Source organism: Pistacia vera, unplaced genomic scaffold (assembly GCF_008641045.1).
Source record: "Pistacia vera cultivar Batoury unplaced genomic scaffold, PisVer_v2 Contig694, whole genome shotgun sequence".
Classification (NCBI taxonomy): Eukaryota; Viridiplantae; Streptophyta; class Magnoliopsida; order Sapindales; family Anacardiaceae; genus Pistacia; species Pistacia vera.
The window spans coordinates 128,479-200,567 of NW_022196550.1; positions in this window are offsets into that span (position 1 = coordinate 128,479).

Here is a 72,089-nt window from a genome sequence, read left to right on the forward strand (position 1 = left end):
GCACAAATGTACTTGTGTATTTGAATACATTGAACTAAACCACATAAAAGTATCGAAACTAAAACTTAAAATTTCACACATTCTCAATCAGGACATGCGTACCTAAGTCCTCTTAATTATGACATATTCTCTTTGATTGGAAGAAAGGGTAAGATCACTATACTTAGGCTAGTTGGGAGGATGTGTTTATGATGCAGGAGAACTTTGATTTGATTCATAGACATGGACTTCATAAGTAGTGAATATCATCATGAGTAATTTTCAGGTACTTGGATAATAGTCACGGTCAGACAATCGATATGCTTATCAATTTAAGACTTTAAACTAATTTCAAGCTTTAAATATCCCTTAGATGAAAATTATTAACTCATGAGATCAATATATAATTTGAAGGGGTATTTTCGGTAAGTTAACCTAGCTCAAATTATGATATTCTTTGAGGCGTAACATGTAATTAAATTGCCAAATGGTCAAAGTTTTCATAATTGATTGTTTAATTAACAATGCAACTACGATTCTACAGTACTGGAATGAATTAAAGTCAATAGATGTTGTAATCTTTTGGAATTATTAAACTTAGGAAATTACAGCAATTATTTTGATTACAATTGGAAATAAATTGAATCCAAAAATCTACTTCAAAAAGGGTAATATTATAGACATACAACTACGAAAATTAGCTGCAGAAATAAAAACTGTAGCAAATACATACTTATAGCTACAAAAGTCAATATTTATAGCTAATTGAAATAATTTTAGTGATAAAATTTCCTTCCTCGAAGCTAATATTCATCTCTTGTTTTAACTTATTAAAATCGTGACAATAACTAGTCATTTAGCTACAATTTATTAGTTATGGTTCAATATTGTAGCTAATTAATGTATTTAGCTATAAACATTTAATTTACATGGCATATAGTATCATTATTAGCTACGAGTTTAACTATATAGCTATTATTTGTGAATTAGCCATAAAATATTGAAATTTATAGCTAATTAAGGTATTTAGCTATACAAATTTTATTTTCATGGTAGTAACAATATTATGGTATCATTATTAGCTAAGTTAAATTATATAGCTAATAGTGTGTATAGCTATAAATTATTGAATTTGTAGCAAAATAAAGAATGTGAAAATTAATATGCACAATCTTATAGTATGCAGCTATAGATTTTAATTTATCCCATGAGTAATTATATTTTTTACTGTGAATAAATAATATAGTCAAATTAAACATAGTGTTAATCACACAGCTAAGGTCAATAATAAATTATAACCTTTAACCAATAGTTAACTTAAAAGAACTCTTCCCAACTTATCAAGCTTAGTTTCAATACAATTTCTATATGCCCAGCCAAATATTAGACTCCTTCCATAATGTACCCCTCTACTGTAGAACCTTCTGGTCGACTTTTATACGAACATAACACTTCAATTTTCCTAAGAACCTATACAAATGTTTCCAACTAATTAATAACTTATTATAACCACACATTAATAATAATAAAAAAAAGTAGATATATGAAATAAAGAAAATAAAATATTGCTATCCGTTTGAGTGTCTGATGCTCAGCTCACTCCATTTAATCATCTGCTACACGTTCCACATTAGTAATCAATAAGTTGGAGATCAATTTGCAAGTTCGTTCTATGAACAAGAAATAAAGAATTCATTATGGAGCTTAGCAATGGTAGGATTTAAGTGGCTCTCATCTCATTATGATTTAATAAATTGTTTAATAAACCCTTCTTAAGGTATCAATTGCAATTGATTTAAATCACTCGTGATTTAATTCACAATATCTTTCGTATTGTTAATAAGAATATAAATTTGCTTATAAAAATTGAACTTAGTGAATCACATGATACTATGGTTGGCTTGTGTAACAACCCACTATGTATTGATTATTTATCTTATTCATCATTTATAGTTTAAATTATTTATCTTAAATATGTAGAATTTAATTTTCTTCATCATAATTTATGTAATTTATCTTTTAAATGTGAATAATTTGATAAATAATTATATACATTACTAATTATAAGATTAATTTAATAAGATAATTTGTTTAACCTTAGTTATGATGAACATTATTCTTATTTAATTAGGTTAAGTTTATTGGTGTTGTTTCAATTAAAAATTATATTTACACTTCAATAAGAAAAGATTATATTTTTCCCTCCTTAATTTCATATTGCGCCTTTTATTTTATTTTTTTGGTAAGGTTTCTTTTTTAGTGCTTAATATAAAACAAGGAGCAACGACTAAAACTTTGGAAGAATTCCTAGGCAAGATTCAATCTTCAAAGGTCAGTTTTTCTATTTCCTTTGAATTAGGTTTTAATCCTTTGATCCAAATTACCATAAATTAGGTTTTATTCCGTCGAGCTCTTTGACACCCAAATTTGTAATTCAAATTACAAATGCACCACTTAAAATCAAATTAAATTTCTCTTTGTCGTCATAAACCTCACAACCATCTTTTCGTTAAACCCTACACAAGTAGCTGCTTCCGCACCTTAGATTCATATTCGAATTCTACTCATCTCTATTTAAGAGAACTCAGAAAAGAACCCAATTTCGTCGATTGTATAGGTATGCATTTCTTTCCAAATCTAAAAATTTCTTTTTTTCCCTCTCCTTTAGTTTTTCTTAGTTACGAATCCTTCGTGGGTTTATGTTGACTTTGCTAGATATGTGGAAATGGAAGTTGGGTGATGAGTTGCGTTAATTTTTGGAAGTTTGCAAATAACTTGTTATGTGTTTGATGTGAATGCCTCTGAGAGAAGAGTTTGATGGTTATGATTTAGAAGTGATTGTTTGACTCTTTAATACATTTTTTGGGTGTTATTTATCTTTTTAGTGTTAGAACGAACTAAAGAGAATGAAATTCCTTCTATAATGAACCAGCAGATTATGGGATTTTGATAACTTTTAACAAGTCAAAGTTAATAATGTACTCTTATTTTTTTTGCTATGGAAATATATGTTTGGATAGGAAAGTGGGGGGCTGTAGAACTAGTTGAATGATATATGACTGAAGGAGTATTGAATTTCTAGTGCTAGAACAAATTAGAGAGGTTATTTATATTTCCATGATTATGTGTTTTCAAGCAGTTTCTGATTCTTTGGTTATAATTCTTGCTCTCGTGGTGATTGAGTAATTTGTGGATGAACAATTTGGTTCTTGAATTATATAAAAGAATATGGGATTTTGTGTGATTACTACTTTTAAGAACACTGTATCCTATTGATTAAGAAAAATCTTGAATTTCATGTAGAAGTGGGTTTTGCATAGGAGGGTTGCCCATATTAATTAGCTCTTTCTTTGGTTTAGGGAAAATTGAGAGAAAATAAAATAAAATGAATGGTGAAGTTTTATGTCTTCTGCAATTTTTCTGTATAGAGAACAGGTTTTTATAGTGGATGAAATATGTGCATGATTACTGAGTTGAATATTTTCCAAATAAAAGAGCTATGTGTTTTTTGGTAGAAATTTTAGGTGAAATCATTATGATAGACTAAATGTTCAAGAGTATCCGCTGTATAATTTTGTAAGATAATTGCTTTAGAGTTCTTCAACGAAAGACTTCTGTGTATATGTTGTTCTTTTATTTCTCTTATTTGCAGTTCTTTAAATGTAGTTGGTAGACAACGATCCAAGCAGGGCAGTTTCAATGTTCTGGGTTGCTATAAATGCTGGGGACCAAGTTATAAGTGCTCTGAAAGACATGGCAGTTGTGATGAAACAATTTGATGGATGAGGCAATTGAGGCGATCAAATCTTTTTTCTTCTCTGCCCTTATGATTCTCAGGAGTCTCTTGACAATGTTCTTATCAAAATTTACAAAGTAAACTATCATTCTTTTCCCCTATTTCTTTACATTTTACTAGCGCTTTTCTTTCGTTTTTGATTTAAGTAGTTGCTGCTGAAGTATAAGACTACTAGTGGAGGTGGGTAAATCTGAGTGCTTTGAATTGAGGCATATGTGTGTCATGTTTGATAAGATTTTTTCCTTCCTTAATCTTCCATTTACATCAATTATTATCGTAATTTATCGGAAAAGTATAATTCAGATTTAGGAGGAGGTTAAGGGATCTTCATAACACTTACCACTTTTTATCTGCTCCAAAGAGGATCTCGGTGAGACAGAAAAAAGTTAGTGATTTGTTAACCTTTTACATCTAACCAAGATTTTTGAATCCATAAGCAAGTATTTATCATTCAATATGAGATTAGAATGAAAGTAGATGAAGAACTACTGAATGGTTTCTTAAAGCATATGTGAGTAATATTTTGATGTCTTCACTACACTTCAAAAGATCCAGCTTTATATGAAGAAACTGAACTAGGCTTAAAGTTCTAGTATCTCACTATAGGTTTGGACTTTAGGAAATTGTAAAGGCAAGCATTAGTTTCTTTTTCCTAACTGTGAAAGAGCAATGTGACTATTTAATGAGTATTGAAAATTTAATTGAAATAGTCGAAAGATTAAGTTTGCAAATGCACACGAAGCTTATGGGGTATTGTGGAACTAAGAAGCATGAATTTACTTCTTGTGACATGCAGCTGAATCAAGCAGTGTCAATGAGGCTATGATAAATCTCACCATTCTTGATTTAACCTCTTATGCAACTACTTCTGAAAAAAAAAATCATGTTAATATTCAATATTTTATTTATTTGTTGTTTTGGCAGAGGTTTGGGAAAATTGCAGAAGCGTAGAAATGCTACGGTGCAAATTGAAAAAGATAGAAGAAGATATAGCTTTGGATATGATGAAGGGAGTTTGAAATGCGTGTCATCTGGACCAGCAGCAACTTCACAGTTTTCTCCACTTTCTGTGTTGACAATAATTGGAGGAAACATATGTATCTTGAAAGCAAAGTGGAAGGACTGATTTTGCTGTTACGATGAAGGAACATTGGGCTATTCATGATGATGAAACAAGTTCATGGATATGTATCTTTGCTGGTATGAAACAAGTACAAACAATTAGGAAGGAAGCAATGAAAGGGTGGAAGAGGCAAAGAGGGAAGCAAATGAGAAATTAGTAGAATTCAAAAGGCAAATGAGGAGGATGAATAGACTATGAGAAGAGAAGTTCATGATGATGCTTACAACTCAAGGTCAACAATCTTCAACAAATAACCAAACCCTTATGATGAAATTGTAAGTTATTTTGAAAATTGATATATACTATGTGAAACCAATTTTCTTTTACATTAATAATAAAGTGATATGCAAGATTACATTAGCCTATATGATTAATCTATTATTATATTTTTTTAAATTTGATATTGCAGGTTGGTGGAAAATCCTAAATGGGCAAGAAAGGTTGTTATGACAATGAAGCATTCATATTTTGTAAGAAAAAAATTAGTTGATAACATTTTAAATTACTAGGATGAAGGATTTTATGAATAGACAATTATTTGTTGAAAAGACTTATTAATGTTTTATTTTTTATATTAGAATTTTTCTTAGACGACATATATCTATTTAATGTAAAATATTGTTATAAATTGTAATTATTATTAAATTTGTTAATTATAGCAATATTTGTTACAATTATTTAATCGAAGCAATAAATTATAAATTCTTGATATAAATTATTTGTTCCATACAATAATTATAATATTAGTACAAATTAAAAGTATTCATAGCAAGTAATTTCAATATTTGGCTATTAACATATTATGTCCATATCAATATCTTTTCATATATAGATATGATTTTATATGTTCGTAGCAAATAATTTAATATTTAGCTACCAATTTACTATATATGTGACAAATAATCTTTTTATTTAGCTCACAAATTAGGGTTATGTAGCTAAAATGTCTATATATTTGCCACCAGTATTATTTTTGTAGCAGGAATTTTCAAGCTTTTAGTTATAAATTTATATTTATGTAGCTAAAATGCAAACATAGCTAGACAATCTATTTGTCATGGCTATAAAGACAAAGTTTTTGCTACAAATTTATTATTGTTATGGCAAAAACAATTAAGTTTTTCGTTACATATTAATCTTATCCATAGCAAAAAATATAAACTGTTAGCTATGTAAGTAAAAACTTACATGGCTAACTTTTAGCTGTGCCACTTCTAGCTACGATAAGCTACAAAACATTGCATTTGTAGCTAAACCATTTAACTACACAAATTCATATTTTTAGCTACAATGAATGTCATGGCTAGAAATGTGTAATGTTATAGTGGGTCGGATGTAGATTGATGTCTTCCTTTTTCCTTAGTTCTACCATGAGCTCTGAGTTGATGGTGAGCCAACCCATGATGGCCTCCTTGCAAAGAGCTCACTATAAGGAGCATCTCCTTGGAACCATGCACCACTAGTAACAACCAAAGAAAACGAAGGCAAGTAATGTGAGAGATAAGTTGTGACAATGAAACATCCATTTAGTTAGTGAAAGTAGATGTGTTTGAAAAAGTATTCCAGGAGATCGGTATAAAGAATTGTCAATTTCGCCAGAGCAAAGATAACTTGATTTCTTTGTAGTGAAAGTATGTATATACCTTTTTTTTCTTTCTTTTTTTTTTCTCCTTTTAGGTTGAGCTCACGAAAAGGAAAGCTTGGAGACTAGTAAAGAATCTTCATGAGATATCTTTAACAATTGTTGGTGGTGTTTGCAATTAAAATAATAAATAAAATACAGCAATTAAAATTAAAATACAACTGACCAAATGTGAATGAAAATAATGTCCCCTGGTCAGGTGCACCGTCAGATGCGCCTGCTTTAGGAACAGCATGACACTTGTCTTAATTCTCACAATTGAAACTCACAATTTTTCATTTAAACCTGGTATTAGAGTCAAGTTCTCATATATGGATAAATTGCTTTTTCTAGAACAACCGTTGGAAAATACACCGGCAAGTAACAATCCCTCCAGCCGTCGTCAATACGAGAAGGGGAAAGCGATTGCAACCCAAACACCAAATCCAATCAAACTTAGGCACCATCTTTAGCCACTGCAAAAAAAACAAAATAAAATAAATAATGAAAAAATTTCCAATCACTCTCAATAGCCATCTTCAACCTGAGCGGTTCTGGGTACCCTGTATTTTCAGGGGAACCAGAACTGCACAGTGCAAGTTCCTAAAAAAAAGAAACCGAAACCGAAATCGCACAGTGCAGGTTCTTAAATTCAAGGAACCAGAACCTAAAATGCAGGTTTATATTCCTTTCCCAGGTACTCTGTAAAAAATTCTTACTCCCCTATTAGTTTAAAAAATGACAAAAATACCTTAAAAGTTTACAAATACACCCCTAACAAATTTTGATTACTTATTCATTTGTGTCCAATGTGACTCATAAATCCTCTTATCTTTAGGCAACACTTGAATTCAATCAATTCATTACAATTCACATAAAATTTCTCAATCAAAACCAAAACACAAACAATTAATTAAACAATCATACTATAAATCTATAATTTAATATTATAATTAATTAAATTTCTAATTATTTAATTAACTATTATACTAATGTTTATAATAGAATATTATAATTAATTAAGTAATCATGCTATAAATCTATAATGTAATGTTATAATTAATTAAATTTTTAATCATTTAATTAAGTAATGTACTAATGTAGTAAATTGCTAATGTTTATAATGTAATGTTATAAATTTATAATTAATTAAGTAATCATTTAACTAGGTAATGTTATAATTAATTAAATGATTATAATATAATGTAATATCATAATTAATTAAGTAATTATTTAATTATAATGTAATGTTTTAATTAATTTAATTTCTAATCATTTAATTAAGTATTATACTAATGTTTATAATATAATATTATAATTAATTAAGTAATCATACAACAAATTTATAATGTAATGTTATATTAATTAAAGTTTTAATCATTTAATTAAGTATTGTGTTAATGTAAGAAATTACTAATGTTTATAATATAATGTTATAATTAATTACGTGATCAAACTATAATGTAATGTTCTAATGAATTGAGTAATCATACTATAAATATTTAATGTAATATTATAATTAATTAAATTTCTAATCCTTTAATTAAGTATTGTATTAATGTTTATAATAAAATGTTATAATTAATTAAGTAATTATTTAATTAAGTAATCATTTGTTTATAACATAATGCTATAATGAATTAAGTAATTATACTATAAATTTATAATGTAATGTTATAATTAATTAAATTTCTAATCATTTAATTAAGTATTATGCTAATGTAGTAAATTACTAATGTTTATAATATAATGTCATAATTAATTAAGTAATCATTTAATTATGTAATGTTATAATTAATTATGTAATCATACTATAATGTAATGTTATAATGAATTAAGTAATCATACTATAAATCTTTAATGAAATATTATAATTAATTAAATTTTCTAAGCATTTAATTAAGTATTGTACTAATATTTATAATAGAATGTTATAATTAATTAAATAATCATTTGTTTATAATGTAATGTTATAATTAATTAAGTAATTATACTATAAATTTATAATGTAATGTTATAATTAATTAAATTTCTAATTATTTAATTAAGTAATGTACTAAATTACTAATGTTATAAACTTATAATTAATTAAGTAATCATTCAGCTATAATGTAACGATATACTTAGAACTTGATAATTGAAGTAAATAACTAAATATTATATTGGGTGCGTTTGGTTTATTATTTTGGGTAGGATTTTGGGGATAGTATTGGATAATTGGATAGGGGAGTATTACGAGATAAAATTTAAAAATTTATGAAAAAGCCCCCAAAGTTTGCTAATTTAATAAATACCCTAATATATTAAAATATTGTAAAATGACAAAAACACCCTTACCACCCGCAGTGCCAGATTCCGGCCACCACCGCAGGAATCTGACCGAAAAATGGAAATGGCCACACATACCTGTCGGATCTGGACTGTATTCGATCGATATGGCCTTTTCCGGCCTTATCCACCACGGATCTGGCCGGAAAAGGCCAGATCTAAGGCCGGATGTGGCCTTCGACGGTCGGAAAAGGCCATCTTTGGCCGTCAGCATATGGCCGTCGTTGTCTGTCAACGATGGCCAAGATTTGGCCGTCGTTGACAGTCAACGACGGCCATTTCTTGGGCCATCGGTGACTGCCAGATCTGGCCTTTTCCGGCTAGATCCGCCATGGATCTGGCCGAAAAAGGCCAGATTTGGCCATTACCGGCAATTTTTGATGGTGCTGTGACTGTTTTGATAGATTCCGGCTACCACCAGCGGTGGTTGCCGGAATCTGGCAAGTATTGGTGGGTGGGGGTGTTTTTGTTAGTTTTTAAACTTTTTTCTGGGGGTATTTAATGAAATTAATAAACTTATAAGGTCTAAAAGTAATTAAAAAAATAGACTAATATTTTGGGAATAACGTGCCAAACAACATTTGAAGAATAGGATCCAGAATATGGATAAAAACAATAAGTCAAACGCACATTATTCAATCAAATATACTATTTTATTCAAAAATAAAATAAAATTAAAACACTTTTAATTGGTCTTAATTCCAATTATACACTTAATTAATCAAAACTTTAATGTTAATATATTATAATATATTAAAGTTTTTTATATGGTGTAGTTTATATGTAATAAGTATAATTTTATATTTATTTAATTAGGTTATTGTAAAAATTTAAATTTTTTATATGTAGAATTACATAGACCCCCAATTCTTCATAGATATTTCATTTAAGCCCAAGTTCCAAAACAAAGTACTCGCTGCAGGTTCTTTTTTCTAGATTCCGCTTCCGATTCTAGTTCCTCCACATGTAGGAACAGGAACCGGAATCGGAACCGAAACCGAAACCGCATAGTGTCGATTCCAAAAAAATGGAACCGAAACCTACCCACACAGTGTCGGTTCTGGGTAGGTTCCGGTTCCAGTTCTACCCACAGGTTCTTATTCTACCCACTACCCATGCTCACCCTATTCAACCATTCTGCAAATTTATCCAACCAACGAGTTTCCCAAGCCAACAAGTTTCACACAACCCAATCAATCCATACACCATACCATCTTATCCACGAACCAACTTTGCCAACCATCAAACAAATTCAACCAGAAGTACAAACAAAGTGAGCATCAAACCGACAACAAATTCCAACCTAATCAACGTTCAACCAATCCCAATAAAAAATCTTCAGCCAATCGTCTAATCGTCGATCTGCACCACCAATCCCAAACCAATCGACGTTCTTGTCACCTATCTGTTGTCACCATCACCGATCTACTGCTAGCGAAAGCCAACAAGGCTAATCGCCATCGTCATCTACTGCCGATCGATAGTTGCCGCCCATCTGTCGCTGTTGTGCCATCATCTTTTCTGGTCCAGAGAGAGTTTGCGTTCCTTTTAACTTTTTTTCTTCTCTTAGTTTTATTTTATTTTTTTCTTTTATTCTCAAGTTAAAAAAAAAAAAAAAAAGAGTCAAGAAGTCAAGAAAGGTAAAAAATAAATAAAAAAAAGTACAAGAACAAAAGGATCAAAGTCAACAACGTCTGAACCATGAGGGTCAAAACCCATTATTATTATTCAATCCGATAGAGCTTTCAATGCAGGAATCACTTACTGAATCGAACTATGATGCTTGGTCGTAGCTCATGGAAATGCATATTGCTAAGAGAGAAAAACTTTCCTATATTCGTGGAAAGAAACCACCGCCAAAAGAGTCCGACGAGGGGTACGAAAGATGGTATGCTGAAAACCAGAAAGTTAAACGATGGTTGCTAATGCTCATGTCTCCTAAGATTATGAAGTGTTACCTACACTTATTTACTGCTCACGAAATCTAGAGTGCTCTATCCAAAGCCTTCTATGATGGAAGCGATGAGTTACTTGTTTTCTCCTTGCACCAGAAAGCCTTCACTACTAAACAAAATGGAACGTCGCTCTCTGTATATTATGGAAAGTTGACATAAATATTTTAGGAATTAAGCCACTGAAGTAAAGTGGTTATGAAGGATCCAGATGACATAATAGCATATTAGAAATCTGTCGAGCAATTACGAGTACACATTTTCCTTGTGTTAGTAATCGACAAACGATGGTAGCAGAAAAACAAAATTTTTCGCTCATTGATAACTCTAATTTAGCCAAGATCAGGGTCTAATATGTATATATTTTACATACTTAAATTGAAATAATGAAAATTCATACAAGGACTCGATTATACCTATGATTGGAGGCTCCGTCAATGTCTCTGAATGTGATTTGAGAATGGAATCGAACTCACATCATCCACACGAAGACAGTACGCCAATGACCAAGAATTAATTTTGCTATAATTAATTCTTGGCTTTAAGGATTCAAGTATTTTTGGAAGAATGTGAATTGAGAGAAAAGAATAAGAAATCTTCTCTCAATATTGTACTCCACGGTTGAATGAATTAGGGTGAGTTAAACCTATTTTTGCTTTCTTTAAATAATCAAGCAAATATTTCTTCCACCCCTCAAGTTTAGCAACAACCAAACTTTACATAGAATTGTATATTAACCCAACTTAATTATTTAGTTTTAATATTAATATAAATATTAATATTAACTCTAATAATTAAATTTATAATTTTGCTAAATTACTCCAATAATAAAATTTGACATAGGCTACAACCTCAGAAAATTTAATACACAGCAAAATTACCTATATGCCCATTCATCTAAAAGACGAATATACCCTTCCAAAAATTCACCATCCTTAAACTGTCTTCTAAGTGTGTGACCCGTAGGCTCTTTACCATATTGACAGTGAGTGTTATCGCGATTGACACCAATCAACCGTCTCACTACACATTGACCAAGATTGGCCCCTAGCAAGGCATCATGGCCACCCGATAGATTCAAATTTAGCGAAATAGCTACCTATCAACAATATGGTTACTGTGCAATTAAATTCTTTCATCATACGGTATCTCACAGAGGCTAAGGTACAGAAATAGTATCAACCTCACTTCTCCTCAATATCTTTGTATTCAGTTACTGGACCAATGATCAGAATAATAAATTGGATTGAGCAACAACTCAATCCCATTGTGGCCACAATTTTAGTGTCATTGTCATTCACTAAATTGCGCTGTGAGATAACTTCTTCTGTACCAAGGAGTGATGAATCCTTTATCGATCCACCATAGTCTTGATACACTCCTCGATGTAGCTAATCACTGTTGTATTAATAGCTGTGAATAGAACTACGTTGGGTTAGTGTCAAACTACACCAATCAGTGCACAAGGTGCTCCGGTGATCTCAAGTCTAAGGATCACATGTACCACCATTCGTTAGAGGATTTATTCTATAAACACTAGGGTTACCATCCATATGGAATCCTCTGGTGGGTCTGTCCAGTGAACTTGCCTACAGCAAGCACCCATGTGTTGCACCAGGTTATCGACAAACAACCTTGACAAGTGAGATTAGTCATTGCCTTTCGATGAGGTCGTTCAACACTATGATAGCCTCACCATATTATTTGTGTCCTTGGTCAGAATAATACTAGGGCTATGGACACTTCTAGAATGGCCACCATATGTGATCATAGGGTTCTCACTTAAAGATTTGAAACACTTGATACTCTCATCACGGTTCTACCATCCTAAGGACATATATCAATGCACACAATTATGATTTACACAATATAGAATAAAATGACTTTTAATGATTAGTAAACATTATTACAAAGAGTCAATTCTACAATAATTGATTAGCTCTAGGGCACATACTTTAACACCTTGTAGGTCTAGATGGAGAGTTTGAACAAATTCATGGAGAAATTTTGTGAAAAAATCCGGTTCCAAATCTAGAAGAGAATTACTCAGAAGTCAGACGAGAGGCAGTCTGTCAAACTATCTTGAAAGGAGAATCAGGAAATGCTGAGACTTCAGCAACGGTAGCCCATAATAGAAGTCAGCATGCAAAATCAAGCAAACCAAACAACATGGATAAGAAATGCAGCCACTACAACAAATCTAGTCATACCAAGAACCAATGTTTTGAATTGGTTGGATATCCAGACTAGCAGGATCATAGTTGCGATCAAAGGAAGAAGAATTCCAAGTGAAACTCTACTGCTGCTATTGTGGAACAGAAAAAAGGTGCTAATCAATGCTCATCATTTGTAGTAACTACTTGAAATGATGGTAAGTCTTTACATATGTGTGCATCTGTTTCTAATAGTGCATGGATAATTGATTCTGGTGCTACCGATCACATGACATTTGATTCTATGCATATTTCACATTTTAAACCATCCTTACAAAAATTTGTGTCTACTGCCAATGGTGAGTCCACCCAAGTCATTGGAGAAGGATCAAGTAACCTTCCAAAATACTTTAAACTTAGATTTAGTTTTAGTTGTTCCCTCCCTAAATTACAATTTCTTGTCAATCTCACAAATAACCAAAACTTTATCTTGTATGGTGATTTTTTTGCCTGACTTTTGTGTGTTTAAAGAGCATTCGGACAAAGCAAATGATTGGTTGTGGTATTAGATGAGGGAAGCTATATTACTTGGATTTAGAGAGAAAAAATTATGTCATTTTACACAAGCTTTTATAGTCAGTGGCTTGGAAGAAGACACGCATAAATCATCCATCTGGTTATGGCATCGGTGTCTTGGACATGTTTCGTTTGGTTATTTGAAGAAGTTGTTTCCTAGTTTCTTTAAGCAAAGTGATGTCAATTGTTTTCGCTGTGATATTTGTGAACTTTCAAAGAGTCATCAAATTTCTTATCCAATAAAATTGAATAAAAATCCACATCCCTTTATGCTTATTCACTCTGATGTCTAGGGGCCTTCTCAAGTTAATACTTTAAGTGGATCATGTTGGTTTGTCACTTTCATTGATGACTGTACAAGGATGACTTGGGTTTGTTTAATGAAATCTAAAGGATAAGTCAATGTGATATTTCAAAGATTTCACCAAATGGTTCGTACGCAATACAATGCACTAGTTTAGGTTCTCTGAAGTGACAATAGAGGAGAATATCAAAGTTCGAACCTTCAACAATACTTGACAGCACATGTTATTATTCATCAAACTACTTGCCCTAACACACCCTAACAGAATAGTGTTGTTCTGCATAAAAATCGGCACTTATTAGAGGTTGTTCGTGCTTCCTTAATAGAAGCTCACATGCCATTATCTTTTTAGGGAGAAACACTCACTTCTGCAACCTACTAAATTAATCAAATACCTTCTAGCTCAATTGAGTTCCAAACACCATTCCAGGCTCTTAGTAAAGCAATGAATGCTCCAACAGTCATGAACCAACCCCCTCATGTTTTTGGTTGTGTCGCCTCTGTACACCTCTATAAACATCAACGCAACAAGTTGTCTCCTTGAGCATTGAAATATGTTTTCGTTGGGTATGGTGTTCATCAAAAGGGGTATCGCTATTATCATCCTCCAACTCAAAAAATGATTGTAACCATCGATGTTGTGTTCCATGAAGAGTTGATGCATTTTTCTTTTGCGTCTGAACTTTAGGGGGAGAATTGTCAAGAAAAAATTCAGACTCTTGACTATGCTATTCAAGACGTGGTTCAAGATATGGGAGACTGTGAGGCACAAACTAGACTTATTGATCGACAAGAAGATGAAGTGGATAATGAAAATGTCGATATGGTATCTCTATCAGAAGAAACTTCATCTCAGTCTGAGTCCCTCATTCTTGGTATGTCACAACCATCATTTGAAAATGTTCCTAATTTAGAGTCTGAACCAATTGAGTCTAAACCAATTAGGAAATAGTTACCACCACAGAGTACTAGAGGGATTCCTAAACCAACATACGAACCTAAGCTATCTAGTAAGGTCAATACCTCATAAGTCATTATGTGTCTAACCATCATCTGTCAGAATCAAATCTGTCATTTGTGAATCAATTATCTACTATAACTATTCCTAATAGTGTGCAGGAAGCCTTATTTGATCCAAAATGGAAAGCTGCTATGAATGAAGAGATGAAATCGTTACAGAAGAATGAGACTTGGGAACTTGTTGATCGTCCACCCAGAAAGAAGACTATTGGATTTTGATGGGTTTACACTATGAAATACAAAGCTGATGGTATGATCGAGATGAAAGACCTAGGTTCTTTGAAATATTTTCTCGAAATTGAAGTGTCTCGATCTAATAAAGGTATCTTTCTATCACAAAGAAAGTATGCTTTGGATGTACTGTAGGAAACTGGTATGTTAGTATGTCAACCAGCTAATACACATATCGAAGAAGGTTTGAAATTAGGAGTCGAAATTGATCAAGTACCAGTTGACAAAGAGAGATACTAGAGACTTGTGGGAAGATTGATTTACTTATCTCACACCAGGCTAGATCTTGCTTATGCATTGAGTATAGTTAGTCAGTTCATGCATAATCCTAGAGAACAGCATATGAACGTAGTGACGCAAATCTTGAGGTATTTAAAACATGCTCCTAGAAAGAGAATCCTATTCACTAAAAATAAGGATTACCAAAATGTGAATGCATATACTGATGTTGATTGGGCTAGAGCAATGGATGACAGATGATCTACTTTTGGTTATTTCACTTTTGTAGGTGGTAATCTGGTCATATAGAAAAGCAAAAAACAAAATGTTGTGGCATGCTCAAGCGCAGAAGTAGAATTTAGAGGAATGGCACTTAGGATTTATGAAGCTTTGTGGCTAAGATTTCTCTATCAAGATTTGGGCTATCAACCTAATCAACCAATCCAGTTATATTGTGACAATAAAAGAGCATGTGATATTGCTCACAATCCAATTCAACATGATCATACAAAGCATGTTGAGGTAGATAGATTTTTCATCAAAGAAAAACTGGATGAAAAGATAATTGAATTGCCCAAGATTCGATCAGAGGATTAGTTGGCCGATATCCTTATCAAGGTTGTCTCCAAACATATTTTCTCACAAGTGTTAGACAAGTTGGACATGTGTTACATCTACGCACCAACTTGAGGGGTAGTGTTTAGATTTACTTAATATTTCCTAAATATATTTTAATCTCCTAATTTTGCTAGTTTTAGGATACTCATAATGTATTTGATACCCTATCATCTCCTAATTATGTCAGTATATTGTAATTGACATAATTAAGAGATTACGCAGATTGTATTCTATCTATAAAAGCACCTGTAACTATGAGTGTAAATAAATGAATTGAAACCCAAAATTCTTCATTTAAACATAATATCAATTCAAGGAAACAGAGAGCAAGTTTGGAAATAGATTTTGGTGTGGGAGCCGAGTTAATCCATTAAGTCATGAAAAGTATGCAAAAGCAATTAAAATACACTTTCTTGGGCCAAAACCCAAAAGACGGTAAACTGAACTAGTGAGAGAAAAACGCTTTAGTTTTTTTGAAAATTAGTCAAACGCAAGAAAGTTGGCCAGAAGCATAAGATGGTTAGATGTAGAGGTCTACGTAAACTGTTTTAATGCAAAACGCAGGTTTTGCAATTTTGGCTCAAAAATCAACTATGAAAATATATTTTTAAACACTCCCAAACATGCCAAGACACATAAGGATTTTTACAATGTGAAATACCTTCCAAAGAACCAATTTAACATACAAACTCTCAAAATGTTTAAGCTAGTGTATGAAGCGAATAATAAACATAGGGGATGGTGGGGCATCCTGATTCCGAGCAATGCTTCATGGGCTTGGAGGACTATTTTGAAGTTGTGGGCAGAAGCTAGGGATAACATTCAATGTGTTGTTGGCAATGGCAAGAAAATTCACTTGTGGCATGACAATTGGCATCCCAATGGTTCTCTATTAGTAGGTATGGCGCTAGGATTGTTTATGACTTAGGCCCTAAGCCATTATGCAAGAGTTGGTGAGATTTGTGAAGGAACGGGGTAGGAATGGCTAGTGGCCAACTCTACTGCTCTCTTGGAAATTAGGAGTTTGGTGAATACTCTCCCCTTGGGCAATGAAGATAGAGTGAGGTGGGTTCCTAATTCTGAGGGCTCCTTTACAATTAAGTCGGCATGGGAGGCCATTTGGGAACATAAAGCTAGGGTGGAGTGGTATCACATCATATGGTTTACCAAGGCAATTCTGCAACACTCCTTCATTTTGTGGATGGCCATCAAAGACCGACTCCAAACAAGGGACAAACTCCTACCATATGGTGTTGAGTCAAACGATACATGTTGTTTTTGTAATAGAAGTTTGGAAACTTTAGACCGTCTTTTCTTTTCTTGAAACTTCTCCAGATTCAAACCATTTGGAGTCGTGTCCTTGAAATGTGTTCCTTAAGCTTTGTGGTTTGGCCTTAGCAAGATTATATTAGCCACCTTTCGAGAAGATGAAAATCGAACAAGTTGAAATGCATTATTGTGAAGATGTGCTTGGGAGTTACCATTTATATGCTTTGGAAGGAAATAATTAATAGGGTCTTTAGAAAAGATTGTCAACATGCCATCTCTACCTATAACTTGCTGAGAGATAGAGCAATGGACCTAACAAGAATGAAGAGGTCCACAAAGAATAAGAGGCTTGCTCACGTTTGGGGACTACCAATGTCCATTTTTTAAGGATATTGATGTTGGGAATTCATGGTTTTGTTTTTGGTTGATTTTGAGAAGGATATGGGCTTGGTGTTGGTCTTATTGGAGAAGATCAGGTGATTGGTGCATTTTGTCGAGCATTTGGAGGGCAAAGGGGGAGTGGGTCAAATTGGCTTTGAGAGGACCGAGGAAACAAAGGCATGCCATAAAGAGGTTATTCATGGCAGGTAGGAAGGTTGGATGTTGGTAGAAGGGTGGGGTTAAGCTTTTGGAGCTTGCCCGTAAATTGTAGGCATGGTCATGTACACACGTTACAGTGCGTGCAGGCACTATAGTGACCACCCCCCTGACAAATACAAAGTTAAATCCTTCACAAGTGTACGAGTCACAACCGCAGCGTAGTGCACAAGTAAGGGTCGATCCCACAAAGACTAGAGATGCTCTTGCGATCCTAGAAACTATGCCTTAAGAAAACAACAAGAATTGAAATAAAGAAAACATATAAACGACATTAAAGTAAATCTAAATCTAACTATCTACAAAGAATCCTAGAGCTCTAACTCCATCATAATTATCAGGCTACGTGTTCATCATCAAACTGCTGTTCTCTCCACTCCTTTCTAGGGTTTGTACTCTTGTCTTCTAAAGGTATTAATATATAACAATAAGCGTAGTGTGTTACCATGGGCGTTCGGATTTAACCCTCATTCTACACTCATTAAGATCTAGAGCACTAAACAAAGAACCGATTTGCATAGACAAAAATCATCCAGTCACAAAGCTAATCAAGATAGGCATGGCGTCGCTCGTTCTAAGGTATTACTATGGCCATTTGGAAAAACCTAGTTTTTCCATCAACTAAACTAGCTAGTGGCGTATAGCCTACTCTAATTACGAAAACCCATTAAGCGCAAGACAATCTTAAAGAAAAAAACCAGTCTATACCCGAGCAAGGCTACAAATCAATCATTCCATACACAATCTTGTCTCATACAATCAAATAACTAACATCAAGATTGATCAAGCCCTAATATCAGCTAAAAGATTGAATTAAATGCAACGAATGAATCTAGAACATGATCAAATGGATCAAACAAATAGAATAACAATAAAACACAAGCCTTCAATTAGATTACATTAAATCCCTAGAAAAACAAGCTAAGTACATGAAAGACAAGAAAAGATTACACCTGGAAGCTATGAAGAACAAAGGAGAGCAAGAGGAGGAGAACCTCCTCTCATCTCCAAGCTATTTCCAAGCCCCTCTCCTCCTTACCCGACCTACCCGGACCCCCCCCCCCCCCCCCCCCCCCCCCCCCCCCCCCCCCCAAATCCCCCTTCCCCTTTTCCTCTCTTCAAGTTAATGGATATAATAAACCCTCACTAACTAAAATATTGCTAAGGACCTTCATTTACAGTAGTTAGGCCATGAAGGTATTATGGTAACAAGTCATTTCAATTAAAAACATATAAAATACGTTTGCTTGTCTTCCATGCACTGATGTAACTTTCAAATCCAATTGTAGCCATTTTCCAGGTCTAACTGGGTCATAGTCTAATGAAATTTGTAGTCTATCTCTTAGCTTTAAAACACCTCAAGAATCAGGTCAATCGGAGTTGTGTAACTCAAGTTATGCTCATTTTAGTGCAATATGTTATGGTAGAAAAATTCCCGAACATAAAATTCATGAATTGCGCCACGGCAGGATTTTATGGCACCGCGGTGCCAATCTTCCACTAAAAATCCTAAGCACGCTGCAGCACAATTTTTTGGCACTATGGCACAATTTATAGTTCTGCTGTGGCGAACAATCTTTAAAAATTCATAACTTCTTCATTTGAGCTCCAATTCACGAACCGTTTGTTTCCACATGATTCTGATTCTTTGCTCTTCAATGTGCATATATGAGATCCTCATTTTTCAGCACCTAAATACCTAAAAATTCAAAAAACATACCCGTGATTCTAGAAAACAAAAGAGATACAGAATTAAGTAAAACTAACCAATTAAACTCAATTCCCACACACAAAAAAAAAAAAAAAAAAAACCTTTAAAATCACTAAGTATGAGTGCACTTCCAAGCACTCATCACAACCCCAACTAGCTTATTGCTAGTCCCTATCAATAAAAGCAATCTAAAAATAAAATTTAATCCTAACTAAACCACTTCCTAGGTTGACACGATTGCATTTAGTGTATGCAATAAGCCTTTAAACCCCTAGGTCCCCATAGTGGACGAGTTATAGTCTCATAAAGGTTTTCAGTGATGTTACCCACAAACACCCTACAAGTCCTAACACACATAATTAAAAAGAAGAACAAAACAAAGATTTCCCAGATTTATCAATAAATGTGTCTCATACAAAGCATACACATATAGCAAAAAGAATAAGCAATAATTACCCCCCCATCTCCGAACACCTTAAACATCAGTTTCATCTTCATTCTCCACTCTCAACCACACAGTCATACCACAAACTGTCAATCCTAGTCCCAGAGATGGTTTCATATGCAACTTCCAAAGAGAAAACAAATTTTTGATCCCATAAATAAGAAAACATTAAAAACATGAACTCCATAGGCCTACTTTTTAGATCACTCTCCACTAATGTAGAACAAACGCACAACTTTAGATCATTAGGAATTCATTAAGCTTATGTCGTTAGGCTAAGGTATTGGATTATGAAAGAACATAATGGATTCAAACAATTAAGAGGAATAATCTTACATTTCAAAGAACAAATCGCTCAAAACAACTTACTTTCTCAAACCTGAAACCCTTTATTTTTTTCATTTTTTTTATTGCATAACTCTCCCTAACCACAATCAAATATGTATCCTTTTCATGCTTCCTTATTGTTTTTTTGTTCTTTTGATTTGATTTTTTTTATTGATATTTTTTTTTTCATTTTTTTTGGAATAATAATAAAAATACATAACTTAGGGAGCAATGATATCACCCAATTCCTGTTTTCTTTTCACAACAACCCCCAACCAGTTTTTTCACCCATCTTCACAAAATTTTATAACAAAGCTAAAACCTCACACATTTCCTTTCATCAATTCAGATTAAATCCTTTCAAAAGAATGTCAAAGGTAGGAAAAGTGTATAACAGTTAAAGCAGGTAGGTTATTGCGGGTTAAAAGAAAGAAAATCAAGGCTAAATATATGCAATAAGGCTCAACGGGGTGACTAAGGATAAAAATATATAAGCCTGGCTTGAAAAGCTCAAATAGTTCAAAGATGGCCTAAATCATGCATTGTCTAGGATTTTCCCTCAAGTGATCATCAAATAAGTTCTAGAGTTTTTAGGGACCTTACAAAAATTGTAGGAAGTTTACACTCAAAACATCCCTAAATGCTAGAACCAACCAACCAAACAGACCACATTCCCGAGAGTTTCAAACTAGAACAAAACAAACATCCAGAATAGTCCTTCAACTAGGGTAAAAATTAACCTCTCCTATTCACTACATGTCATGCAATCATGTTATATCATAGACATTTGATATCATCCAGGAAACACAAAGATTCTCACAAAAAATTTACAAGCATGCATAAACATGAATTCATAAACATAAATTTCATACTTTCCCACCCACAACCAAATTCCTACATTGTCTCCAATGTAGCCATCAACACAAAGTAGAGGTAAAAAGGGAAAGAAATGAGTTACCCCTTAATTAACAGATTGTAAAGCACCAAAAGTAACTCCATTGAATGTGCATCCCGTAGTCAACATGAAATCTACCTACACAAAAGAGAGAACACATGGTGTCTTGGAATAGAATCCATGTTGTTGGTTAGGCATCAAAAAGTTTGCGGAAATTAAAAAAAAAAAAAAATGAAACCAACATAAAAGTAAATAAAGTTTAAACTGAAAACAAAATAAAAGTAAATAAACAAAGATAAGAAACAAAACAGTAAATGGAAACACAAGAAAATAAAATAGGAAATCTAGAAGTGTGCTGCGGCTTGAATTTTTACACCGCGACATTACACGGTTTTTCTAGGTAAGGACATGAATATCATCCAAATGGGCTGTAGCATGGATCCTTATGCCACGGCGTGACATGGTTTTCTCGTTATCAAAAGCGTCGAAATGTGTCGCGGCATGGTGAAATCACGCCACAGTGCCACAACGACTGCGCTGTGTGTAAGATGCCAAAATGTGCCACAGCACAGGGGACTTGCGCCGCGGCGTGACAACGAAACTTTTTCGTAAATAACATCGAAATGTGCCACAACACAAACATCTTGTGCCGTGGCATGAACTGGCTTTCTTGGAAACAAAATTAAAATAGGAGTTAATACTCAACAAAAATGTAAACAACACAAACAAGATAAAATACTGGAAATGAAATAAAACATACCGAAAAAGAAGTAAAACCTCAACATTCATAAAACAAAACTTAAACAAACAAAAATAGAAAAAATCAAACACACAAAAGCAACATAAATCAAGGCAAAGTCACTAGAAATCACTGAGCAACTTAACAGTCCCCGGCAACGGCGCCAAAAACTTGACAGATACAAAGTTTTATCCTTCACAAGTGCACAAGTTGCAATCGCAACATAGTGCAATACTAAGGTCGATCCCACAAAGACTAGAGATGCTCTTGCGATCCTAGAACCCATGACTTGTGAAAACAACAAGAATTGAAGTAAAGAAAGCACACAAACGACATTAAAGTAAATCTAAATCTAACTATCTACAAAGAATCCTAGGGCTCTAACTCTATCATAATTATTAGGCTACGCGTTGATCATCAAACTATTGTTCTCTCCACTCTTTTCTATGGTTCGTACTCTTGTCTTCTCAAGGTATTAATATATAACAATAAGCATAGTGTGTTACTATGGGCGTTCAGATTTAACTCTCATTCTACACTCATTAAGATCTAGAGCACTAAACAAAGAACCGATTCACATAGACAAAAATCATCCAGTCACAAAGCTAATCAAGATAGGCATGACATCGCTCGTTCTAAGGTATTACCACGACCATTCGGAATAACCTAGTGTTTCCATCAACTAAACTAGCTAGTGGCGTATAGCCTAGTCTAATTACAAAAACCCATTAAGCACAAGACAATCTTAAAGACAAAAACCAATCTATACTCAAGCAGGGCTACAAATCAGTCATTTCATACACAATCTTGTCTCATACAATCAATTAACCAACAACAAGGTTGATCAAGCCCTAATATCAACTAAACATTGAATTAAATGCAACAAATGAATCTAAAACATGTTTGAATGGATCAAATAAATAGAATGACAATAAGACACAAGCCTTCAATTAGATTACATCAAATCCCTAGAATAACAAACTAACTACATGAAAAAAAAGAAAAGATTACACCTGAAAGCCGTGAAGATTGATGTGCAAATTTAATACTTGTAAGCGCACGAATCACTTATAGCTAGCGATAAGTATACTCCCAAGGTCGATCTCTCGCGGAATTGCAATGGTCCAAATTCTTAATTTATTTTCTTTAACAACTAAACTAAACAATTAACTAAATCCTAAACACTCTAACCAAAAGATTGATGAGATTAATCTAAAATAAAATTGTAAATTAATTAAAATTAACGAATGCAATATGTTGAATGTGAACTAAATCAATGAGAGTGATAGTGGGGATTTAGCTAACTTCTCAATCATGTATTGGAATATTTGGCAAATAAAATAATTTAATCCTAAGTTTAGATTGTTGATTTTTCCACTAAGCCATAGAGATTTCAAATGATCATGTTTATTCTCCATTTATAATTAACTAATTAACTTCTATGATCAAGTTTTTAACTAATTAATCGTAATCTGCACAAGGAAATCACACAACCATCCAAATCAAAACAATGATCATGTATTCAATTTGAACTCTTGCTTAATAGAGCTTAATTAAGGCAAGATAATCACTAGAACTCTAATTCTCAATTTTAATTATAAAAAGTAGTCAGCCAATCAACAAATTATAATTGAGATCATGAAGAATAATTAAACAAGAAACAATCTAAAACTTTCATAAAAACATATCACCAAATACCCAATACAATCATGATAGTCAAACTAAACTCCCACAATATATTTAGTTGCTCATAATTAAACTCAAACCAATGAATTCAATGAATGAAAAACTAATCATAGTGCAAAATAAGATGTAACTGAAGAGAAATCACCTAGGAATTGAAGTAGATTGATCCTCTTCCTTCTCTCCCTTGTTGAAAACTCACAATTTTCTCACACTAAAGACACACTCTCAAAAATGTAAAAGAGCATCCAAAAACCCACACAAGTCTGGCCTCTTATGTTAAAAGTATGCATTTATAGCCTAGGGTTTTTAAAGGTATGATTGAGAATAAAACAAAATAATAAATCGGGTAAAACTAACAAAAATTCATGCACTTAAGGGTCTTTGACACTTGCTGCAGTGACCAAAATGGTTGCTGCGGCGATCATCAATTTACTTCACGTTTGAATTCCCAAAACACGCTCACTACGGCGACCAAAATGGTCACTACAGCAATCATCCTCCAACACACCCAATATTTTCAGAATTCGACAAAGTGATCAACACAAGAATTGTAGCTCTCTGAATTAGATTTCCAACACCATAAGAATCATCCAATTCTAAGTTCCACAGCTCAAGTTATGATCAAAATACTGAAGCACGTTCACAATTCAAGAAAATTTCAGGATTCGAATCTCATCTTTAAAGCACCATAGCTTCCTCATTTCAAATCCGATTCTCGACCCATTTTGTATGATTTCTTCCAAATGCATTCCAAAAGCTCATGTACCTTCAAAATGTTAAAAACCACCTCAAAGTTACATATTCTTAAGGTAGAACACACAAATAACAGCTAAAAACATAACAAAATACTAGGACACATATTGATTTATCAAAGATCCATGAAGAACAAAGGAGAGGAAGAGGAGTAGAACCTCCTCTACTCTCCAAGCTATTTCCCCCCCCCCCCCCCCCCCCTCCCTCTCCTTCCCCTCTCTTTCCTCTCTTCAATTTCATTGATATAATAAACCCTCACTAACTAAAATAATGCTAAGGACCTTTATTTATAGTAGTAAGGCCATGAGGGTATTATGGTAACAAGTCATTTCAATTAAAAACATATAAAGCACATCTGCTTGTCTTCCATGCACTGACATAACTTTTTGATCCATTTGTAACCCTTTTTTAGTAGAAATAGCCATAGTCTACACTCTTAGCTTTGAAACGCCTTAAGAATCAGGTCAATCAGAGTTGTGTAGCTCAAGTTATGCTCATTTTAGTGCAGCCTGTTCTGGCAAAAAAATTCCCAGACATAAAGTTCACGAATTGTGCCACGGTGCCAATCTTCCACAAAATATCCTCCGCTAAAAATACTAACACACTGCGGCAGATTTTTTGGTGTTGTGGCGCAATTTTTAGTTCTATTGTAGTGAATAATCTTAAAAAATTCATAACTTCTTTGTTTGAGCTTTGATTCACGAACCGTTTGTTTCTACATGATTCTGATTCTTTGCTCTTCAATGTGCATATATGGGATCCTCATTTTTCAGCACCTAAATGCCTAAAAATTTATAAAAAAAATACCCGTGATTCTAAAAAACAAAAGAGATACATAAATTAAGTAAAATTAACCAATTAAACTAAATTCCCACATAAGAGTGTTCTTGAGTCTTTGTGTTCGTTTGGTTTGACCTAACCTAGGGTGTGTCTTGAGGTAGGAAGAGTTGTTTCCTTTTATGAGGTTTTAGTCACGTATAGGCTTAGATTATTCTTCTTTTTGTTTTGTTTCCCTAACTCAGGGCATGTCTTGAGGTAGGAAAAGAGATTGTTTTAGCTCCTCCCTATCTAGTCTAGGTCAGGCTAATTGTTTTGTTCCTAACATAGGGTATGTCTTGAGGTAGGAAAAGGAGAGGGTTCACCTTTCTTTTAGTCTTGTATAGGCTAATTGATTCTTTTGGTCCTAATCCAGGGCTTGTCTTGAGGTAGGAGGACCGCTTTTATAGGCCTCTTTGTACATTTTTTCTTTTTTCCTAATGCATACTTACTTACCAAAAAAAAAAAAAAAAAAACATGGGGGATGCGTTTTAGTGCTTCAAAATATTATGTTTCATGTTGGAAAAATATAATATGATATGTGAGTGTTCCTTGATGCTTATAATGAATTTAAAAAGAGGAGAAGTAAAAGAAAACTCTCTTGTCTTGATGAAACTTGTTCTAGAGAGAGAAAGTAACATAAACCTGTAACTTGAAGCGAAATATGGCTAGAACTTAAGAGAAAGGGATTGCCTAATTGGTTATAAACATAAATGAGGGTTGTATGAAGGCTTCAGGGTGTGTTTTCATGTTGCATGGAATGAATATAGAGTTATGGCCTCAAAAAAAAAAAAAAAGATTTTTCTCTTTAAAATGGGATGAAAAGTCTATGGAGTTGGTGAAGGTATTTATGGTGATTCTGGTGAGGGTTTCTTGGTATGTGTTTGCTAGTGAATTGGGGATGAAGTCAAGAGTATCAATGGTGTTAAAAGATGGCTGGAGAATTAAGCAAAATCACTTTAACGGGAAATCAGAGCTTCACGTTAATGGCAATAGTGTGAGCTTTTTTGTAATTTTACTTTATTAGTGAGGCTTGGATGCAGTTTGAGTAATACTACATTTTAATCATCCCTATACACCATTCTCTTACGTCATGACATGGTGGTTGATGTGGCAGCTAACGTGGTAGTGTCATTTCATCTGCCATGTCAACGAGTTGCCACATCATTTACCCCTAAGATTAAAAAAAAAAAAATTACTAACCCTAAATCAACTTCTACTTTATTATTTCAAGTTTCAATTTCTTTATTTCTTCTTCTCTATCGCTCTTGTGCCCACTGAAACCCTAACCCTAACCACCAAAACACCATAGAGAGTTTGGCCCAATCATTTCAAGACTTCTAAAATTTGACGGAGGAACCAAAAGAGAAAAGTTGTTGAATATTTTTCTTAAACTTATGTTGTGTGTGTGCACAGGTATGTCAGACATATGTATGTTAGAATTTATTTCGCATTTATCGCGATTGTGTGCACACTTCATTACTACGCTAACAACTACCTATTGGAGTAGGTGTCTTAGAGCCAATCTATTATTGTAAAGTTGACTCTATAATAAATGTTTATTTATCAATAAAAGGCATATTCTTTTATATCGTGTAAATCATAGTTATATGTAATGATATATGTCCTTAGGATGGTAGAATCATGATGAGGGTATCAAGTGTTTCAAATCTTGATAGTGAGAACCCTATGATCACATATGGTGGCCATTCTAGAAACATCCATAGCCCCAGTATTATTCTGATCAAAGAAACAGATAATATAGTAAGGCTATCATAGTGTTGAACGACATTGTCGAAAGGTAGTGACTGATCTTACTTGTCAAGGTTGTTTGCCGATAACCTGGTGCAATGCATGGGTGCTTGCTAGAGGCAAGTTCACTAGACAGACCCACCAGAGGATTTCATATGGATGGTAACCCTAGTGTCTATGGAATAAATCCTCTAACGGATGGTGGTGCATGTGATCCTTAGACTTGAGATCACTGGAGCGTCTTGTGCACCAACTGGTGTAGTTTGACGCTAGTCCAACGTAGTTCTATTTAGAGCTATCAATACAGGAGTGATTAGCTACATTGAGAAGTGTATCGAGACTATGGTGGATCAACAAATGATTCATCACACCTCGATACGGGAGTAGTTATCTCACTAGGTAATTCAATAAATGGCAATGACACTAAATCTGTGGGCATAGTGGGATTGAGTTGATGCTCAATCCAATTTATTATTCCGGTCATTGGTCCATTAACTTAATACAAACATGTCGAGGATATCTGAGGTTGACACTGTTTATGTACTTTAGTCTCGATAAGATAACAGATGATGAAATGATTGAATAGCACGGTAACCATACCGTTGACAGGCTACAGTTTCGTTGAATTCGAATCTATCGGGTGGCCATGATGCCTTGCTAGGGTCCAATCTTGGTCTATATGTAGTGAGACGATTAATTGGTGTTAATCGCAATACTACACACTGCCGATATGATAAGGAGCCTATGGGTCACACACTTAGAAGATAATTTAAGAACCAATTTGTGAAAAGGGTATTTTCGTCTTTCGGGATGAAAGGGTATTTTGGTAATCTCACAGTGCAATTAAATTTGCGGAGGTTGTTGCCTGTATTTAATTTTAATATTAAAATTAAATTAGTGAGATTATATATAAATATATCTATGTATATATTTAAATGAATTATTAGTATTAATTAAATGTTAATATATTATTATATATTAATTGATTTTAATTATAATAATAACTAATTAATTAAAATACCATAAAGGGTGTGTTTGGTTGCAAGGGTGAACTAGGGTTGGAGCCCATGGCTATTCCTAAGTGGAATACAATTTTAATTGTTGCACTATATAAGTTCAACTTAAAATTAAAATATTGTGATATATTCATTCAATCAAAAACCCTAGCCACCCTATCTCTCTCTCTCTCACGTTACACTCTTGTGTGAAGAAGAAATTTTTTCTTGTTCTTCTTTCTTGATTCTTGAAGCCCTTGATTGTTCTAGCAAAATAATCAAGGGTTCTGCGGATTATCTGCGTGTGGACTTCCGTGAATGTGATCCTACATTGGATCGATTAGCAAAGAATCACGTGAACAGTGTCTAGTGAATAGTAACTGGTGAACAGTGTTCGTGTTCGAAGTCAAAGATACGAAGGAGCCTCCAAACGTCGGTATGAACTAAATCCTTGTATGGATTTGTTTTTAATACAATTTTATTTTACGTTTTAGTTTATGCATGAAAATGTTATAATCTGTACTCGGATCTTGGTTCATGTAATTGATCGATTAGTTTTAAATATTACGTTTTTCCGCTGTGCGAATCGGTCAGTTACTAACACTACCGTTTGAATCACTTTGCATATGTGGCAGATTTTCCTTATCCAATTGAGATATTTTTATCTTATCTAATTTGTTGTTATAAGTATCACACTATAGGTGTCCAAATATTCAGAGGTGGTCTAGGGAATTGGTTTTTCCCTTTTTTTTTTTTTTTTAAGATTTGGTGCTGAAAGTTTGGTGAAAAACTTTCTTCTTTTGTTCAACATGTGTCAACCGTGGTCTGCTGACTAGACAATGAATTGTTGAGCAAATATCTGCACACATCGTTCTTCTGTGCAAGCATCTGTTGTCCGACTCTTTTTGTATAGGTGGCGTTTTTCTAATATATCTTGCCCATCAAGTTTTATCTCATTCATGATTTTTGTGTGAGTTTTCTCTTCACAGGTGTCCACCTCTCTTCTTATAGTCCTACAAAGTTGGTGAGCTTTTGTTTGTGGTCCCAAAAATAGATGAAAGAGATTGTCCGCCACTTGTCTTAAAGAGATTGGTCAAGTAAGGATTATTTATACCCATCTTCTTCTTCCTTGCATCTTTGAACTTGGTTTTACATTGTTTAGCTCTCTGAAATTTTATACAGCATTTCAGTCAGGTTCCTTTCATTGTTTATGGGATTTTCTTGATACTTTGATGATCATATCTTAGCTTGTTAATGAGCATTTATTTGGAACATGGTTCCTTTATTGTGAGCTAAAAGGAAGTTGTTTTTCTTCCTTGTTTGTTTTCTTTTTTAACATGAATATTCATCTTGCTGGTGGTTTGAACTTTTCAGGGAGTTGTTTATTGGTCAAGTTCATTTTTATGGGTTTGTGCTAAAACCATTTTCTTTATCTTCTTTATTGGATGGCGGTTGGAACTTGGTTCCTTTACTGGAGCTGGAGTGTGTCTTCACCATGTGAAGCTTGGGTGGAGCTCAAGCATTTTCCAGGAGTGTTCTTGGAGTGAAGTAATTCTAGAAGTGACGAAGCATTAGAGATTCAGAGGGTGGTGTTTAGTGTAACGTAGAATAGGGAGTTCTCTTTGCTGTGGCTAAAATCAACTATGAACTTTATCTTGTAACGTTTGTTGTTATAGTGAATTAGCTTTGATCTGGACGAGGCCCCTTGGATGTAGGCTAAGAGTGGTTTTAGCTGATCCATGTATATGATTGTGTGCTTTATGTTTACCGCTTATGGTTGTTGATTTGTTCCTTACTTGACAATGTTTAATCAACTTGGTAAATAATTTTCGTTGCGCTTTAAAAATGGTTACCTAAATATTTAATAGAGTTCATCAACTCTAACAAGTGGTATCAGAGCAAATTCTGATAAGTTTTTTTAGTTGATCCTCACCCATTTGTTTGCTTTCGTGTGCATCTGATTGCTTCTTGAATCAGGTCTATTGACATGTTTTTGTTTTTGGTCTGCTAATCCCATGTGTCTGTGCACATCTGTCTGTATGTCTGCACATATGTTGTGTCTGTTGCTATGAATTTCTTTAGTGAAGGAGGATCTGCTAATAGACCACCCCTATTAAAAGGAAGTAAATACTATACTTGGAGACCTAGAATACGTGCTTTTTTAAAGTCCATTGATGAAAGAGTTTGGGTCCAAGTTGTGAATGGTTGGACAGCCCCAGTTATTGTTGAAAATAAAGTGTCTAGACAAAACCTATTAGTGAATGGACTCGTGTTGAGTTAGAACTTGCTAATTTTAACTCAAAAGCCATCCATGTTCTTTTCAATGCTATGAATGTGAATCAAATGAAATTCATTGCCAACTGTGAGTTTGCCAAGGATGCTTGGGATAAGCTTAAAGTTAAAAATGAAGGAACTAGACTTAGAAGACTTGTGACTGATTTTGAAAACTTGGCTATGCATGATGATGAAACTATAAGTAACTTTCATGGTAGGGTTTGCGATGTGTCTAATGAATGCTTTGCTTTGAGAAAAATTTATACTAATGCTAAACTTGTTAGGAAAGTTCTTTGCTCTCTTCCCAAGAGATTGATGTCTAAAGTAACCTCCATTGAAGAATGTCATGACGTGGACTCCATGGACATCAATGAACTCATTGGCTCCCTTCAAACCTTTGAGATGAATCTGAAAAGGTGGGACAATCAGAATCCGAGCAAAGATTTAGCATTCAAACATGAGGTAGTCTCTGAACTTTTTGAGAATGTTGATTCTTGTAGTTTGGATGATGATAAATGTGCTTTTCTCACAAAGAACTTTGCAAAATATATAAAGAAAAACATGAAAAGCCGAATTTTGGTAAAAATGAAAGCAACCCTTTATGAAAAAGTTCTCTGAACAGCCCAACCTTGGTGCCTTTTCCAATAGATTTTTCGAAGATAAAGAAAAGAAAAATAAGTGTTAGGAACGATCAAGACATGGCAGTGGAAAACAAAAATTATTTACAACATAGATCGTTCCTTAGAACCAAGATCAGGGCACAAATTTATAGTTTATACATTAAATAAGAATCTACAAAAAATTCAGTCTAGAGTTAAGAAATCATACGCACGTTTGGAGGCTCCTCCAACTTGTCTCTGAATGAATTTTGCTACCAACCCAAGAGTAGGATCGAACCAATGTAGTCCACACGAAGATAACCCCAAGGAACTAAAGAGGGATTTTCTAGATCCTCTTTAGCCTTAAGAACCAAGAAGGAATCAAATAATATTTGATTCAACCAAAAAAGGCAAACTAGCATGGGAAGAGAGAAAAAGGGGGCTGGAATTTTTTAGTCTAAATGATTGAATCAATTAATAGTTTAATTCACAAAGTTTTGCACTTATATAGTGCACACTTTGCCTTATTCCATCATGGAATAGACTTGGGCACTAACCCAAACACTGCTTGTATCCAAACAGCCCCATTTAGATATTTTAATTTTAATTTTAATTATCATTATCTCAATTCAATTCAATTAATATATATATATATATAATATATTAACATTTAACAATAATGATAATTTATTTAAATATATGCGAACACATATTTAAACGTAATCTCACTTATTTAATTTTAATATCAAATTAAATAAAGGCTACGACCTCAGTAAATTTAATTGCACTATGAGATTTCCAAAATACTTTTTTGCCTAAAAAGACGAAAACGCCCTTCTTATAAATTGGTTCTTAAATTATCTTCTATGTGTGTGACCCGTAGGCTCCTTATCATATCGGTAGTATGTAGGATCGCGATTAATACCAATTAATCATCTCACCACACACAGACCAAGATTGGCCCCTAGCAAGGCATCATGACCACCTGATAGATCCATCATGGAATAGACTTGGGCACCAACCCAAGGAACTGCCCTCCGCTTGCTTTTTCACTTGAAACTTCGATCTTCTTGATCTCCAATAGGAACAAACTTCGAGGGTGTTTCCAATCAGCATAAGAATTTCTCGATCTTCTGAATTTCACTCGATTCCAGGTCCAAAAACTCATTTTTGCTCTGACTACACGTTTTGGCCTAAAACATAAAATATGTAGAATTAAGTAACAATTCAGGCTCAAAACTCATAAGAAGTATCCGAAAATCATACAAAAATCGTATAGAAAAATAGTATAATCCTAGGATTATCAAAAACCCCCAAAATTAAGGTATGCTCGTCCTCAAGCATCAAAAACAAAATGAAACAAATGAAAAACAACATAAAACTAAAATAGCAAAGGAAAATTGAAATTAAACACAAAAGAAATGCCTAGAATTGATTGCAAATGCAAGTCTCAGATATTGTTGATACATTATTACAAGAAAATGCTTAGCACTCCAAAAAGTCATAAATTGAGTTGACTATCTTTCTCTCTCGGTCCCCTAAGTAGGTAATCCCCACTTCAATCCACCTTTTGACTTCCCAGATTATTTTATGCAGAAATGTAAAGTTTATCAAATGGTGGTAGACTCTATAAGCCTAAGTATTGAACTACTCTCCATTAATGTAGACTAGACATCGGTAAGGATCAAAAGGTCTTTGTAAGCTTGTAACATTAGGCTTGGATAAGTGGGTTCAAAGAAAAGAACTCAGTTTTCCTCATGCAAACACAAAGAGCTACATTGGTCCCATTTTCCTTCTCAATCATCAACCAAAAGTATCAACCCTTTTTACAACTCCCACACAACAACACCCAACCCCCCCCCCCCCCCCCCCCCCCCCCCAACCAAAAAAAAAATTTATGCATTTTTTATTTTTTGTACGAAAGGCATAAGTAATCAAGAACTTTATTAAAACTATATATAGATTTTTATATTATATATTATATATATATATATATATATAATATATATATATATATAGAGAGAGAGAGAGAGAGAGAGAGAGAGAGAGAGAGTTTTATATATATTGTTCAGAACCCCAAAAACAACAATGTAAACAAAATGGGGTTACTTGCCCCTTGTTATTTACAACCCACAAACTTGAACTTTTTGATCCATAACTTATTCACACACCTCCAAAGCTCTTTATGTTATACACAAGGTCTTGAGTTCTCCTAAAGGGTATGATAAATGGTTAGGGTAAAGGGGTTGGACAATTAGTTGCACAAAGAAAAATAAGGCAAAAAAATATCAAAAGGCTCAAACGGGTGACTAGGACAATTCATTCATGGGTTGGCTAGAAAGACTCAAACATCCCAAAAAATTGCCTTAATCTTTCCTTAACGTGTCTAATTTTCGCCTCAAGCACCTCTCAACTAGGCTCTAGAGTCTACCTGTAGGTTAATAGATCTATTATGCGGCGAAATTTTAAAAAATTATTTGAAGATCCGCTAACCTTTTGTTAGAGTAGGTGCCCTAGGCCAATCAATTATTGTAGAATTGATTTTTGTAATAATGTTCATTGATCAATAAAAGGCAATTTATTCTATTCGTGTAAATCATACTATATGTATTGATATATGTCCTTAGAATGAAGAACCGTGATGAGAGTATCAATGTGTTTCAAATCTTGATAGTGAAACCCTATGAGCACATATGTTGGCCATTCTGGAATGTCCATAGCCCCAATATTATTCTGACCGAGGACACAAATAATATGGTAAGTGTAACACCCACATTGAGGTACATGATTTAAATTATTTTGTATAGCCCTTAGTTAAATTTTGTTAGAATTATTTTAAGAGAATATGAAGAAATGCCCTAAACTTACATTAAGGTAAAATAGTATTTCACTCAAAACTATTTGATTTGTGGGAAGTGAAAAGAGAGAAATCATAGAGAATTTAATAAAAGTGAAGGCATTTTGGTATTTGACTAAAGGACAAAGATGGAATTTCTTCTAAGGGACAAGATGGAATTTCTAGGAAAGAGTAAGGGCAAAATGGGAAAGTGAGTTTATAAACTAAAATGTTAAGGGTTTGAAACCCTTATTTCGTTCATACCACCCCCACACTCCTCCTCATTTTTCTCTCAAATTTTCATTCACTTTTCCAAGGAATTTGAGGGCTTTTGAGTAGATTTTCATAGGGTTTTGATTCAAGGCATCAAAAGGTAAGGATTCATGCTCTTTACTCATGTTTTATTGTGTAAAAGTTGAGTTCTTATGAAGTTTATGCTTAGGGTTAGAGAGATTTGAATCCAACAAGATAGAGAGCTTAGGAGAGACTACTCAAGCATAAGGTAGTAAATTCTACTCAAATCCAACTCACTAAAATTTAGAATTCAAGTGAGTAGAGATTTATTTTAACTATGCATATGTTGTGATTATTGAGAAATTGAATGATATTGATGATGAATAAGGCTGTCGTTGATATATTTGAATATGAGAAGTATATGTGATGATTTGATGATGGGTTGAAATGGGAAGATTGGAGAAATTGTTTTGGAGTGTGTTTCCATGTATATTGTGATGCTACAAGAGAGTTTTTCTCTCATTTTGGATGGTTTTAGAAATAAATAGAATGATAATGAATTGGGTTGTGTTTATGCACAACTAATGTTTATGAAATGCCTAAGTGAAAACTGCCCTGTCACAGCTGTGACTTTCTAAGTGATTTTGGGCATCTTACAGATTGAACTGGGTTGCGACCAAAACATAAAAGTTATAGGCTCTTCTCTAAGCTTAAAACGAGACAAAAATTGTAGATATCCGATGTTTTAACTCAGTTATGCCTTCTTGAATAAGACCTGTGCAGAATGACTATCTTTGATACAACATTGCATTTGTGCATTTCAATAGTGCATTGTAAGAAATTTTAAGCATGGCCATCCATATCATATATTGGGTATGTGTAGAAATTTAAGAAAGAATAAAGAATGAAATAAAGAAAGAATAAAACACCCTAAGAATAAAGAGAAAGGAAGAATAAGCATTAAAGGATTAAAGGTGTTAAGAAAAGTAAGGATAGGTTGATGTGATGGGGAACCGTGAGTGTTAAGAAGAATTCCCACATACACGTCACCATAATTGAGTGGCATAAGAGAAGAAAATTGTACGGCCCAAGAGTGTATGTGGATGAGGTTGTACTAAGAAGAATTTCCTACTGCATGCCACCTTAATTGAGTGGCCTAAGAAGAAAGAAGAAAGAAGCTTTCGTACGGTCCGCAAGAGTGCATGTAGATGAGGACTATACTCACTCCCACAGCCAAGGTTCCAAATCCATACATTAACCGGAGACCGATCGGCAAAGATAAGAAAAGAAACGAATAGAACAAGAAATAGAAATAAGAAAGAAAAAGCATTTTTTGCATTATTGCATATGCATTTTATTCATGTACATTGCCATGAATTTCATCATGGTTAGGAAGATAAAGAATAGAAAGAAAGAATAGAGAGAGTAGAAAGAAAGAAAAGAACAGTGAGAGTAAGAACAAGAGAAAAAAAAAAAAGAGTAGAGTAAGGAAAGAATTAAAGAGTGATGCACGGGGATATAGCGGAGTAGGGATTTACTTACTGAGCATTTTTGTGCTCACCCCATTGTTTGCTTTCTATGTTTTTGCAGGAAATAGGTGAGGATGCGGTCGGATGGACGTCGGCAAGCGGAGAGACATGGCTACACTGTCCACCATTTTGATAGTTTTTGTATATGTTATTTTTGTATTGTGTAAAGAATGTATACATTAAGTAAAGAAAAAATTTCGGCGCAACTACTTTTTAGTCAATATATATATGTATTTTTATTAAGTATATTTTATGAGCATATTAGTAGAAAGAAGTAATTACAGTAAGGCTATCATAGTGTTGAATGACCTTGTCGAAAGGCAATGACTGATCTCACTTGTCAAGGTTGTTTGCCGACAACCTAGTGTAACACATGGGTGCTTGATGTAGGCAAGTTCACTGGACTAACCCACCAGAGGATTCAATATAGATGGTAACCCCAGTGTCTATGGAACAAATCCTCTAACGAATGGTGGTGCATGTGATCCTTAGACTTGAGACCACTGGAGCGCCTTGTGTACCGATTGGTGTAGTTTGACACTAGCCCAACGTAGTTTTATTCAGAGCTATCAATACGGTAGTGATTGGCTGCATCAAGGAATGTATCAAGACTATGGTGGATCGACAAAGGATTCATCACTCCTAGGTACGGGAAAATTTTTCTCATGGCGCAATTCAGTATATGGCAATGACACTAAAGTTGTGGCCACAGTAGGATTGAGTTGTCGCCCAATCCAATTTATTATTCCGGTCATTAGTCCAATAACTGAATACAAATATATCGAGAGTAACTGAGGTTGACACTATTTCTATACCTCGGTCACGATGAGATAATAGATGATGAAATAATTTGATTGTACAGTAACCATATTGTTGACAGGTAGTTATTTCGCTGAATCCGATTCTATCGGGTGGCCATGATGTCTTGCTAGGGGTCAATCTTGGTCTGTGCAGCGAGACAATTGATTGGTGTCAATCGCAATGCTACTCACTGTCGGTATGCTGAGGAGCCTACGGCTCACACACATAAGAAGACAATTTAAGGGTGGTTAAATATGGAAGGGTATTTTCATATTTTGGACGAAAGGGCATACTGGTAATTTTGTTGTGTAGTTAAATTTACTAAGATAGTTGCTGGTGTCCAATTTTATTATTGGAGTTATTTAGAAAAATTACGAATTTAATTATTGAAGTTAATATTAATATTTAACTAAATAATTAGACTGGGACCTATGTGCAATTCCACCAAAGTTTAGGTTGTTGCTAAACTTTGGGGATGAAATTGATATTTAGCTTTTCTATATAAAGAAAGCATTGAATAGGTTTTTCTTTGAATCACTCATTCTTCAGCCTTGGAGTAAAAAGCTTTAAGAGAATTTTTTTTTCTCTCTCTTCCTTTCTTCCTTACTTCACCCTTCCAAATCCTTGAATCTTTAAAGCCATAGATTGGTTCTAGCAAAACCAATCTCTGGTCTCTGTTGTACTGTCTTCGTATGGATGACATGAGTTTGATCCTACACTTGGATCGGTAGCGAGATCGCGTTCAGAGATTTTTTACGGAGCCTCCAAACACGGTATGATCCGATCCGCTTGATCTTGTGTTATTTCAATTGAGCATGTAAATATATATATATATATATAATATATATATATTATATTATATATATATAATATAAAATCAGACCCTGATTTTGACTAATCAGAGTAATCAATGGGAAAAATTTTCATTTTCTACTGCGTTTACCCCATCAATTTACTAACACCTTTAACCCATGATCCTTACACCGATTACATTATTTTGTGTAAAATCAAATCAAAAGAAAAAAGAGTTTCATACCAGTGTTGGAGGCTCCTTTGATTTGATGTTGGATTCGCAAAACACTTCAAAATAGAAGTGCCGTCCTAGTATCCACACGAGTGACTTCTAGGCTAGGAAGATCACTCACCTACAAGAACAAATCACAGCAGAATTTTTCTTGAAAGAAAAAAAAATTTCCTCACAAAAGGGGGTGGCATTTTTTAGAGAGTGAGAGGGTGGCTAGGGTTTCAATTTTGCAACTCAATCATTGTATCATTTAACTTTTAGTTGCACTTAAACAGTGCACACTAAAATCCTACTCCCACTTGGAATAGCCATCTATTCCAATTGGAATAACAAACAACTTATTCCAATTTGGAATAGATTCGCCTTGCAACCAAACATGGCATTTCTAATTCAAATCTTCAAAACCAAAATTTGAATTTCATATTATCAATATTAATAATAAATATCAATATTAGATAATATTCATTATATTTAAATTCAATTCAATTCAAATTTAAAAACCAAATTTGAATTTCATATTATTAATATTAATATTATATAATATCCATTATATTTAAATTCAAATATATATATATATATATATATATTTAAATATACATAATCTCACTAATTTAATTTTCATATGAAATTAAATTTAGGCAACAACCTCAGTAAATTTAATTGTACTGTGAGATTACCAAAATGTCCTTTTATAAAAAATAACAAAAATACCCCTCTCACAAATTATATTCTTATTATGTCTTCTATGTGTGTGACCCAAAGGCTCCTCATCCTATTGGTAGTGAATAGTATCGCAATTGACAATCAATCAATCGTCCCACTCGATGCAAACCAAGATTGGTCTCTAGCCAGGCATCATGGCCATCCGATAGATTCAAATTAAACAAAACTGCTATGTTTTGGTGATGGATTGTTTAAATGGGTGTGTTGATTGGTGTATGTATGCATATGGAGGATGGTTATGCCAATTAAGAGATTTGTAGTTAGACGATGTTTTGGCACTTTTTGGTTTTGTAAAAGGGGAGGTTTTTATGGCCTTTTATACTTAGAATGATATGGCAAATACTATGAATGTGCGAATGAATGTGACAGGGTTAAAATGAATAGAATTCAGATTTGGCTTTGGCTTTTTAAGACTTATACTGTACATGCTTCGCTGAATTAGTCATAACTGAAGTTATAAAAGTCTGATTGAGGTTATTCTTGAAGTATTAAAAATTTAGGAATAGCCATGGGCTCCAACCCTAGTTCACCCTTGCAACCAAACGCACTCTCTATGGTATTTTAATTAATTAATTATTATTGTAATTAAAATCAATTAATATATAATAATATATTAACATTCAATTAATAATAATAATTCATTTAAATATATACATAGATATATTTAAATATAATCTCACTAATTTAATTTTAATATTAAAATTAAATACAGGCAACAATCTCAACAAATTTAATTACACTGTGAGATTACCAAAATATCCTTTCATCCTAAATGACGAAAATACATTTCTCACAAATTGATTCTTAAATTATCTTCTTAGTGCGTGACCCGTAGGCTCCTCAATTAATACCAATTAATCGTCTCATTACACACAGACCAAGATTGGCCCCTAGCAAGGCATCATGGCCACCTGATAGAATCGGATTCAACAAAACCGCAGCCTGTCAATGATATGGTTACCGTGCAATCAAATCCTTTCATCAACTGTTATCTCATTGAGACTGAGGTACATAAATAGTGTCAACCTTAGATATCCTCGGTATGTTTGTATTTAGTTACTGGACCAATGACAAGAATACTAAATTGGATTAAGCATAAACTTAATCCCACTGTGGCCACAGATTTAGTGTCATTGCCATTTACTGAATTACCCAGTGAGATAACTTCTCCCGTACCCAGGAGTGATGAATCCTTTGTCGATCCACTATAGTCTCGATACACTTCTCAATGTAGCCAATTACTACCGTATTGATTGCTTTGAATAGAACTATGTTGGGCTAGTGTCAAACTACACCAATTGGTGCACAAGGCGCTCCGGTGATCTCAAGTCTAAGGACCACATGCACCACCATCTGTTAGAGGATTTATTCCATAGACACTGGGGTTACCATCCATATGGAATCCTCTGGTGGGTTTGTCCAGTGAACTTGCCTCTAGCAAGCACCCATGCGTTGCACTAGGTTGTCGAAAAACAACCTTGACAAGTGAGGTCAGTCATTGCCTTTCGACAGGATCGTTCAACACTATGATAGCCTCATCGTATTATCTGTATCCTTGATCAGAATAATACTAGGGCTACAGACATTTCTAGAATGGCCACCATAAGTGATCATACGGTTCTCACTGTCAATATTTGAAACACTTGATACCCTCGTCACGGTTCTATCATCCTAAGGTTATATATCAATACATATAATATGATTTATAGGATATAATAGAATATTCCTTTTATTGATAAATAAACATTTATTGTAAAGTCAATTTTCCAATAATTGATTGGCTCTAGGGCACCTATTCTAACAGTGTCAACCTCAAATATCCTTGATATCTCGGTATTCCGTTGTTGGACCAACAACAATAATTGATTGAATTGAGCTACAACTCAATCCTATTATGGCCACAGATTTAATGTCGTTGCCATCTAACGAATTACTCACTGAGATAATTTCTCCCTTACTTGGGAGTGATGAATCGTTTATTGATCCACCATAGTCTCGATGCACTTTTCAATGTAGCCAACCACTATTGTTCTGATAGTCTTAAGAGGACTACTTTGGGCTAGTGTCAAACTACACCAATAGATGCACAACCCGCTTTGGTGATCTCAAGTCTAAGTATCACATGCACCACTATTCATTGGAGGATTTGTTCCATAGACACTGGGCTAACCATCTATGTGGATCCTCCGATGGGCCGGTCTGGTGAACTTGCCTATAGCAAGCACCCATGTGTTGCACCAGGTTGTCACCAAACAACCTTGACAAGTGAGATCTGTCACTGCCTTTTGACAGGATCATCCAATACTATGATAGCCTTACCGTAGTATCTGTGGCTTAGGTCAGGATAATACTGGGGCTACGAACATTTATAGATTGGCCACCATTTGTGCTCATAAGGTTCTCACTATCGAGATTTCAAACACTCAAAGCCCTTGTCATGGTTCTACCATCCTAAGGACATATACCGTTTTCTTATACGAATATAATCATATCATATGGTATAGATAAATGCCTTCTATTAATAATAAAACATGATTACAAAGAGTCAATTTACACAATTGGATTGGCTCTAGGGCACCAATTGTAACACTGTCCCCGGCAACGGCGCGAAAAACTTGATGTGTGATTTCAAATGCATATTTAGCAAGTGCACTAGTCACAAAAAGTAATAAAGTGATCAGTAGAGTATCATTTCCATGAGGATAGTGTTACTAAGTATCGATTTCTCTACTTTAAGTCCTAATTGAAGCAACAATAAATTGGATTGAGGGAAATTTAACAACTAAATACAAAATAACAATGAATAAATGATAAAAATTAAATTAAATACAAAACCCAAAATCCAAACAAATCAAACAGTACTAAAAAACGCTAGGTTGTTGATTTCACCTAGATACGCAAATCCAATTCATAGAATCTATTATCCAAATTCTAATTCCTTCAATTGAAAATCATATTCCCTAAGTTGTTTGGTACTCCTTCTTAGGTTATACCACCCCACCTATTCTTATTAACCTTCCAAGCGAAAAAATTGAAGTTTAATAGTTCATGGTCTCTTAAGCTTTGTGGAATTCTTTCTAGATTTCACAAATTGTGTTTATCTATTTCTAGTTTTCACTCAATCTATGATATTTATCCCGAGAGGCACATATCACAAATCACTTCTCAGACTCATTGTGAACAACACACAGTTAAATGGTGATCAAGCACCAAGACTCATTAAGCAAAGAGATAAACACTCAATCATGAAATTAAAACTCAAAGTAAACCAATTCATATAAATTTGAATTATAGTATTAAAGTTACATCAAACCCTAGCTAAACAACTCAGTTCATACTCAAAAACAAAACAAAATAACAAAAACAAGTTGACTCAAGTTTTATCACTGAAAAAGAAGCAAAAGATGGAGAAATCTTCTCTAATTTGTTGCCCAAACTTCAATAATCTTCTCTTTCCAAGAGCTGCCTCCCAAATGACAAACCAAGACCCATTTCCCTTCCTTTTCATGTCAATTTATACCTTTCTCACTTAAGGATGAAGCCCTAGCAAGCCAAAATGCGTCGTTTTATTTTTTCGCATCTAACGCAGTTTTGCCACAATGAATCTTTTTCTTTGTTGCAACGATGATATTTTAGGCCACATTTGAGCACTGTAACGTCTGAATCTGGAAAAGTGGTAAACATAAAACTTGTATGTTTTTAAATTATATTTCTACTTATTCAATAATTAGCCAAACCCGAGGTCTACATCTCAAGTTATGGCCAAAATACTGAAGCTTGTCCAAAGACATTTTCTTTAGTTCGCAACATGCTGTTCACAACTTCAAGCCCCGTTGTCACCCTTTTCCAGTCCGAATTAGGAAAACCCCAAAACATAAAAGTTGTATCTCTACTTCTTATATTTTCACAGCTTCTAAAGTTAGGTCATTCCAAGTTTCCTAGCTCAAGTTATGCAATTTACGCTCAAAAACTATCATTTATTCTCAAAATCATCGTTTAGGCCTGCAAAGTAAAATTAATAAAGTCAAGTAGTAGTGATGACCCAAATTGTATGAAAAGTATCCCAAATCCTATTAGCATTCAATATAAAATCACTAGGAAAATAAGATTATCACAGAGAATGAAAATAATGGTAGCCAAGGGGATTCTCATCTTAAGCGATGAAATGCCTAGCGCCAGCGTGCTGGTTTTAATCTGTGCGAAAGGCAATCTCAAACCTCGCAAGTACTTGAGGTCAGCCATGCATGCCAGTTTGGAAATAATTGATGTTTTGCTTTTAACCAATGTCGCAAGTAGTAACCTAAGGAGCATGATAGCACATACTACCCCAGCCATCATGATTCCACCTCGCGCACAAGTGTGCAAGATAGAATAGGTCACACGTAACTATCTCAAAAAAAAATCTCTACTTGAGAGCAGAGCGTCGTGACAGGGTCCTCCTCCTAATGCAGAGTTAGATCAAGTGCAAAGAATGCTTGATGATCTTAGAGCCTACCAAAACAATTTGGTGAAAGATTGTAAGTTCTCCATTCTCAAAAGAGGTTGTAGGCACCACTCCCCAGGGTTTAGGGCGCCTGAGAATAAATTTGAGGGAAAGGAGATCCCAAAGACCACTTGGACACTTTCACATGACCTGAGGAATTGCATCAGGTCTCAGACTGGCAAGTGTCATTGTTTTGTTGGTAACTTTAGTAGGAGATGCCAAGAGGTGTTAGAGTAGAGCCCTAGAGCCAATTAATTATTGTTAAAATTAACTTTGTAATAATGTTCATTAATCAATAAAAACATTTATTCTATCTCGTGTAAATCATTATTATTGCAATATGTATTGATATATGTCCTTAGATGGTAGAACCGTGACGAGGGTATCAAGTGTTTCAAATCTGATAGTGAGAACCCTATGAGCACATATGGTGGCCATTCTAGAAACGTCGTAGCCCTAGTATTTTCTGAGTAAGGGCACAGATAATACGATAAGGATATCATAGTGTGAACCCTGTTGAAGGCAGTGACTGATTCACTTGTCAAGGTTGTTGATGACAACCTGGTGCAACACATGGGGCTTGCTGTAGGCAATTACACCGCAGCAAGTTCATTGGACTGACCCACCAGGGATTCCATATGGATGGAACCCCAGTGTCTATGGAACAAATCCTCTAACGAATGGTGGTGCATGTGATCCTTAGACTTGAGATCACCGGAGCGCCTTGTGCGCCGATTGGTGTAGTTTGACACTAGCCTAACGCAGTTCTTTTCAGAGCTGTCAATACGATGGTGATTAGAGCATCAAGGAGTGTATCAAGCTATGGTGGATTGACAAAGGATTCATCACTCTCGAGTACGGTAGAAGTTATCTCACGGCGCAAATCAATATATGGCAATGCACTAAAACTGTGGCCACAGTGGAATTGAGTTGCTGCTCTATCCAGTTTATAATACGGGTCATTGGTCCAAAAACTGAATTCATAATACGAGAGAAACGAAGGTTGACACTATTTCTATGCCTTCGTCTCGTCAAGATAACGTATGATGAAAGGATCGAATTGCACGGTAACCATATCATTGACAGGTAGCTACTTTGGAATCTGAATCTATCGGGTGGCCATGATGCCTTCTAGGGGCCAATCTTGGTCTATGTATTAGTGAGACGATTAATTGGTGTTAATCGCAATAATATACCCACGATATAGATGAGGAGCCTATGGGTCACACACATAAAAGACATTTGAGATCCAAGAAGAAAGATGGTGTTTTCGTTTAAGGCGAAAGGGTATTTGGTAATTTCACAGTGCAATTAAATTTGCTGAGGTCGTAGCCTTATTTAATTTGTAGAAAAATTAAATAAGTGAAATACGTTAAATGTGTCTTCGCACATATTAAATATATTATCATTATTGTTAAATGTTAATATATATTAAATATATATTAATTGATTTTAATTGAGATAATGATGGAAAATAAAATAAATCAAATTGGGAGTGTTTGGCAAATGGGGCATTGGGTTGGAGCCTAAGCCTATTCCATATGGGATAGGGCAACTTAATTAACTATAAAAGGAAAAGTGTGTGTTAATTAATTTGAGGAATTGATTTCTCTTGAAATTAAAAAACACACACAGCAGCCCCATCTCCTCCCATGCCAGTTTTGGGTTTTAGCCTAAATCAAATTCCTTTTGATTTGCTTTCTTTTAATCTTGAAGCCAAAGAGGATTAGCAAATCCCTCTTTGGTTCTTTTTGAGATTGTCTTCGTGTGGAACGCAGGTTGATCCTACACTTGGATTGGTAGCAAAACATTCGTGACAAATTTGGAGGAGCTCCAACGTGCGTTTGTTTTCTTAAACTCATGATTTATTTTTCTGCAGATTTTATTTAATAAAATTGTAAAATTATACCTTGATCTTGGCTCATGTAAACGATCCCTGAATTATTTGTTTTGTTTCCGCTGCGTATATGGGACCGTTTACTAACAGTGGTATCAGGGCCTAGGGTACTAAATTTTACAATTTTTATTTGGATGGTTGATAACATTTATTTGATGATATAATGTGCCTTATAAAATCTGCCTAAATCATGTTTTTGAGAAATTGATTAATCAATTAATTTGATTTGTTGATGAACTACAAGTTTGATTTAATGCATGATGGATTTTGTTGGATCAAGTGTTTGATTGATTGCAAAATCCGTTTAGAATGTTTTTGGTTATTGTAGAACATATCCGGAGCTACAGATCTGTGACGCTCGCTGCGGTGATATAAACCAATCACGCAGCGAGCGTTGTTACGTTGGCGTGGTGACAAAACCAGCACTCGCCGGACAGGCCGTAGTGATGAAACCAACGCTCGCCCACGTGATATAAATGATTGCCATGAGATTGTCTTCTGGACAAGCACTGTACAAAAACAACGCTCGCTGTGACGAATAACCCATCACTGCGACGATCGTCCTAGGATAGATGCTATACCAAATCGCCGTGGCGAAGGTACGTTAAACTGAACGTCAAGTAATCAATGCACGCCATGGCGATCTAACTCATTGCCACAGCGAGCGCACTTCCGGGTGCATAGGGGCTAAAATGCAAAGTTTCAAAACTTTGGACCAAGCAGATCCAAAATGTTAGGGGGTAATTGTAAATAACCCTAAATTTCAAAAATTGATTGTTTTGAAATGTATGCTTTGTACTTGTTTGTATATTGCATGGTGCCCAGTACATGGCCTTAGACCTAAGGGTGAATGTTTTAAAATATTTGGGTATGTATGGTTGTATTATTTATTAAATAGGGCCTGCGTGTCTGTCTTTCTCTCTCGATGTCATTCTCTTCTCATCTAATTCCCCTCGAATGTAATAGAGGTTTCTAAATTTATTGATATAAGAATTTGTATAATTATTTATTGTAATTTAGAACAATATTTTTTGTAAGTACTTGAAGACGTAGCAAAGGACGAGGAAACCATACTTGAAGAATCAGATGTTTATTTCAGGACCCCTAGGTGACCCACTGATTCCTCTAGGCTCGAGGAAATCGGTTTTAGTTGGGCCATGTACCGGCACGTTTTAATATTTTGTTTAGAAGCTGAGATAGGTTGAATGTTCAATAACATGCCAAGCAATCTCTTCTACAAAGATATAATCTGGTGAGACATTAAATAACAAAACCCTGAATCAAAGTATTAAGTCATGAAAGCCTTCCATCACCATGGTTTTAATCAACCATTGTTCGTCGAAACCTTGTTCGCCAAAGCGAAGGGTACACTTTTACCAGTGGGAGGTTAAAATGCATTGGAGTTTTCCCTAATGGTGATGGGTTGACTTAAAATGACGGTTTTGCTTGTTCGCCAAAGCAAAGATTGATAAACACGCGTCATAGGCATAGTAGACAGTACACATGTGTGGTGTACGTGGTGACATGTAGTGTCCACTCTACTGATACTGAGATCACACTGAGGACGATGGCATGTAGTGTCCATTGGATTGTGTGATTGGCTTGTTGGCTTTCTCACATTTGAGGTTGATAGTGGGAGCTATCAACTGGTGTAGATTAAGTTTGTTGGCCTACTAATCAAGTCATTTTGGCTTGTTTGCCAAAGCGAAGGTTTGAAATGGGCAGGATGGATCTCGGTCCACTAGGAAAGTCACGGGCTTTCCCAAGTTAATGGTGAGGTATTGACTTGAGTAAAATAGTGGGAGCTTTGTTTAATAAAAAGACCATATTAAACAATAATAATGAACATGGTAATAATAGGTATTTTTCTGCACTTGTAGATTCATAAATTTGAGCAAAATGATCCCCCATCCACTGCGACAAATCATCGAATTGGGAGAGAAATGGAATGGTGAGAATTTCGTTGACTGGTATAGAAGTATAAATAATATACTTCAGTAAGCGATAGATTATACACCATTGAGCAAGCTCTATCACCAGAGCCTGCTGATAGTTCTATCCATGAGACTGGGTATGTATATGTGAAGCATACACGATGCAAAAGCAGAAATGACTAGATACATTGTGCTGCATGAATGGCACCATTACTGCGACAACAGTGCCAGAAAATGGATTTTCTATTTTAATTTTCTCAAAGAAATGAGAAGCATATGGTGTCTCGGTCGGTATTCAGATGTAGGATGGAAGAGGGTACCAAAATTGGCGATAATTACTCAAGTGGACGAGTATATGAACAAGCTTGAGATTTTGGGATGTGGACTTAAAGAAGGTTTAGCAATAAACCTAAGTTACAGTCATTACCAGATTCTTATCTCAATTTGTCTATGACTTCATTGAGGAAGATAAGAAGATACCCTTTCCAAGCTTCTGGATTTGTAAAGGCTACTGAGCCAGGCATGAAAATGTCAGAAACATTGACGTTGTGAAGCCAACTCAAGTGAAAAGGAAAGGGCTCAGAAGTCGATGGAAAGAACTGTTGCAGAAAGGAAAGGCATTTGTTCTCACTGTGGGAATCCCAACCACGGAGCAAACATTGCAAGGCTTTCTAGCAAAAGGGAAGAAGAATGTTACTTCTTCGTTAGGTACGTTATGAGATTAACTTCTCCCGTAAACACTAGTTGACACAAGATGTGGTACTCACATTTGATTGTGTAGGATGTCAGTAGAGTAGATTGCTCGCCAAGGGAGAGGTGGACCTACTAGTTGGAAATGAAGCACGTGCTGCTACATTTGCTATGGATCTTATCGTCTGATTTAGCCGATGACTTGTTTCTTGAACTGGTGGATTATTATGGTTTTTCTTCAGTTCTAGAAATTATATTTCTGTGTCCACATAGGACAAATGAGAATATTGGTTTACTAATGGATTATTGTCCTTGAGTATAAATATATTTTTTATGGAACTGTTTCATAATAATAGTTCTTAAGAAAGACAAAAAGGATAATCTCAAAATGACTACTATACCAACTTTGGCGAGTTGAGCTAAACATACCTAAAGGAATGTGGGATAGTATCACAACTCACCCCTCCTTATACACCCCAACACAAAGGAGTGTCGGAAATGAGGAACAGGACCTTACTTGATATGGTTAGGTCCATGATGATTATTAGTGATTTACCTGCATTGTTTTGGGGTTATGCCCTAGAGACTGCGACTCACGTTTGACCGTGTGCCATCAAAGTCTGAGATAATAGACTCCATATGAGCTATGAAGTGGGTGAAAGCCTAACTTGTCTTATCTAAGGATTTGGGTTGCGAAGCTTATATTAAGAAATTGACTTTGAACAAGCTGGGCTTAAAATCCTGTAAATGTATATTTGTGGGGTATCCAGAGGAGACCAAAGGATACTATTTCTACCACCCAGAAGAGTTCAAAATTTGTTGCTCGATCTGGTGTCTTCCTAGAAAAGGAATATTTTCTAAGAAGTACTAGTGGAAGAAAGTAGAACCACAAGATATACTAGACAAAGATGGAATGATGTACCACAAAAAGTGGTTGAGCATCATGAGGAGGTTACTCCACAACTTGTCGATCAAAGTGAACCACCTCAAGTAGCACAGGAGCTACGTAGATCTGGGAGAGTACGCATGAGCCCGAGAGATACAGTTATCTCATGACTCAACATGGGGATGTACTAGTCTACCAAGACGATGAACCCAGAACCTAAGAAGTTTATATCGGATCCAGATTCCGTTAAATGGCTTGAAGCCATGAAATCTGAGATAGACTCCATGTACCAGAACCAAGTGTGGTCTCTGGTGGAACCACTGAAAGGGTAAAACCCATAAGGTGTAAATAGGTCTTCAAGAAGAAGACGACATGGATGGCAACGTGCATACTTATAAAGCATGGCTGGTTGCCAAAGGTTTCAAACAATTCATGGCATTGACTATGAAGAAACCTTTTCGCCGGTTGCCACGATTAAATCCATCCGGATTATGCTTTCAATTGCTGCATATCATGACTATAAGTTTTGGCAAATGGATGTCAAAACTGCTTTCCTGAACGGAAACCTTAAGGGGATGTTGATATGACACAACCTGATGGTTTCGTTCTTGATAGTCAAGCTAATAAGGTATGCAAGCAGCAGAGATCCATTTATGGACTCAAGCAAGCTCAAAGAGCTGGAACATTCGTTTGATGAGGGCGTAAAAGAATTTGGTTTTATCAGAACGAAGATGAGCCTTGTGTTTACAAGAAAGTGAGTGGGAGCGCCGAGTAGCATTCAGTGTTGTATGTTGATGACATACTTCTGATCAGGATGATATACCGAACTTGCAGTCGGTAAAGACTTGGTTATCCAAGTGCTTCCTCATGAAGGACTTAAGGGAAGCAGCCTACATCCTTGGAATAAAGATCTATCGAGATAGATCGTGTAGGTTGCTCAAACTAAGGCAAAGTACATAGACAAGGTACGAACACATTCAGTATAGAAAAAATCCAAGAAGGGATTTCTTCTGATGGCATATGGTATCTATCTCTGTAAGGATATGTGTCCTACCACACAATAAGAGAGATAGAATGAAGAGGATCACACATGCTTCAGCAAGTGGATCCATCTTGTATGTGAGATGATATCTAATGTACTCAGCACTTATAGTGGATATCACAGGCTCAAGTGAGCAATACGTTATGTACTTAGATTGAGTCTTATGGCACTTAGCACTAGAGAAGATATCAACTAAATCCAAGTAAATGACACCGGGTGAGTGTCAATGGACATTCTTAAGTACTTGAAAAAGGCTTAGAATATTATATCTTGGATTATGGAGGAAAGATGAGCTCACTATAAGAGAATACAGTGACGCTATTTCCAAACGGAAAAAGGAGATTATAGTTCACAATTGGGATTACACAATTTGTGCATCCGTGACTGCAGTGAGTTGGAAGAGCTCGAATCAGTGTACTACAGCGAATTCTACAATTGATGTAAGTGTATCGCATTTTTAATGCAGCCGTGTAGGCGGTTTGGATCAAGAAGTTCATTACTGAACTTGATGTGATTTCAAGCATTGCTAATCCAGTATAGTTGTGCTACGATAATAATGGAGCCATTGTTGTGGCTGGAATCACGGTCTCACCGTAATCCAACACTTACTTAGTTGATCAATCTGATCTGAAGGATCGATAAGAAGGGAATGTGCAGATTTGCAGAATAACCTACCAACCCACTATAAAGTTTTTGTGTAGCAGAAGCAGATGGGCACTTGGGTACAATGTTGAGTGCATGAAGACTGGCTATGTGCAGGCACTTGGGTCATTCAGTGTTGAGTGCATGAAGATTGGCCATAGCGAAGTGGGGGGATTGATAGAGGATGCCTAGAGCCATCAATTATTATAGAATGACTCTTGTAATAATGTTCATTAATCAATAAAAGGCATTTTACTCTATATCGCGTAAATCTATTATTGCAATATGTATTGATATATGTCCTTAGAATGGTAGAACCGTGATGAGGGTTCAAGTGTTTCAAATCTTGATTGTGAGAAACTAAGAGCACATATGGTGCCCATTCTAGAAACGTCCGTAGCCCTAGTATTATTCTGAAGTAAGGGCACAGATATACGGTAAGGCTATCATAGTGTTGAAAGACCTGGAAAGGCAGTGATGATCACTTGTCAAGGTTGTTTGGTGACAACCTGGTGCAACCATGGGTGCTTGCTGTAGGCAATACACCGCAGCAAGTTCATGGACTGACCCACCAGAGGATTCCATATGGATGGTAACCCAGTGTCTATGGACAAATCCTCTAACGAATGGTGGTGCATGTGATCCTTAGACTGAGATCACCGGAGCGCCTTGTGCGCCGATTGGTGATGTTGACACTAGCCTAACGCAGTTCTTTTCAGAGCTGTCAATACGATGGTGATAGCAGCATCAAGGAGGAGTGTATCAAGACTATGGTGGATGACAAAGGATCATCACTCCCGAGTACGGTAGAAGTTATCTCGGCGCAATTCAATATATGGCAATGACACTAAAACTGTGGCCACAGTGGGAATGAGTTGTTGCTCTATCCAGTTTATAATTTGGGTCATTGGTCCAAAAACTGAATACATAATATCGCGAGTAACCGAAGGTTGACACTATTCTGTGCCTTCGTTCTCGTCGAGATAAGTATGATGAAAGGATAATTGACGGTAACCATATCGTTGACAGGTAGCACTTTGCTGAATCCGAATCTATCGGATGGCCATGATGCCTTGTAGGGGCCAATCTGGTCTGTGTATTAGTGAGATGATTAATTGGTGTTAATCGCGATACTATACACTGCCGATATAATGAGGAGCTTATAGGTCACACACATAGAGATAATTTGAGATCCAAGAAGAAAGAAGGGCATTTTATCTTTTAAGGTGAAAGGGTATTTTGGTAAGTTCACAGTGCAATTAATTGCTGAGGTCGTAGCCTTTATTTAATTTGTTGAAAAATTAAATAAGTGAAATTACGTTTAATGTGTGTTCGCTCATATTTAAATAATATCATATTGTTTAATGTTAATATATATTTAATATATATAATTGATTTTAATTGAGATAATGATGGAAAATAAAATAAATCAAATTGTGAGGTTTGGCAACAGGGGCATTTGGGTGGAGCCTAAGCCTATTCCATAGGGATTAGGGCAACTTAATTAACTATAAAGGAAAAGTGTGTGAATTAATTTGAGGAATTGATTTCTCTTGAATTAAAACACAACACAGCAGCCCCATCTCCTCCCATGCCAGTTTTGGTTTTAGCCTAAATCAAATTTCTTGATTTGCTTTCTTCTTAATCTTGAAGCCAAAGAGGGTCTAGCAAATCCTCTTTGTTCTTTTTGAGAGTGTTCTTCGTGTGGACTACGCAGGTTCGATCCTACACTTGGATCGGTAGCAAAATATTCGTCGACAAATTTGGAGGAGCCTCCAACGTGCATTTGTTTTCTTTAAACTCATGATTTATTTTTCTGCAGATTTTATTTAATATAAATTGTAAAATTATACCCTTGATCTTGGCTCATGTAAACGATCCCTGAATTATTTGTTTTGTTTCCGCTGCGTATATGGGATTGTTTACTAACAAGAGGTGGTACAAGAGACTCAAGGAAAACTCAATCCAGTCGTGGAAACAATTCTCCATATTGTATCTCCAGTAATTCTAATCGAGTAGACACTTCACCATGCCGCTTATTCGTCAAGAGAAAGACGAATCTCTAACCTTGTATTTGACAAGGTTCCAGAATCAAAGTTGTGGATGCTCCGGAAGAGTCAATCTGAACCTTATTGATCGCTGGAATAAGGCTGCAAACGGAGTTATAGAAGGAGCTTCAAAGCGAAGACCATGTGAGTTTGGCTAGGTTCTACCAAATGGTAGCCTAACATCAATGAGTTGAGAGTTCACTGGCAGCCTTAGTCGATAGCTCCTCAAGAATAGCCTCCGACTAGTGGCAAGACCGCCTAACATATAAAAAGAGGGGCCAAGATTGAGTTACAAGGACCGAAATAGGTTCTAGAAAAGGTAGTGAACAAATCCTCATCGGGAGAGACAACCTTTCCCTCGGTATGTAGAATAAATTCCTTTGGTAAAGGATGTAGCTCACACTATGAGGTCTCTCATAAGGCTAGAAGATTGCCTCCCCCAGAAAAAATGAGGGGAGCACCAAACGGAAGGGATTGGTAGAAATATTACAGATTCCATGGGGATGTCAGGCATAACATAAATGATTATAGAGCCTTAAAAGATGCAATCGAATACCTGATAAAGAGAGGTCATTTGAAAGAGTTTGTGAAGGGAAACTAAGCTCGCAACAAATAGAATGACCAAAATGATCAACCTGAGCCAACCTTAGCCAACCTCACTGGTTGGCGACGTCTTGGTAAGGATGATCTATGGGGGGTTGATGTTGTAGGAAACTCTAGGCACGCTCATGAGCAATATACACGAGAAGCTAGAACAAACTCGACTCCCTAAGTTATGAGTTGCAAAGCAAGGCATCCCAAAACAGAAAGTGAAGTAACAGGATTCACGAAAGAAGAAGGCAATCTGGTACCTTGCCATAACCATGACGCAATCGTAATGACAACAAGGATTGGTAACAACAAGGTGTTCCAGATAATGGTTGGTGATGGTAGTGCGATTAACATTATTTTCTTAGGAACCTTCCGAGAAATAAGGTTTAACGAGCGGGATCTGAAGCAATGCCCGTTGCCATTGTATGGATTCATTAGAGACAGCTTGGTCCCCCAAGGTACAATAGACCTACCTGTGACTCTTAGGGAAAAACCCTAGATAATGACAGTGATGGTAGAGTTTTGGTGGTCGATTGCCTAACAGCCTATAATGTCATACTAGGAAGACCGCTTCTAGATTACCTAACTGCAGTATCCTTGGTCCAATGCTAGGCAGTGAAGTTCCCTACCCTGGATGGAATTGGACTAGTTAGGAGCTCTTGGAAAGACTCTGGAGAGTGCTACACTAGAGCAATAACCGTAGCCTAGAAATGGTCACTTCCAAATACCATGGTTATTGTAGAGATTGAGCCAAAGCCCGAGGCCCTGGTAGATACAATAGATCCTGGTATCCATAAAGAGGAACCAACATCTGGGCCAACAAAAGAGTTACATGAGATTCCTATTAGCGAGGAACCCTAGCTCGTATCCTGAAGATCGGGAGTAACCTGGCCAGTGAGTTGGCAGACAGATTGGCAGGGTTCTTAAAAAAGAATCTCGATGTTTTTGCTTGGTTCATGTGAACATGGTAGGGATCAGCCTTGAGGTGATGTGCCACCGATTGAACATCGATCCAAAAGCCTGACCAATTAGGAAGAAAAGAAGGTCGATAGATTATGAGCGATTTCAAGTGCTTAAGGATGAAGTTGATAAACTCCTAAACATCAACTTTATTAGAGAAGTAAAGTATATGGATTGGCTTGCCAACCTAGTGTTAGTTAAGAAATCAAATGGCAAGTGGCAGACTTGCATCGATTTCACAGCTCTCAATAAAGCGTGTCCCAAAGAAATTTTCGCTACCCTAGATCGATCAGCTAGTAGATGCAACAGCAAGGAACAAACTATTGAGTTTCATAGATGTGTACTCGAGATACAACCAAATCTTAATGTACCAGCCCAATGAAGAGCACACCTCCTTTATTATTGACTGGGGTATTTATTGTTACAGGGTTATACCATTTGAACTAGAGAATGCTAGGGCGACCTACCAAACTTCCTAGGATTCTTAGTGAACCAGTGGGATGTTGAGGCCAACCTAAAAAAAATCCAAGCCTTACTGAACATACAAACCTCGACCAAGATAAAGCAACTTCAGAGCCTAATAAGCGAGTGGCTGTACTCAGCAAGTTTGTTTCCCGAGCAACTGATAGATGCCTACCATTTTTTGAGACCTTGAAGGGTAACAAGGATTTTAAGTGGATAGAGGAATGTGAGAAAGCATTCCAAGAATTGAAAAGGCACCTAGGGCAGCCTCTATTATTATCAAAGCCTGTTCCAGATGAGCCCCTTTTGTTGTATTTATCAGTCTTACAGTTTGTAATCAGCGCAGCTTTGATACGTGAGGAAAGGGGAGTTCAATGGCTCATCTACTACGTGAGCAAGCGCTTGCTCAATGCTGAAACGAGGTACCCAGAGATGGAAAAGCTTGCTTTAGCACTCCTTATGGCAGCCAAAAAGTTACGGCCATATTTCCAAGCACATACTGTGCATGAGCTCACTAACTTTCCACTCAAGAAAGTGATGCAGAAGCTCGAGGCATCAGAAAGATTGATTTAGTGGAAAATGAAATTGAGCCAGTAAGACGTGAAGTACTTCTCGAGAACAGCAATTAAAGGCCAAGCTTTAGCATACTTCATTTGGTTAGAGTAGGTGCCCTAGAGTCAATCCAATATTGTAAATTGACTCTTTGTAATCATGTTTTATTATCAATAAAAGGCATTTCTCTATATCATGCGATTTGATTATATTAGTATAAGAAAATGATATATGTACCTCAGGATGGTGGAACCGTGACAAGGGTATCGAGTGTTTGAAATCTTGATAGTGAGAACCCTATGAACACATATGGTGGCCATTCTAGAAATGTCCATAGCCCTAGTATTATTTTGACTAAGGACACAGATAATGCAGTAACGATATCATAGTGTTAAATGACCCTGTCAAAAGACAGTGACTGATCTCACTTGTCAAGGTTGTTTGTCGGCAACTTGGTGCAACACATAGGTGCTTGTAATAGGCAAGTTCACTGGACATACCCATTGGAGGATTCCACATAGATGGTAACCCTAGTGCCTATGGAATAAATCCTCTAACGAATGGTGATGTATGTGATCCTTAGACTTGAGATCACCAGAGCGCCTTATGCATCAATTGGTGTAGTTTGATGCTAGCCCAACATAGTTCTATTTTGAGCTATCAGAACATTAGTGATTGGCTACATCAAGAAGTGTATCAAGACAATGGTGGATTAATAGAGGATTCATCACTCTTAGGTATGAGAGAAATTATCTTGCTGAGCAATTCAATAGATGGCAATGACATTAAATCTGTGACCACAATGGGATTGAGTTGTTGCTCAATCCAATTTTTTAAGGTCGTTGGTCTAGAAAAACGAATACAAAAAGATCAAGGATATTCACTAAGGATGACACTATTTCTATACCTTAGCCTTGATGAGATAATAGATGATGACGGGATTTGATTATATAGTTGTTAGAGTAGGTACCCTAGAGCCAATCAATTATTGTATAATTGACTCTTTGTAATAATGTTGATTAATCAATAAAAGGCATTTTATATTATATCGCACAAATCATCATTATATGTATTGATATATGTCCTTAGAATGGTAGAACCGTGATTAGGGTATCAAGTGTTTCAAATCTTGATAGTGAGAACTGATGGGAATGCAAAATGTCATATTTAACCCCCCCCCCCCCCCTTTTAATGTCTAGTCTTTTATACTTATTTGCTGCCTAAATGTACTCATTATTATTATATTTTGATTTAGGATGCAAATGGAGGCGTTAATAGCAAAACGGAACTAATTAAGTGAATTCGGACAGTTTTGACATTGCTTTGTATTCTGGGCATAACTCTCTCATCCAAGCTCCGATTGAGATGATTCAAAATTCTATGGAACGCTAAGAAAGAGATATACAACTTTAATGTTTTGATTTTTGAGAGATACTCACTGCATCAAGGTTGTAATCGAGCTTGAAGTTGACACACCTGCACTGTCGACGTTCTAGAACATTCCGCTTTTTCATGCAATTCAAATAGGCAGATTATTACAAGAAGTTTTGAAGACCTGTTGCACGCAAATTACAGCTGGAAAACACCACTTCCAATTTTATTTTAGGACTTTATTATTTTATTTCCAATTAATCAGATTAGGATAAATGTTACTTTAGGAAATTAGAATATTTTGAGGAGATTGAGTAGAATTAGAATTAGAATTAGATATTTTTAAAAGAGAGATCAGATTAGGGATTACAACACACATCACACACGCCTCTCTCTCTGGTGGATTTTCGATTTTCCTTTGAAATTTCGTGATGGCCATGAGTGGCTAATCTTTATAACTTGGTCGAAGGAAACAGAGGCCTCAGAATCAATAAACTATGAGATCTAATCTATTTTTTTTTTTTTTTTTTTTGTGTTCAATTTTTGTGTTTTGAGTATTGGATGTTCTTCTGTGCCTAATTTTATGATTGTTGCATTTAATTACTAGGAGGCCTACTAGTTTATTAATTGTTGCAATCTACTGCTAAGTTAGATATCAAATCCGTAATTGATTCCTCTAACTTGTGAAGCAATTAGGGTTAATAATTTGCTGCGTCAGGAATTAGTAATCTTAAGAAGAACACTCGACTAAATAAATACAACCGCTTGAGTTTGTGCTGTTTAGCTTCATCGATTTCTCTAATTCTTAAGGCTGCCACTAGATTAAATCTTTAGCGCTTGTCTAGGGTTGTTTAGTGGTAAGATTAATTAAGATTGTTTGTTTCCTAATTAATTACAATTAAGGAGAGATAGGAAAATAGTTCCAATGGTGAATATTCAAAGTAAGAATTGATTTACTTTTGCATCAATGATCAGTTTTAAGATTCCAATGGTGGATGTTGACGGACACCAAGTTTCGTTATTTTGATTAATTTAGATTTGAATTGCTTTTGTTTTTCCTGAGATTATTTCTGTTTTACTAAAACCCCCCTCAACCTTGTTCACATAACATAAAATACGGCTAGACACTCTCCGTGGGAATGACCCTGACTCATACTATTACATGTGTTTTTAGGTTTTAATTTTGGGTGCCTACGACAGCACGCCAAGAACCCCATGAGCACATATGGTGACCATTCTAGAAACATCCGTAGCCCCAGTATTATTCTGAAGTAAGGGCACAGATAATATGGTAAGGCTATCATAGTGTTGAACGACCTGTCGAAAGGCAGTGACTGATCTCACTTGTTAAGGTTGTTTGGTGACAACCTGGTGCAACACATGGGTGCTTGCTGTAGGCAAGTTCATTGGATTGACCCACCAGAGGATTCCATATGGATGGTAACCCCAGTGTCTATGGAAAAAATCCTCTAATGAATGGTGGTGCATGTAATCCTTAGACTTGAGATCATCGGAGCGCCTTGTGCACCGATTGGTGTAGTTTGACACTAGCCTAACGCAGTTGTATTCAGAGCTATCAATACGGTGGTGATTGGTTGCATCAAGGAGTGTATCAAGACTATGGTGGATAGACAGGGGATTCATCACTCCCGAGGATGGGAGAAGTTATCTCACGGTGCAATTTAGTAAATGGCAATGACACTAAAACTGTGGCCACAGTGGGATTGAGTTGTTGCTCTATCCAGTTTATAATACAGGTCATTGGTCCAGTAACTGAATACACAATATCGAGAGTAACCAAAGGTTGACACTATTTCTATGCCTCGGTCTCATCGAGATAACGGATGATGGAAGGATTGGATTGTATGGTAATCATATCGTTGACAGGTAGCTGTTTCGTTGAATTCGAATCTATCGGGTGGCCATGATGCCTTGCTAGTGGCCAATCTTGGTATGTGTGTAGTGAGACAATTAATTGGTGTTAATCGCGATACTACACACTACTGGTATGATGAGGAGCCTACGGGTTACACACATAGAAGATAAGTTAAGAACAAATTTAGAAGAAGGGCGTTTTCATCTTTTTAGGCGAAAGGATATTTTGGTAATTTTACAGTGCAATTAAATTTGCTGAGAGTCGTAGCCTTTATTTTATTTGATATTAAAATTAAATAAGTGAGATTACGTTTAAATATGTGTTTGCATATATTTAAATAAATTATCATTATTGTTAAATGTTAATATATATATTGTAAATATATATTAATTGAATTGAATTGAGATAATGATAAATTAAAGTTAAAAAATATCTTAAAGGGGATGTTTGGATACAAGGGGTGTTTGGGTTGGAGCCCAAGCCCATTCCATGATGGAATAGGGTACTTTGCGAAATATTTTAATTGACTCATTCAATCATTGAAAGAAATATTTCTAGTCCCTTTTCTCTACTCACGCCAGATTGCATTCTTTGCTAAAATCAAATACACTTTGTTTTCTTCTTGGTTCTTAAAGGCTAAAGAGGATCTAGCAAATCCCTCTCTAGTTCCTTGAAGTTATCTTCATGTGGACTACATCAGTTTGATCCTGTACTTGGGTCGATAGAGAAATACGTTCAGAGACAAGTTGGAGGAGCCTCCAAACGTGCGTATGATTTCTTAAAACTCTAAACTAAAATCTACAGATTCTTATTTAATGAATAAACTGTAAATTTGTACCCTGATCGTGGTTCTAAGGAGCGATCTATTGTTGTAAATTCTTTTATTTTTCCGTTGCCAAACTGTTAGGAAATGATCCATTGAGGCAGCGGAAAAAAAAATTAATAACAACACGAATAGTTCCATAGAACCAAGATTAGGGCACAAATTTACAGTTTATAACAAAACAAGAATCTGCAGAAAATTAGTTTAGAGTTTAAGAAATCATACGCACGTTTGGAGGCTCCTCCAACTTTGTCTCTGAACGTATTTTGCTATCGACCCAAGTGTAGGATCGAACCGATGTAGTCCACATGAAGATAATCACAAGGAACTAAAGAGGGATTTGCTAGATCCTCTTTAGCCTTAAGAACGAAGAAGAAATGAAGAGTATTTGATTTAAAACCAAAAACCCAAATCTGGCGTGAGAGAGTGTTTTTGGGTGCTGTAGCTTTTTCTCTTTTTCTTTGAAAAATCAAATGAATGAATCTACTATCTCTCAATTAAACTTTTATTTTTATAGTGTAATTTTAATTGCCCTATTCCCTTATGGAATAGGCTTGGGCTCCAACCCAAACACCCCTTGTTTCCAAACACTCCCATTTAGATATTTTAATTTTGTTTATCACTATCTCAATTAAAATCAGTTAATATATATATTAACATTTAACAATAATGATAATTTATTTAAATATATACGAACACATATTTAAACGTAATCTCACTTATTTAATTTTTCTAACAAATTAAATAAATGCTACAATCTCAGCAAATTTAATTGTATTGTGAAATTACCAAAATACCCTTTCGCCTAAAAAGATGAAAAACACCCTTCTTTCATTCTGGCTCTTTAATTATCTTCTATGTATGTGACCCATAGGCTCCTCATCTTACTGGCAGTGTGTAGTATCGCGGTTAACACCAATTAATCGTCTCACTAAACACAGACCAAGATTGGCCCCTAGCAAGGCATCATGGCCACCCGATAGATTCAGATTCAGCAAAGTAACTACTTGCCAACGATATGGTTACCGTACAATTCGATCCTTTCATCATCTATTATCTTGACAAGACCGAGGCATAAAAATAGTGTCAACCTTCGGTTACTCTCAATATTGTGTATTCAGTTACTGGACCAATGACCCATATTATAAACTGGATAGAGCAATAACTCAATCCTACTGTGGCCACAGTTTTAGTGTCATTGCCATTTACTTAATTACGCCATGAGATAACTTCGCCCGAACCCGGGAGTGATGAATCCTCTGTCTATCCACCATAGTCTTGATACACTCCTTGATGTAGCCAATCACTACCGTATTGACATCTCTGAATAAAACTGCGTTAGGCTAATGTCAAACTACACCAATCGGTGCACAAGGCGCTCTGGTGATCTCAAGTCTAAGGATTACATGCACCACCATTCGTTAGAGGATTTGTTCCATAGACACTAGGGTTACCATCCATATGGAATCCTCTGGTGGGTCAGTCTAGTGAACTTGCTGCGGTGTATTAACCTACAAAAAGCACCCATGTGTTGCACCAGGTTGTCACCAAACAACCTTGACAAGTGAGATCAGTCACTGCCTTTCGACAGGGTCGTTCAACACTATGATAGCCTTAACGTATTATCTGTTCCCCTACTTCAGAATAATACTGGGGCTAAAGACATTTCTAGAATGACCACCATATGTGCTCACAGGGTTCTCACTATCAAGATTTGAAACACTTGATACCCTAATCGCGGTTCTACCATTCTAAGGACATATATCAATACATACAATGATGATTTACGCGATATAGTATAAAATGCCTTTTATTGATCAATGAACATTATTAGAAAGAGTCAATTCTATAATAATTGATTGGCTCTAGGGAATCTACTCTAACAATCTCCCACTTGCACTATAGCCAATCATTCATGTATTTAATACCAGATGATCTCAAGTGCCTTTCATGCTTCCACTGCGAGAGAGGCTTTGTCAGTGGATCTGCAAGATTGTCATCAGTATGCACTTTACTAATCTGCACATCTTTCCACTCAACTATCTCTCTGATGAGATGGAATCGTCAGAGTATGTGTCTGGACTTCTGATGAGACCGTGGTTCCCTGGCTTGAGCAATTGCTCCATTGTTGTCACAATAGATGTCTATAGGATCAACAATCGTGGGAACCACACTAAGTTCAGTAACAAACTTCTTAATCCAGACTACCTCATTGGCCGCATCTGACAATTCAATATACTAAGCCGCCATTGTAGAGTCCGCTGCAGTGCTTTGCTTGGAGCTCTTCCAGCTCACTGCACCCCTATTGAGACAAAATACAAACCCTGATTGCGATCGATAATCATCTTTGTTCATTTGGAAATTAGCATCACTGTATCCTCTTACGGTAAGCTCATATTCCCCTCCATAAACAAAGAACATATCCTTAGTCCTTTTCAGGGACTTAAGAATATTCTTGACAGCCATCCAGTGACGCTTACCTAGATCCGATTGATATCTACTACAAGGGCTCAAAGCACATGAGACATCAATCCGAGTACATAGCATGGCATACATGATGGATCCAATTGCTGATGCATATGGGATCCTCTTCATCCTATCTCTCTCATCTTGTGTTCTAGGACACAATTCCTTAGAGAGATAAACACAATGTGACATCAGAAGAAATCCCTTCTTGGATTCTTCCTTACTGAATCTTTTGAGTACTTTGTCAATATATGCACTCTGACTTAGGCCAAGCAACCTATGCGATCTATCACGATAGATTTTTATACCAAGGATGTAGGCTGCTTCCCCTAAGTCCTTCATGGAGAAACACTTGGATAACCAAGTCTTTACTGCCTATAAGTTCGGTATATCATTCCCGATCAAAAGTATGTCATCGATATACAACACTAGGAATACTACTGCGCTCCCACTCACTTTCTTGTAAACACAGGGCTTATTTTCATTCTTAATAAAACCAAATTCTTTTATGGCTTCAACAAAATGAATGTTCCAACTCCTTGAAGCTTGCTTGAGTCCATATATGGATCTCTGCAACTTGTATAACCTATCAGCTTGCCCATCAAGAATGAAACCATCGGGTTGTGTCATATACACATCCTCTTCAAGGTTTCCGTTCAGGAAAGCAGTTTTGACATCCATTTGCCAAATTTCATAGTCATGATATGCAGCAATTGTAACCATAATCTGGATGGATTTAATCATGGCAATCGGCAAAAAGGTTTCTTCATAGTCAATGCCATTAATTTGTTTGAAAACTTTGGCAACCAATCGTGCTTTATAAGTATGCACCTTGCCATCCATGTCAGTCTTCTTCTTGAAGATCCATTTACACCCTATGGGTTTTACCTCTTCAGGTGGTTCCACCAGAGACCACACTTGGTTCTGGTACATGGAGTCCATCTCAGATTCCATGGCTTCAAGCCATTTAACGGAATCTGAATCCAATATAGCGTCTTAATAGGTTTTGGGTTCATCGTCATGGTAGACTAGTACATCACCATGTTGAGTCATGAGATAACCATATATCTCGGGTTCTTGACATACTCTCCCAGATCTACGTAGCTCCTGTGCTACCTGAGGTGGTTCACTTTGATCCACAAGTTGTGGAGTAACCTCCTCTTGACGCTCAACCACTTCTTGTGGCACATCATTCTGTCCTTCGTCTAGTATATCTTGTGGTTCTAAAACTTCATCAAGTTCTACTTTTCTCCCACTAGTACTTCTTAGAAAATATTCCTTTTCTAGGAAGACACCAGATCGAGCAACAAAAATTTTGTGCTCTTCTGGGTGGTATAACTAGTATCCTTTGGTCTCATTTGGATACCCCACAAATATACATTTACAGGATTTTGGGCCCAGCTTGTTCGAAGTCAATTTCTTAACATAAGCTTCACAACCCCAAATCCTTAGATAAGACAAGTTGGGCTTTCACCCACTCCATATGAGATATGGAGTCTTATCTACAGACTTTGACGGCACACAGTTCAAAACGTGAGTCGCAGTCTCTAGGGCATAACCCCAGAACGAAGCAGGCAAGTCACTAAAACTCATCATGGACCTAACCATGTTAAGTAAGGTCCCGTTCCTCCTTTCTGACACTCCATTGTGTTGGGGTGTATAAGGAGGGGTGAGTTGTGATACTATCCCACATTCTTTCAGGTACTCTGAAAACCCTAAGCTTAAGTATTCACCTCCTCGATTCGATCGAAGAGCTTTAATACTTTTGCCCAACATATTCTGTACTTCATTCCTGAATTCCTTGAATTTATCAAAGGCTTCAGATTTATGTCTCATAAGGTAGACATAACCATATCTACTGAAATCATCAGTAAATGTGATGAAGTATGAATATCCACCTCTGGCTTCAACTGTTAGTGGACCACATACATCACTATGGATGATGCCTAACAGTTCAGTAGCCCTTTCACTTTGTCCTGTGAAAGGAGACTTGGTCATCTTGCCTAAAAGGCATGACTCNGGGGGGGGGGGGGGGGGGGGGGGGGGCGGGGAGATATTCCTTAGAGTCACAAAGAGTGGGACGAGTTCTCGGTCATGATTCTGGTAAGATGGGGCCGTGACAAAAAAAAGGCACCTTTTTAATCCCACTCTTCGTGACTCTAAGGAATATCTCCCCCCCTCCCAAGGGATTTCTTTCGCCTCCCTCACCATTCGAACCCAAGACCAAGGGGCTATAGTCAATTGGGAAGCATGGTGAGTACCATCAGGCTTGGGTTCGAGTGGTGGGGGAGGCGAAAGAAATCCCTTGGGGGGGGGGGGAGATATTCCTTTGAGTCACAAAGAGTGGGTTGGTGCTTTGTGAACTCCACCCAGCCGTGCCTCCAGTAAGATGGGGCCGTGACATGCTTCCACTATTTTACTCAAGTTAATAGCCCTCACTATTAACCCGAGAAAGCCCGTTGACTTTCCTAGTGGACTGAGATCCCATCCGGCCCATTTCAAACCTTCGCTTTGGCGAACAAGCCAAAATGAGTTGATTAGGTAGGCCAACAAACTTAATCCACACCAATTCATAGCTCCTACTATCAACTTTAAATGTGAAAAAGCCAACAAGCCAATCAGACAATCCAATAGACATTACATTCCATCGTCCTCAAGTGTGATTCTCAGTATCAGTAGAGTGGACACTACATGTCACCACGTACACACAATATGTGTACTGCTCTACTATGCCTATGACGCGTTTATCAACCTTTGCTTTGGCAAACAAGCAAAACCGTCATTTTAAGTCGACCCATCACCATTAAGGAAAACTCCAATGCATTTTAACCTCCCACTGGTAGAAGTGTACCCTTCGCTTTGGCAAACAAGCAAAACCGTCATTTTAAGTCGACCCATCACCATTAAGGAAAACTCCAATGCATTTTAACCTCCCACTGGTAGAAGTGTACCCTTCGCTTTGGCAAACAAGGTTTCGACAAACAATGGTTTGATTAAAACCATGATGATGGAAGGCTTATGTGACTTAATATCCTTTAATTGAGGGTTTGTTATTTAATGTCTCACCATATTATTATCTTTGTTAGAATGACATTGTTTGGCATGTTATTGAACATTCAACCTTATCATGCATTCTAAACAAAATATCAAAATGTGTCGATACATGGCCCAACTGAAATCGATTTCCTCGAGCCTAGAGGAATCGGTGGGTCACCTAGGGGTCTTGTAATAAAATCTTGAGTCTTCAAGTATGATCGTCTCTTTCTTGATCCGTCTCCAAGTACATTACAAAAACATCATTCTAAATTTACAATAAGAATAATTATACAAAATTCTTTACATCAATGAATTTAGAAACCTCAATTTACATTCGAGGGGAATGAGATGAGATGAGAATGTACATTGAGAAGTGGAGAAAGGCAGGACACGCAGACCCTATTTAATAAATTACAACTATACATACCCAAAAAATTTTAAAACATTCACCATAGGTCTAAGGCTCATGTACCGGGCACCATGCAATATACAAACAAGTACATAGCATACATTTCAAAAACAATCAAATTTTTTGGCTCTTAAATTATCTTCTATCTGTGTGACCCATAGGCTCCTCATCTTACTGGCAATGTGTAGTGTCACAATTAACACCAATTAATCATCTCACTAAACACAGACCAAGATTGGCCCCTAGCAAGACATCATGGCCACCGATCGATTCGGATTCAACAAAGTAGTTACCTGTCAATGATATGGTTACCGTACAATTTGATCCTTTCATCATCCGTTATCTCGATGAGACCGAGGCATAGAAATAGTGTCAACCTTCGGTTACTCTTGATATTGTGTATTCAGTTATTGGACCAATGACCTGTATTATAAACTGGATAGCGCAACAACTCAATGCCACTATGGCCACAGTTTTAGTGTCATTGCCATTTACTGAATTGCGTCGTGAGATAACTTCTGCCGTACCCAGGAGTGATGAATCCTCTGTCTATCCACCATAGTCTTGATACACTCCTTGATGTAGCCAATCACTACCGTATTGACATCTCTGAATAAAACTGCGTTAGGCTAATGTCAAACTACACCAATCGGTGCACAAGGCGCTTTGGTGATCTCAAGTCTAAGGATCACATGCACCACCATTCGTTAGAGGATTTGTTCCATAGACACTAGGGTTACCATCCATATGGAATCCTCTGGTGGGTCAGTCCAGTGAACTTGATTACAGCAGGCACCCATGTGTTGCACCAGGTTGTCACCAGACAACCTTGACAAGTGAGATCAGTCACTGCCTTTCGACAGGGTCATTCAACACATGATAGCCTTAACGTATTATCTGTTCCCTACTTCAGAATAATAATGGGGCTAAAGACATTTCTAGAATGACCACATATGTGCTCACAGGGTTCTCACTATCAAGATTTGAAACACTTGATACCTTTGTCATGGTTCTACCATTAAGGACATATATCAATACATACAATGATGATTTACGCGATATAGTATAAAATGCCTTTTATTGATCAATGAAATTATTACAAAAAGTCAATTCTACAATAATTGATAGGCTCCTATCTTACTGGCAATATGTAGTGTCACAATTAACACCAATTAATCATCTCACTAAACACAGACCAAAATGGCCCCTAGCAAGACATCATGGCCACCCGATCGATTCGGATTCAACAAAGTAGTTACCTGTCAAAGATATGGTTACCGTACAATTTGATCCTTTCATCATCCGTTATCTCGATGAGAACGAGGCATAGAAATAGTGTCAACTTCGGTTACTCTTGATATTGTGTATTCAGTTATTGGACCAATGACCGTATATAAACTGGATAGAGCAACAACTCAATGCCACTATGGCCACAGTTTTAGTGTCATTGCATTTACTGAATGCGTCGTGAGATAACTTCTCCCGTACTCAGAAGTGATGAATCCTCTGTCTATCCACCATAGTCTTGATACACTCCTTGATGTAGCCAATCACTACCGTATTGACAGCTCTGAATAGAAATACGTTAGGCTAGTGTCAAACTACACCAATCGGTGCACAAGGCACTCCGTGATCTCAAGTCTAAAGATCACATGCACCACCATTCGTTAGAGGATTTGTTCCATAGACAATAGGGTTACCATCCATATGGAATCCTCTGGTGGGTAAGTCTAGTGAACTTGCTACAGCAAGCACCCATGTGTTACACCAGGTTATCACCAAACAACCTTAACAAGTGAGATCAGTCACTGCCTTTCGATATGTCGTTCAACACTATGATAGCCTTACCTTATTTATCGTGCCTTTTTCAGAATAAACTAGGGCTACGGACGTTTCTAGAATGGTCACCATATGTGCTCATAGGGTTATCACTATCAAGATTTGAAACACTTGATATCTTTGTCATGGTTCTACATTCTAAGGACATATATCAATCATACAATGATGTTTACGCGATATAGTATAAAATGCCTTTTATTGATCAATGAACATTATTACAAAAAGTCAATTCTAATAATTGATTGGCTCTAGGCATCTACTCTAACACAAACTTGATCGTTTCTAACAACAGTAACCATACGTTGATAGGTAGCGGCTTCATTGAATCAAGTCACGGATGGCCATTATGCTTGGCTAGAGGCCAATCTTGGTCTGTGTCTAGTAGGACGATTGATTAATTGTCAATCACGATACTATTCAATACCAATATGATAAGGAGCCTTCGAGTCACACACATAGATTATAGATTAGAAAATAAGTGAGAGGGGTATTTTTGTCTTTTAAGATGAAAGGGTATTTTGGTAATCTCATAGTGTAATTAAATTTTTTGAGGTTATTGCCTAGTCTAATTTCATAAGGGAATTAAAATTAGTGAGATTGGATATTTAAAAATATATATAGATACTATATATATATATATATAATAATTTAATTTAATAATATTAATATTTGAAATAATATTAATATTAAAGTAAATAATAATATTGATTAATTATTACCTTGTTTGGTAATAATAAGAATCTATTCCAATCAGGAATAAGTGGTTAGCTATTCCAAACAGGAATAGGGTTTTAATTATTGCCTATAAAAGGGCAACTTGAATTAAAACATGAGTAGCATTATTCCAAAAGTTTAAAACCCTAGCCACCCTCTTCTCTCTCTCAAAAATGTGTTCTCCCTTAGTGTGGGAGAAAGAATTTTTCTCCCTAGAAAAGTTCTGCAGATTTTTGTTCTTAAGTTGGTTGTTTTTACTAGCCAATAAAATCAACCAACGGCTTTCGTCCTGTCTTCGTATGGATACCGTTTGTGCACTCCTACCATGGAGTTAAAGCGAATCCAAACTCATTGAGGGAGCCTCCAAACGCTGGTATGGTTTTATAACCTTCTTAATATTTATTCATGTAGAAAATAATGTAAAACAAATATAAGGATAATGGGTTAGGGTTTTTGGATCTAATTTTTTTTAAATTCGGCTGTGTTAATAGATCCATAAACCAACAGTGATATCAGAGCATCTTATATTTGTTTGCATTATTATATTATCGTTTGGATGATTTTTTGATATTGATAATGCATGATTAGGGTTTTAATTTGGTGATTAAAATCTGGAATTTTTATTAAATTATTTAGTTTAGATGTTGGTTGGGAATTTGCATCTGATTTGTTTCAGGTAAAGCGAAATCAAATAAAACTTGATTTTGTGTGTCGATTGAACTGCCCTAAGGGGAAGTGGGTCGCTGCCCTAACAGAGTAGCAGCCAGAAAGAAGCAACAGTAGTGCACAAACCTACGCTTGCCCATGGCGTTTGGGTGCCTTGCAGCACACAACAGTGCCACTATTGGACGCTGCCTTGTGCCAAAGAGGTGGCCACATGCTCTGGCATGTGGCCTTGGTTAGTGCTGCTGCAAACAGCATGGCAACAGCCTTGGAAGGCTGCTACTCATGCATAACAATGCGCTGTCATGCGCTATTGTTGTCCCCCTCTTTTGCCACCACTTGTGGTTGTCCCTATAAGTAAATGACTAGATTCGCACGGCGAAAAAACGAACAATTAAAACAAATCGATCATTTACTCTCAACCAAAATACGGGTAAAGATTTATGGCATTTTGCATGTTAAAAACAAATATGTATAAAACAAAATTAATCCATTCAAGGATTAGAACACTTACGTACGTTTGGAGGCTCCTTCATATGTCTCTGATTTGATTTTGCTTCCGATTCAATATAGAATCGCACGAACGTTGATCCACACAAAGACAATCCAGAGAATCAACAATTGTTTTGCTAGAACAATTTGTAGGCTTCAAGAATCAAGTAAAGAATCAAAGAAAAAATCTTTGATTCACTCTACCAAAACGTGAGAGAGAGAGTGAGGGTAACTGGGGTTTTTCTTAATTGACTAATGTGTTATTAGTTTTAATTTTTAGTTGCACTTATATAGTGCAATTTAATTAAAACCCTATTCCACTAAGGAATAGCCATGGGCTCCAACCCTAATCCACCCTTACAACCAAACACCCTTTAATTGGTATTTTAAATATAATTAATTATTATTATTAAAATCAATTAATATATATAAAAATATATTAACATTTAATTAATAATAATTCATTTAAATATATGCACACATATATTTAAATATAATTTTATTAATTTTAATTTCAATATTAAAATTGAATACAGGCAACAACCTCAATAAATTTAATTACACTGTGAGATTACCAAGATACCTTTTTGTCCTAAAAGATGAAAATACCCCTTTCACAAACTAATTCTTAAATTATCTTCTAAGTATGTGACTCGTAGGCTCCTTATCATGTCAGCAATGAGTAGTATCACGATTAACACCAATTAATCATCTCACTACACACAGACCAAGATTGGCCCCTAGCAAGGCATCATGGCCACCTAATAGATTCGTAGGTGGCCATCTACAACATTATGTATGTCTAGCCATGGCGTTCATTGTAGCTAAAAGTATGAATTTACGTAGCTAAATGGTTTAGCTACAAATGCAATGTTTTGTAGCTTATCGTAGCTAGAAGTGGCATAGCTAAGATTTAGCCATGTAACTTTTTGCTTACGTAGCTAACAATTTATATTTTTTACTATAAATGAGATTAATATGTAACTAAAAACTTAAATATTTTTGCCATAATAATAATAAGCTTGTAGCAAAAACTTTGCCTTTATAGCCATGGAGAATAGTCAGTGTAGCTATGTTTGCATTTTAGCTACAAAAATATAAATTTATAACTAAATCTTGAAAATTTCTGCTACAAAAATAATATCCATAGCAAATATATTAACCTTTTGGCTATGTGACAGCTAAAATTGTAACTAAATAAAAATATCGTTTGCCACATATATAATGAATTCATAGCTAAATTTTAATTTTTTTGCTATAAAAATATGAAAGTCATATCTGTATATGAAAAGATATTGCTATGGACATAGTGTGTTAATAGCTAAATATTGAAATTACTTGCTATGAATACTTTTGATTTGTAGCTAAATATTATAATTATTTGCTATGGACATATTGAAGTCATATCTATATGTGAAATTCAGTTGCTATGAACAGAGTTTGTTAATAGCTAAATATTGAAATAACTTGCTATAAATACTTTTAATTTGTAGCTAAATATTATAATTATTTGCTATGGAACAAATAATTTATAAAAAAAATTATAATTTATTGCTTCAATTAAAATTAATTGTACAAATATTGCTATAATTAACAAATTTAATAAAAATTACAAATTTATAACAATTCTTTTATATTAAATAGATAATATGACGTCATGAAAATTTCTAACATAAAAAGTTATACATTAACAAAGTCATTTCCAACCAAATAATTGTCTACTCATAAAATCCTTCATCCTAGTAATTTAAAATGTTATCAACTAATTTTTTTTTACAAAATATGAATATTCAATGTCATAGCAATCTTTCCTGTCCATTTAAGAATTTCCACTAATCTGCAATATCAAATTTGATAAATATAAAACTATAAACAACGGTGACAATTTCATACATAACATCTAATATAAACCATCCAATACAAAATTAAATAATTGACAGTATTTATTGGCTTCACATTACATCTTGAAAATTAAAATTTCAACTAGCATTGCCGACACAGCAGACATGGAAAGACTCAAAAGCTAAAGTAGCAAGCTAAGATCGAAAATGTCAAAACAAAAAAATATATATAAAAATTAGCAAACTCTATGACACTATTTATTGCAGCAGACGAAAGCTAAAGTAGTAATAAAAAGCAGAGGCACTCTACAGAGGATAGGAGACATGTAATCAAAGGTAATTATTCCCATGAGTTTTTTTATGAGTTTTTCCTTAATTTCTTTTATATCCACACGCATAGTCAACTTAATATTATATTATAAATAAATTTTTTTTCAAAATTTGTCATTATGTGATTGATGTGTGACGCATGGCCAAATTTAATATTATAGTATAATATTATTTTTTTTCAAAATTTGACATTATGCACTTGATGTGTGTTTGATTATGTGTTTTTATCAATAATTGTGTCATTAAAAAAAATTTTATTAAATATCAAATAAGTGTATTTTTTGAAAACCCTAGAAAATTATAAGATTTCGTCCTCAATATAAACACATAATGCATGAAAAAAAATAAAGCAAGTTACAGAAAAAAACTCATCTTTAAAGAAAACTGATTCTTAAAAGAAAAGTGCAAGTAAAACAATTTAAAAAAAAAATATATATATATATATATAGAACACTAGACAATAAAAACCTCAATGACGTAGTATTGGTTCCAAAAAGAAAACTAACCTTTGAAGCCTGATTATTGTGTGGAAATTCTTATGATGGTTGTACTCGTTTGTCGTGCCTAGTTCTTGATTCGCCCATGTTTATGAAAAAATAAAAAGAAACTTCAAATAAAACCCTGAAAAAAAGCGCCATTGAAAACATAAGGAGGGGTAAAAGTACCGCCACTTTTACTTTTATAATTGGGAAAACATTTACTCTTTATCCTATTTTATTGTAAAATATTTGTTTTAATTATTTTATATAATTATGTTTTTGCGTGCTTCTCTTATCAAATAAAAAATTATAAAAATTTTGTATTTATTTAATTTAATTCTTATATAGCCGCCTGATTATAATCTCAATTAAACAATAATGTTACGGACACTGGTATTTTTACACTGAAATCTTATACCGGCCTACATGTCCTGTGATTCACACCAGCAAACCAGACACGTTTCACGTTATTAAATTTTTTTCTAGTGAACGGCCGTTACATGGACTCCTGTCCATATAATATAGACCGGGGTCCATTTACTACGGACTAGCATCCCCATTTAAAGGACGAGCATCCATCAATAAAATGTCACATTATTTATTCCATTTTACTGATTGACGGATGTCCTTTAAATAGGGACATCCGTCCATAGTAAATGGACCCTGTCTATATAATATGGACGGGAGTCCATATAAGTGAACGGTCATCCATATTTGATGAACGACCGTTCACTAGAAAAAAAATTAATAATGTAAAACGTGTCTGATTTACTGGTGTAAATCACGGGACACGTAGGCCAGTATAAGATTTAGGTGTAAAAATACCAGTGTCCGTAACATTATTGTTTAATTGAGATTATAATCAGGCGGCTGTTTAAAAATTAGGGACGGCCATTCACAGGTTATAGACGGTTATCTTTAAATATTGGACGGGCGTTCATATTTTAATGGACGCCCGTCCATTAACAATTCTTTGTAAAAAATTACTATGTTATAATTTATTATAAAAAAAAATTATTCCATTTTACTAATGGATGCCCGTCCTTTAAATGGGGATGCTAGTCCATAGTAAATAGACCCCGGTTCATATTATATGGACATGAGTCTATGTAAGTAAACAACCGTCCATATTTGATGAATGGTCGTTCACTAGAAAAAAATTTAATAACGTAAAACGTGTCTGATTTACTGGTGTAAATCACGGGATATGTAGGCTGGTATAAGATTTTGATGTAAAAATACCAGTGTCCGTAACATTATTGTTTGCCGTGCCTGGTTCTTGATTCGCCCATGGTTATGAAAAAATAAAAAAACTTCAAATAAAACCCTAAAAAAAAAGCGCCATTGAAAAACATAAGGAGGGGTAAAAGTACCGCCACTTTTTCTTTTATAATTGGGAAACCATTTACTCTTTATCCTATTTAATTGTAAAATATTTATTTTAATTATTTTATATAATTATGTTTTTGCGTGCTTCTCTTATCAAATGAAAAATTATAAAAACTTTGTATTTATTTAATTAAATTTTTATACAACTGCCTGATTATAATCTCAATTAAACAATAATGTTATGAATACTGGTATTTTTACCAGTCTACGTGTCCCGTGATTCACACCAGCAAACCAGACACGTTTCAC